The 72,089-nt window shown below is 40.9% G+C and overlaps 2 pseudogenes; one reads left to right on the forward strand and one right to left on the reverse strand.

Annotated features, from left to right (window-relative positions):
* The first annotated feature begins 15,798 nt into the window (after positions 1–15,798).
* On the forward strand, positions 15,799–26,463 carry LOC144250948 (helicase MOV-10-like; annotated as a pseudogene).
* Positions 26,464–27,511: 1,048 nt separating this feature from the next.
* LOC144250949 (rho-related GTP-binding protein RhoC-like) lies at positions 27,512–30,098 on the reverse strand (annotated as a pseudogene).
* Between the last annotated feature and the right edge of the window lie 41,991 nt (positions 30,099–72,089).

A 72,089-nucleotide genomic window follows, 5' to 3' on the forward strand; every position in this document is an offset into this window, starting at 1 on the left:
TTCCTTTCCAAGTTTTCCGAGGAGTCTCCATACTGCTTTCCAGAGTGGTTGCTCCAATTTGTAGTCCCACCAGCAATGTATGAGTTTGCCTTTTCCCCACATCCTTGCTAATATATATTGTTGCTTGTATTTTAGATAATTGCCATTCTGACTGGAGTAAGATGAAATCTTAGAGTAGTTTTATTTTGCATTTCTCTAATTACTAGAGATTTTGAACATTTTTTCATATATTTGTTGATCAACTGTATTTCTTCTTCTGTGAAGTGTCTGTTTAGTTCTTTAGTCCATTTACCAACTGGCTTTTTGTGTGTGTGTGTGTGTGTGTGTGTGTGTGTGTGTGTGTGTGTTAAGTTTTTTGAGTTCTTTATATATCCTGGAGATTAGTGCTCTATCTGAGGTGTATGTGGTGAGGATTTTTTCCCATTCTGGTCAACCCTGATGTTAAGATCTTCACTTGATTCAGCCAGGCCCACCCTGATCACCCAGTCAGTCTCCTTTCCTTAAAGCTGACTGTGGACTTGAATCACAGCTACAAAATGCCTCCGTGGTGACATCTAAATTATTGTTTGGTTGACTAACTGGGACCGTAGCCTCAACAAGTTGACATTCAAACTGTCCTTCATAATCTTCCCTTGAAGATACACTCCTAGATCCTGGGAGACTGGAGATGGTGACAGAAAATGTAAATACGCTACATGTGTTTGTAGCTGTGTAGCTGGACACACATATGAGTGATATGTGTGGGTACGTGTGTGATAAACATGTAAACATGCATGTGTTTCTGTGGGTGGTACACATGCGTATGAAATCCCCCGAGCCGGGTCTGTGTGTCAACTCTGAAATCAGCTCTACACCATGACTTAGAGATGATCTGTGTGCTTCCCTACGTGACAAGGGTTGCCCTGTAAGACTAGCAATAACAATAAATATAAATAAATTACATGCGGCCAGTTATCCATGTTAAAGCTGCAGTTCATCTGGAGGGATCAGCCACCGAGCATGGGGCAGCCCTGTGGGGGTGGCTCCTGTCACCAGAGGTCCCATGGAATGATGGGACCAAGTGAACTTGGACTCTGTCTCCTGTCTGAACAATGGGGTGGTGTCCGGGGCTGCGGGGAACTGGGAACTGGGCTGGAGGAGAGAGGCTGCCCCGGTCCTGCTCCACCCCTGGGATGACCTCCTCTGGGGGGCAGCAGGATGCAAACTCGAGGAAGATGATGGTGTTGTCCAAGGTCCATCTGGGGCCTTGCTGGTGCAGAGGCTCTGCCTTGCCTGCCTGTGACCTCCCGACACACGACCCACAGGGTGGGCCTGGAGGTCAACGGGCCAGTGCTCCTGGCTCAAGGGCCCAGCAGGTAGGGTGCAGCTGGTCTGTCTGCAGCTGAAGTGCCAACCTCGGGGTCAGGGGCTGTCCTAGCCCAGAGAGCAGTGGGCATGTCACAGGGCCGTGGGAGGCTGAGCAGTGGCTTCAGAGATCCCAGATTCCAATCCCTGAACCTGAACACGTGATCTTACTTGGGAAAAGGTCAAGTGCTTACGAGAAGGGTCTTGAGACAGTGGGTCTCCTATACCATCTGGGCGGGTCCAACGCCATTGCAAGTGTCCTTCCACGAGGGAGGTAGAAGGACTTGAGACACAGGAGAGGGGAGGTTGGTGGGACTGGGGCAGACTGTGGATCCCTGAACGTGACAGACGTCCAGTGCCACCGGAAGCTGGAGAGCCTGAGAGGCAGCGAGGCCCTGCCGACACCCGGATTCGCCTCCAGACTGTGGGAGAATTGGGTTCTGCTGCTTTAAGCCACCCAGCCTGTGGTGATTGTCACAGCAGCCACAGGGGACTAATGTGACCCTTACAAAAGCTGAGACACCTGCTCCCCTGCCCTGCCCGTCCCTTCCTGGCTGGAGCCAAATCAGGGGTCCTGGGGCTATGTAAGGACACTGGAGGTCACTGTGTCAGTGGCTGCTGTCACAGACTCAATAGCTCATCCTTCAGACAAGTTCTGCAGGTCAGCACTGTGACTCAGGTCCAGCTAGATCAAAGTTTCAGAAGGCTGTGTCCCACATGGAGGCTCTCAGGAAGAGTCCCTTTCCCTACCTTCTCTATATGCCAGAGGCCCGGAAGAGAGGAGGTGGAACTTACTGGGAGCAGGAACCTGGGGGGTTAAAAGTTCACGAGCTCCAGGGGAGCCTCTATGTGTCTTGCATACAAAATATCAGGGGATGCCAAAACCAAAACAAACACACCTGTAATTAAGATAAATGACATTTAACTGCAATTGAAAAAAATCAAAATCAATGCAAAAAAATTCATGATAGCCCGGCACAGTGGTGCACACCTGCAATCCCAGTGGCTCAGGAGGCTCAGGCAGGAGGATGGCAAATTCAAAGGCAGCCTCAGCCTTAGCGAGGCCCTAAGCCACTTACGGAGACCCTGTCTCAAAATAGAACATAAAAAGGGTTGAGGATGTTGCTCAGTGGTAAAGCGCTCCTGGCTTCAATCCCTGGCACAAAAAACAAACAAACAAAAAAACACACAAAACCCAAACCAAACCAAAATAAAAAACTCCATGATAACAAATATTAAAGTTTTAAATAAAGACAGATAAGCCACGGTGCTGTGCTGAGCCAGGTGAGGGAAATCGGTAATACTGATCCTGTCTCCATTTAAAGGTTTAATATTTAGTGCATCGTGGATAAGTCTTGCAGTGATTTCGTATTTTGAAAATACTATTTCTCTGAATATGGATAGTCTTCCGCACCTCCTTGAATTTCCCACCCACTTGGGCGGCCTGGGGTGGCTGCAGGAGGCTGCAGGCAGGATGGCTGGGCAGGAGCCAGGGCGCCCCGCGCTCTCCCTTCACCGCCGCGCGGGCCCGGCAGGGGGCGGCGTGGGACCGCTTGTCCGCAGTGGGCTGCGTCCTCCCCGCCGCTCCCTCCTGGCTCACGGCCGGCCGAGAACCAGGGTCTCTGGCTGAGGTCTTGGGACAATGGGCCCAGTCACCTGCTGTGACTCTGGATGCCTGTCCTGCTAACGGCGAACAGCCGCTGATGCCTGTGGCTGGGCCCACAGATGTGGAGCTGAGATCACCACTTCTGGGGGCATGGTGGACAGAGCCTGCACCTGTCCACCTGTCCTCCCCACTGGCCTCCCCAGCCACCTCCCCAGGCAACCACTCGCCCTCCTGGGCATGCCTCAGGACAGCTTCTGTTCAGTAAGGAACCCTAGCTGCACCGCATTTATTGAGCACTTCTTGTATGCCAGGCGCGGTGCAAAGGCATTGTGAGTTACCTCCCTGGAGCCTCACAATGGCCCCAACTGACTGAGAAGCAAACAGGAAGCAAGGTCACAGGGTTGTGGGGATCCCAGCCAGGTCTGAGGTCCCTGTCCAGGATGGCGGAGCTGTTACAGGAGGACAGGAGGTCACCTGAGACTGAAAGGCTGGGTGGAGAGTCCAGGGAGGGGGAATGCATAAACACCAGGCCAGGGTTCCTCTCAGGCAGTCACTTAGAATGGCCATGTGGGGTCACTGATGGTGGGTGTACCCTGGGCGCCCAGCCACACAGAGGGAGAGGGAGGCCCTGCTGGAGTGGGCCAGCTCTGGCCAGGGAACTTGGTTTTCTCTTTGTGTGTTTTCTACTTTGCTCACTTTCTACTGTAGGCTGAGGGCATTAGTTTGCATAATTTAAAACGAAAAGCATAAAATGGAGGCCTTTTGGAAAAAAGGACTTTTAAAGAAATTAACTGAGACAACACAGCTAAGATAAACTCTCAGCAAGAAGCCAGTTGAAGGGAGTTTCTGGGGTGAGGGATGGGTGTGGGCCTGTTTCCCTGCTAGAAGGGCAGGGAGAGTGCCTCTCTGGAGGGGTCCACCCACAGACAAACAGTAACTCCTAACACTGCTGTGGGGATGGCCATGTGCCAGGGACCCTGCACACTTTTAATCTCCACAGTGACTCTGTAAGGTAGGTCTTTCTATTTTAATTATCATTCCTATTTGTCAGATAGGAAAATTGAGACCCCAGCCAGGTAAAGTGAATTGCCTAAGGTCACACAGCACAAAAGAATTCTAGTCTCTGAATTTAACCCAGAGCCCTCCCTGGCACCCTGACACCTCCTCCTCCCCACCCTGGGACGCAAGCTTGGTCTGTATAAAAAGCAGATGTTTCCAAATAGTGAAGATGCACTTTAAAAAATAATTATATTTGTTCTTATTTGTTATACATGACAATAGACTGCATTTATATACTTTGATATATCTTACATAGATGGGGTATAATTTCTGATTTTTCTGAGGATATCTATTGTAGACACATTGGTCATGCACTCACATGTATACATAAATCCATAATGTCTGTTTCATTCTGCTATCTTTCCTATCCCCCACATCCCCTCCCCTCCCTTCGCTTCCCTCTACCTAATCTAAGGTAACGCTATTCTTCCCTAGTGCCCCCCTTCCCCTGCTGCCTTATTGTGAATTACCATCCGCATATCAGAGAAAACATTTGGCCTTTGGAGAAGTGTAAATCAAAACCACACATCTCACTCCAGTCAGAATGGCAGTTATCAAGAATACAGGTGAGGATGTGGGGGGAAAGCCACACTTGTACACTGCTGGTGGGACTGCAAATTGGTGCAACTGCTCTGGAAAGCAATACGGAGATTCCTCAGAAAACTTTTGAATGGAACCACCATTTGATCCAGCTATCCCACTCCTCAGTCTATGCCTAAAGGACTTAAAATCATCACACTACAGTGACACAGCCACATCAATGTTCATAGCAGCTCAATTCACAATAGCTAGACTATGGAATCAACCTAGATGCCCTTCAACAGATGAATGGACGAAGAAACTGTGGTATATATACCCAATGGAATGTCACTCAACTTTAAATAAGAGTGAAATTATGGCATTTGCCAGTAAATGGATGGAGCTGGAGACTATCATGGTAAGAGAAATAAGCCATTCCCCCCAAATCAAATTCACTCTTGACAGATCAGAACTTTTGAGGGCCACAGAGGTGTGTTGTCCTTCAAAGGATGGTTCAGGGTCACAGACCCTCCTTCAGCTGTGATCTCTGACGGGGAGAGGCTGAGAGCTGCTAGGACATGGGTCCTGAGTCAGCTCTGAGAGGGTCCGTCCCACAGTTCTTGGGGTGAGGTGCTGGCAGGGCCGTCCACCTGCCCACCTCTCAGCTCCCTGCTGCTGCACTGTCTCCCCCTCCCTCTGCCCCAGTCCCTCTCTCCTGGCCAAGTTCTCATCTTAGCTGTGTCCCTCTCAAGGGTGATTCCTGAGCAGGGTCTCTTCACACCTCTCCCAGCCAAGTATGCCTCTGAGCACTGGTGCAGAGGGCCAGGGTGTGGCAGATCCACTGTCTTGGGGAAGGGACAAGGGCCTGTGGTTTCTGCTGCAAATGGGGAAGCAGGAGGGGGTGATTCAGGCAGGAGAGGTGGTCAGGCTTCTGGTGCTTTCTCTAGGGTTCCCGTCTGTCCCCAAGGCATGGCCAAACTCGGCTTTGGGGCTTTGGTTGCAGGTGGAGAGAGAGCCTGTAGCCCTCTGCTGTGAGAAGCCCATGCGTGACCTCAGGCAGCAGCGCACCTGGGGCCAGGAACCTCGAGGTCCTCCCTATGGGCCAGGAGGTCAGAGGCATGAGAATAGGGCCCTTGATGAGGGGGGAGGGGAAGGATGCTGGGGGATGGGGGATGGAGGCCAATAGGCCCTAGCCTGGCGCCCTCCTCCTTGTGCGGGGCTCTGCGAGGCAGACAGAATGGGGAGGAGGCGCGGGTGGAGAAGGATGGATGGCAGGGGCCTGCGGGTGGGCGACAGTGATGGCTGGGTTTTCTGTAGGTGTCTGGCTGGTGACCTTTTGGAGGATGGATTCAGAAGTGACTGCTATTTGTTAAGGCCCAGTTCAGAGATGTTGGAGGGGGTTGCCTCCTCCACGTTAAATGTCAGGCCCCTACTGTCTCTGGAAGAGGGAAGTTCATCCCTGCAGGATGCAGGCAGATGATGTTCAACAGGCTCCTGACCAAATGTGTCCTTAGAAAATGCAACTGTCACCTGGCCTGTCGGGGTGGTGAAGGGACATGTGTGCCCACATGCTTGCTCTTGCCTTCCCCGAAGTCGCAAGTTCCTCCCTCAGGGCTTTGTGGTGCGGAGTGGAAACTCAAATTTGCTTGCCACCCCCCCTTTGTATTTTTGAAAGGGGGGTACTTTGGCGGGGGTCTGGCTGAGACAGTGGCAGAGCCACTAAGAGGGAGGGCTTCCCAGAATTGCTGGCTCACAGCCAAGCCCTTGCAGCCTCTGGATGGACAGCAAGGCCTCTGGTGCTGAGACCCCAACTTCTCCAAGGTCCACTTTGCTGATTTCCTGGCCTCTTCCCTCGAGACCCTTAGGGTTGGTGCAAATCAAGGCCCAGGGGCCAGAGCCACAGCACCAGAGTCTGAAGCAGGCTCACCCACCTTGCTGGTGGCCTGGGGCAGCCCCTTGAGCCTTTGCATCCTCCCCAGTGGGTTGGGACAGGGAGAATGCTTGCTTGAAGTCCAGGAAGGGTCAGGCAAAGCATATTGAGCCATGGCTGGTATGCAGGAAGTGCTTAATCAGTGCTTGCCCTTGCTCTTCTCTCTGTAGTGACTGAGCAGTGCCAACTGACTCTGGGCCTCCCTGGAAGGTACGCTTGGTAACAGGAACCCCTGGGCTGGGAGGGGATTCTCATCAGCGAGTGGGGTGGGGTGGGTCCCTCTGGGGGTGAAGAAGGTGAGGAGTGAGCATCCAAGAGCTGCAGGGAGATCTGGACTTTCTGCCTGTCTTGCAGGAGGGTGGCTGGACTAGGCCTGTGGTCTCAGGGTTGATGTGGGGACATCTGGCACCAGCTAAGAAAACCCACCCTGTCACCTCAGTGGGTCAGTCCAGCATCTTTTGAAGGGATCTATGGCACCTATTTTATGGGTCAGCAAACAGACTCAGAACTGTCCAAGATTCATGGCTGTTGACTGGGGACAGGGTCTAGAATCAGGTCTAACTGCCTCAGGCTTCTTACAAATTAGACTCAGCTGCCCTTCTGGGGACAATGACTTCCCAGGAGGCACCTGGCTTGATTTCAGTGACAGAATTAGCTCTGCACTGCCCCCACCCCCATCCCCATCCCCATCCCAGCCTGGTCTTCTCAGGCCAGTCCAGTCCAAGTAAGTGGCCAAGCCAGCCTGCATGGACCACCTCCACCACCCTCCTCTATCCTGTTGCCTGGAACAGAGTAAGTGACCACACAGAATGCTTGTGTCTGGAACAAATGCAGAAGTGGACAGTGGTGTCACCTGGGCCTGTCCTGGGCAGATGGTTGGCCCCTTCTTGATAGGCAGTGCTGGTATGAGGAGCGGGGGACGGGGGCAGCTCTCCCTGGGCCTGCCAGGGTAGGATAGGGAGTGGCTCATCCCTCCTTGCCCTCAAGGAGGATGCAGAAGGACCTGTTGCCCAGAGGTAGCTCACCACCAGGGGGGCAGGGTGGTGCCGCCCAGGCTGGCTGGGACTGAACCTCGTGCTCTGTGGGACAGCTGCTCCCAGGCAGGCCCAGGCTCCCCTCTCTGGGGCTCACCCAGGAGGCCCACCAGGACCCTGCCCTGCCTCTCTCCCACTGTTGTGTATTTCTTTCCTTCTTCTCTTTCTCCCTCCCTCCTTCCTTCTCATTCCCCTCCCTCTCTCCTCCCCCAACTGGGGTGGGGATGGAGGTGCTTGTGCCCTCTGTGGGGCCTGACCTTTTCTGTTCTGGAGGAAGGAACAGGGATGAGGAGCTACCTAGACCCAGCAGCCTGCTGTTGGCTGAGCGGACGCTGCAGAACACATTCATAGGGCGGGCGTGTGGCCTGGCAGCTGGAGAAGAGGAGAGCTTGACGGGCCACCAGGGCTTGGTACTTTGTCAACCTTCCCTGGGGTCCCTCCAAGGCATCTGGGAGCCTGTGGAGGGGAGGAGGGTGGGAGGGTTAGGGACAGCAACTTCCCTAACGAGTCAGTAACACAACAGTGACCCAGATTCCTTCCCAAACACTAGAAAAATGTTTGTTTTCTGCAAGTTGTTTTTTGTTTCCTTTTTTCCCCCCTGATTCTAACCCTGAGAACAGGGCTGGGGATGAAGTACAGTGTTAGAGCCTCACTTGGCATGAGTGAGGGTGTTTTCCATCCCCAGCCCAGGGTGGGGAGTGGGTAGTCCAACCCTGGAAATACTTTTGGTCTGGGTCAGTAGCTCTCCTGTCCTTGTGGCCTCCATATCCTCAGTTGGTTTGGACCCTCTGCCCCCTGTGCTGGGTGAGGTCAGCTGCTTCATGCCATTTTGGGACCCAGGAGCTTGGTCCCAGATGCCATTTCCGTTTGCACAGAAAAGCAGTGGTAAGAAGGCTTTGAGATCCACTTCTGAATAATTCCCCATGGCATGGAGATGGGGGTCTGGATGACACCTTGCGGCATGAGGTCTGGCATGTAGATGCAGGTACTGGACAGACAGATTCACCTTCTGGGCATCTGAAAGTCAAGCTGTGGGTCATTTAAGGGTTTGCAGGAAATTAAACATATCCAGTGGATTTGTGCATTTACTATTTACTAAAACTGAAGTAACACAGGGAAGTGCACATATACACACACAGCCAAATGTGCGTCCACAGGCAGAACACACCTGTGCCATGGCACTCAGACTAAAGAGCAGAAGGTGATGAGCAGCCCCCACAGGCCCCTCCCAGCACCACCCACATGACTCCCATCCTGACCCCTGTCACCACCATTAATGTGTCTCTTTGCACTTCACATAAACAGAATCCCTCAGTGTGTTCTCTTTCCTGTTAGTGTTTGGCCCAACAATCTGCAGATTGATTTCTGTCTTCGATTCCACCACAGCAGGTTTCCTGAGTCTTAGAGCGATTATCATGAGCAGGTCCTTTGGGTGCTGCTGGCTGACGGCAGGAATGACCAGGTGCCCAGGTGGCCACAAGTGAGAGTGAGAGCCAGTGTGGCTGACTGGGGTGTGAGAGCCTATCTCAGCCCTCCATGGTGTTCCACTTGACTTGTGTAGTGGGTAACATATATTCTCTTATATGTGTAAGAAGTGGGGAAGACTATGTATGAGAAATATAAAGTCCTGTGGCCCATTTTCAAAACATAGTATTTAGCATTTAAATGTAAAATGACTTGGGATGTAAGACAGGCAGCTGGAGGGAAGAGCAGGGTGGAAAGTTACAGGCAGTTAATACCCGAGTGTAAAGATTCACAGCCCCTCGACAGTCAGGAGGTGAGAAGGAAGCCCCCTCCACCTGACCAACAGAGCTAAACTCTGCCAAAAGGCACTAAATCCAAGGGGACTTTCTTGCCACAGGAAAACAAGGGGAGGTGGGGACAGCTAAAGATAAATTTTTTTTAAATAACCCAATAGGGGACAGTAAAACCCAGGTGACATTTGGGAAGACTGTGCACCCCAGAGTGCTCAGCCAACAGGGAACTGGGGGAGGGAACTTGCACTCTAGGAAGAAAACACTGGTTGTGGCCAATCTGTGTGTCCCTGACCAATAGGCAACTGATCTTGCAAGACTGCCACTAATGCCTTGCTTTCCCTGTGCCTCTGTCCCAGTCCATTCTTTAGATCTGGACACAGGTGCGTGTGTTTCTCACAAGCCAGGGGCTCAGCTGGGATCTCTGTGTCTGTGTGGGGTGGAACTTTGGGTGGACTGCGCTAAACTAAAACCTTGCTTTTAGTTCACACACATTTAAGCAAAGAGAACCTAAAGCTGTTTTTCCAACTTGCTTGAATGTCCTGTCCCCTTAGAGGCCATGGAAAGACCTGAGACTGCCCAAAGGGGGGCAGCTGAGGACACAGGGAGCTCTGGGTGTGCAGGAACTTCTCAGGAAGGGGGACTGGGCACATGGAGGGCTTGGGGTGTGTGAGAAACCTCCAGTAAGGGGCATGGAGTACCTGGGGAAACTCAGTTACAGAATCTGCCAAAACGGAGGTAGGCCCACGGACAGGGAAGGAAGATGGAAAGATCCCCATGGGCACAAGTCTTCTTTTCCTGAAGACCCTTTTCCTGAGAAACCTGTGGTTTCCCACATTCTTTAAATATCTGGACTGACTCTAATCTGATCTCAAAGTCCACTCTGAAGGGATACAGATGTTCCATCGGCTCCTTTACTAGACTCCTTATGGAGGGGACTTTTTTTTTTAAGCTTTTGTCTTTTCCTCAGCTCAACGTTATTCTGGTGAACTCATCTTTGGTCCCACACACCTAAAGTGAGATAGTTTGTTCTGATTAGTCCTGTTTTTGTCCAACTGGAGTTTCTAGTCCTTTGTTCTTTAGGCTGTTTTTATTCAGAGGCCTGTTATTCAAGGGTTAACTCTGAATACACTAGGAAAGAAACTTACTCCTTTGTAGAGGCCTAGGCAGCAACAGTCAAGAGTGTGATGGTGGGAGTGAGTCTGTCCCCACGGAGGAGGAGAGGCCCCTGAGCCTGTGAGTCCAGCGACCACCGAAACTGATGGACTCTATTCCTAACGTTCCCAACTGCACGGTGCTTTTCATGTCCGGGTCGTACTGTTAAAAAAAGCCGATATTTTGGCCCTTGCCCTCCAAGGTCTATTTTAGTTTCTAAATCATCATTTTACATGGGTAAGAATAATGTCTTTGAAATGAATAACCTACATGTTTTCCTAGGTGGTCAGCCAAATACTAGTTTCTATAAAATATTTGAAGTGAAATGTCCATTGGCTTTGAAGGATTTTTCTTTGTCAAGAATATGTGAGTTAAAGTGTTAACTATAGATTTATTTGATACCTTAGTTTTCATGGGTAACCTAAGTTAAAAATGGGTACATTAGATTTAAACACTTATGAATGTGTTTGTTAGAGGAGACATCTAATTAATTTGCAAAGTTAAAATACTGAAACATCAACTGCTAAATTTAAATTTAAGTACCCATGGCTTCTTAAATTTTATAAGGTAATATATGCTTGGGTCTATTAAGCGTTTTTTTTTTTTTAATATTTATTTTTTAGTTGTAGTTGGACACAATACCTTTATTTTATTTACTTATTTTTATGTGGTTAGGGTTAGGGTTAGGCTACCTGGCATCACCTTACAACCGAAAGTGCCATGCATCATATTATTTGCTTGTGGCTCCTAGCACTCCACCCCTTTATTCCTCTAAACAGTTTCTCTTCCTGGTACTCATGCTGTTGCTGTTAACCATTTATTGCCTAACATAACAGTACCTTGCTCTCAGGGACCTAATTTTATTTTGATGACTGGGGCAACCCTTACTTAAATACTACTAACAATTAAAGAGCAATACAGACTGGAGTGCAATTAAGTGCCCAAAATATGTGGCTCAAGGGTAAGAATCACCAGCCTTTCAACATAATGAAGCCTGTGGGGTGAAGAAAATGACTGTTCATCCTGGCAGAACCCTTTGTCCCTCTCTCCCACATATACGCACCTTTATCTCAGAGACTCCTAGTTCTTCCACCCCAAACTTCTTTGACTCATGCCTTCCTCCCTGCATCTGAGCCCAGCAGGGAATATGGGGGAGGGGGGTGTGACTCCCACTTGGCTGGAGTGCTGGTTTATGTCTCTGCCAGTCTCTGGGAGGTGCTGGATGAGCTTCCCTAGTTTAGCTGCAGCTGACCCAAAGCACTTCTGCTTTTCAATAAGTCCTGAGGCTGTGGAGGGTGGGAGTAGCCTCCAGTGCTAGGAAGTATCCCTAGCAGAGGTTCAGAGGTCCTCCTGGGCTGTTTAGGGGCCCTTGGCGATGGCCACATTCAGATACTGGCTGGAAGCCAGGGGAGGGAGCTTGGGGTAAGGGGAGGGCACTGAGGGAGGGGTCAGACTCCTTAGGAAAGAGTTAATGCGAAGAGAGGGAGGGGATAAGACGAAGAGACCGGAAGGGAAGGCTCCCGAAGGGAAGGCTCAGGTAGTGTTACCGCTGTTGACCGGTTCTTTTAATTTTCCATCCTAAGTATTTAAGTTCTCTGGCATGAATTATCTGACGTCACAAACTAAACAGTTACTTAACCCTAACTTTTAACTGTAAGATTATGCAATGCTTCAAACTCATTTAGATACCAGATGAAATATCATTTAGACACACATTTAACCTAGAGTATCCCCAAGAAACAATTTATAATAACCTTTAAAATAGACCAGATAAGAAAATACCTCTCTAGGTTTTGAACTTCCATTTAATTATGACTCCTATCAGTGGCACCTTAGATTTCCCATGAGTGGACCAGATGTTCTCACATAGGGGCAACTATAAGTGTAAAATCAAGGGTCTCAGTGTGACTGACTTTACTGCATTTGGGTGGAGTAATCCTTACAGTGTAGAGAAAGAATGAGGAAATTTCCCCAAAGCGAAAAAGGCTCTGGCAGCTGCTGGGAATTCCTCAGTTTCCCTTTCACTTGCAAGATTAGCTCCTTTGGATAGATCCAATCCTAGGCAATCTGCATATCTCCTAACCTTCCAGTAGAGTCAGTTTTTATCTGCCTTAGGTCTTGAAGGGGGAAGGGTGTATGTACTTTGATCAGCCCAAATTTTCTGATTCTTTTCCTCAGTGAGTCCAAGATATCATAGCTAAGTATCACTTTTTGGTGATGGGCTATTGCAGGGCACTAAAAGTTTCTGTCTTTTGAGGTTCTGAATGATCTTCAATAAACCCTTTTTTTGCCTCTGGGCGTAAGGGGTATTGTCTCTGTGGAAAGACAGAAGGGTCCTTTAAAACTATTTTGATAGGAACTGCACTTTTTGCCCGTCCAATTTTGCCTTCAGTAGCCCACACTTCAGGGTTTATATCACATTTTAATAAAGGCAGACATAATGGTCCTCTTGGTCTTAAATTTATTGTAACTGAAGTTTGAAGTTTTGAAAGTATGTCTCTTTCCAATAAGGGGCTAGAACATTTTGGGACTATCAGAAATGCATGAGAAAACATCACCCCGTCCCACTCACAACTCAGTGGGGGAGTAAGCCTTCTGGTAAAAGGCCGTCCAGACACCCCTTGTAGGGTTAAAGTATTAGAGGAAAGAGGTCCAGGATAAGAGGTGAGCACAGAATAACTGGCGCCAGTATCTAAAAGGAAGTTGACCTTTTGGCTCCCTACGAAGAAGCATGCCCAGTGCTCACATGCCGTGATAGGAGTCACGGGAGCCAAGGTTGAGCTTGGGCCCCGTCGTCAGGCATGTGTAGAGGGATCTGACTTCAAGGACTTACGTCCCTGGGGACAGTCATTCTTCCAGTGATTGCCTTGACATCTAGGGCAGGGCCGTGGAGGCGGACGCTTGGCCTTTGGGCAATCCCGTTTGAAATGTCCTTCCTCTCCACATTGGAAACAAGTCCCTCTTGTGGACGGAGGAGCATTTCGTCCTCCTGCACCCTGGGAGCTTACTCCTCTGCGAGCAAATACCAGCGTTTCAGTTTTTTTTCTGTCTCTAAGCTCTTTCTCCCTTTTTTCCTCTATATCTCTATTGTAGAAAACCAAAGTAGCAATTTGGAGGATGTTATCTAGAGATTGATCAGGGCCATATGCCAATTTTTGTAACTTCCTCCGGATGTCTGGGGATGACTGAGTGATAAATTTGTCCTTTAAAAGTAGTTGGCCCCCTGTGGATTCAGGATCCATGGTGGTATGTTTTCTTATTGCCTCTTTGAGTTTCTCCATGAAAAGAGCAGGGCTTTCCTGGGGGCCCTGAATAATTTCTGAAATATTAGAATAGTTAATGGGCCTTTGTTTGATTCTCCTAAGGGCTTCAAGGATCAATACCTGAAAATATCTAATTTTCCAAGCGTCTTGCTCATCATTTGGGTCCCACTCAGGATCACTTCTGGGGACTGCCTGTGCTCCAGTTGGGTAATTAGGTTTTATGGCAGATACCATGGCTAAGTCTACTTTACACTGTTGGCATAATTTTGGATTTTCCCTTAGAGCAAAGAAAACCTGAACATATGGCACCTCACACCATTTTTCTTTCTTTTTGCAAAATTTATCAAGTTGTAAAATAGTATTAAAATTGATATTTCCCTCTGGTGGCCAGGTTTTTCCATCAGGGAGTTTGTATTGAGGCCAGACCTGGCGGCAGAAGAAAATGAGGCGCTTTTTCTTGAGTGTTTGAGGGTCAAATTTATCCCAATTTTTCAATACGCAGGCAAGTGGCGTACCTGACGTATTAGAGAGTGAGGCTCCCATCTGAGTGTGGAGAGAAAAAAACAGAACTCAGGCGCCCGCGCCGGAGAAAACTGTTGATCTCCCTAATACTTGAGCCTCCTAAACGGTCCAGAAAACCCGTCTCTCACCTGGCTTTGCCAAGGGGTTTCTGGTCCCCTTTAGCAAAGTGCTAGGGTCTCAGTTTTGCCCTGTGCCAGAGACCCTGGGAGGATTCAGACTTAAGGGCCTTACTGCTTTCCTCCCGACCACTAAAAACCCATTGTGTGCTCTTTTGTCATCCTTGCTCTGTAGACTAGCAGATTACCAGAGGAGTTGATTCTAAAAAAATGCCTCTCTTGGTAGCTTAAGGAACACAGCTCATTTTAAACATCGGGCGGTAAAACAGACTAGTGAAAGTTACCTATGCACCTTAGGGAACCTGGGCAGATCTTACTAATTATCCTATGCCTTTCTCTCAGCCTTACAACCTGAATTGCTAACGTTTCTGACCCATGAAGGAAGGGGAGCATCCAGGAGGGATTGGATGCGGGGTTGGGAGTGTTGCATGGCCCATACGGAGGCAAATGTGATTGGGGCTTTCCCTCAATGCCGTTCATCTACCGATCACCTTAGATACCCCTGGGGGCTGTCGGAAGGGGGCTCAAGAGAAAGGAACCTTAAGAATTCGTCTGAGAGTAGCCCAGACCGGAATTCCTCAGTTGTTCCAAACTCCTTCCTCCACCTCCACGCATCCGAGGCAGATCGGGATTCCGGACACTGTGTACTCACGCCAATTGCTCTCCGGGCCCAGACAGAAAAGTTGGAAGCGGCTTTGGCAGAACCCAACATGCCTGCTCTGTACCGAACAGGTGATTGAGAGCTGCCTAGGCCGAGAAACCTCTCACCCGAGTCTTGTAGAGTGGCGGCTGCACTAGTTGCGTTTAAGTAGCCGACGGGTGCCCACCTTACCCTCCAGAAAGAAAGAGAGAAAGATGCACCTCAAACAGACATGGGGTGCGTGTACTTACCTCGGTGTAGAATCTCGGTATGGGACCTCCAATATGTTACCGCTGTTGACCGGTGACGAGTTCTTGCTCCCCGATGTTGAAGAATAACACCAAAGAAGCACGCCGAGGCAAGGCCAGAGTAGAAATTAGAAATTTCTTAAAGGACAGAAGAAAAGACTTCTCCCGGAGGAAGAAGGGGACCCAAAAGGTGGAATCCAGTTAGCGGGCAATGTGTTCCCCTTTTTATAGGTTTGGTGATGGAATGTAGGTGGGAAGGGTTTGGGACAAAGGAGTAATCTGGTCATTTCCGAGTCAAGTTTGCTGTTCATTAGCACTTCTTTGAGATGAGCTATCTCCAAATCTGTTGGGGGCTGTATCCTGGGCTTCATTAACATTTCTTTGGGATGGGCTGTCTTCCAATCTGTTGGGGGATGTTCATTAACATTTCTTCCAGGTGGACTTTGGCCTAGGGCCTTTTCGGAACTTTATTAACACTCCATGAGTTGTCCTGTTTTCCCTGAGTCATTCCCAGCATGGCCTCCATTTTAGATTTCACTTGATATTAGACCCGATTTACCTAACTACACTGACTACCTAACTTTAAAACTGGCTTCAGTAGGGAAAGAATGGCGGAGGGAAGCCTGGTAGGGGAAAGGGAGCTTGCAGGAGCAGGGGGTCAGAGGTAGGGAGCTTCCCCCTTCTGCACCCTCATCGCAGGGCCGCCAACTTCCAGCCCCTAGGCTGCCCTGGGAGCCTCAGAGGCTGCACTGTGGTCACACACTGGAATCTCTGGGTTCAGTCTGAGTGCTTCTCAAGGCAAATCTGTCACCAAGACTCGGGTCAGGTTCTTCAAACTGGACCACTGGACTGACTCGCGGCTCCCAGAAAAGAGGAGAATGAAGCTGAGCTCAGATATCAGCAAGCACCACAAGTCAATGCTAGCCAAGAACTTTTATGACAGGTGTGTGTTCATGTGTGTGTGTGTGTGTGTGTGTGTGTTTGTTGGTGCACACACACTTGCTTGTGAGGGGTGCTCAGGGCATGGGGGAAGGGGCTGTCTAACCAAGAAAAGAGTAGTTTGCTCAGGTTGTGGGGAGGCCTCTTCCTTAAGGAATGGGGGAAGCAGGTGGGGGGCTTGGCTGCGGGTGGGAGCATGGCTGGCACTCTCCCCAGGGCATCCCCCAGCCCAGGCCCCTCCTGCCCTGGCCCCCACCCTTGACTCCCACTCTCCCCAGGGCTGAGTATCTTCACGGGAAGCATGGGGTGGACGTGGAAGTCCAGGGGCCCCATAAAGCACAAGATGAGCAGCTCCTTATCTGCCTGGATTTGAACCACAAGGAGGTGCTGACCCTGAGGCTCCGGAACAGAGGAAACAAATCTGCTACCCTCAGTCACCTCTTCCCTTTCTGCTGGACACCCCAGTTTGCCTTCTACTATGGTGACCAGAAGCTGCCCTGCCTGCTGGGCCCCGGTGAGTAGCTTTCCAAAGGGAAGAACTCTGGTGGGCAGGGCTTCTCCTAGCAGGGCTGCAGCTTTGGAGCACACACTGTGGCTGTCCTTTCGGGATGGGTCTGGCTGGGTAGTGTCGGGGTCAGCATGTTGGTGGGAGGGTCCCTGCCTTCCCTCCCCCCTCCCATTCACTCAACTTTCTTCCTGCAGGTGAATGCTATGAGTTGCATGTGCAATGTAAGACGAGCTTTGTGGGCTACTTCCCAGCCAAGGTGCTCTGGGAGCTTCTGGGACCTGGGGAGTCTGGTTCAGAAGGAGCTGGCACTTTCTACATTTCCCGTTTCTTGGCTGCCATCGCCCACAGCCCTCTGGCTGCACAATTGAAGCCCACAACTCCCATCAAGTGCACCTAGATCACTGGAAACCCTGTGTTGACCAACTGGATAGAGGAAGGACTTATAAGCCCTCTGTCCAGACCTGATGAGTCTTGGCATGTCCTTATCACAACAGTGTGGGCCCTTGGGAAAAGCCCAGAGCTGGGAACCAGGGGCCCCTTTATTCCCTCCTCTGGGCTCAGAAAAATTTTTCTGCCTAGGAAGCAAATTGCAGGAGAGTAGCAGGAACAAGGACAGTATGAAATCATTTTTTTAAGAAGTGTTTTCACTGTGTAATGAATTATCAGGCAGCCCGTTATAGACCAACACACACACCTCTCTCTCTCTCTCTCTTTCTCTCTCTCTCTCTTCTCTCTCTCTCTCTCTCTCTCTCTCTCTCTCTCTCTCTCTCTCTCTCTCTCATAGCATTGGGGATCAAAACCATGCATGCTAAGCCCATGTTCTACCCAGCCCCCTCTCTTCTCTTTTTAAATTAAAAAAAATGGTAGTACTGGGAATTGAAATCAGCGACACTTTACCACTGTGCTATAGCCCCAGTCCTTTTTATTTTGAGACAGGGTCTTGCTAAGTTGTTGAGACTGGCCTTGAACTTTTGATCCTTCTGTCTCAGCCTCCTGAGGTGCTGGGATTATTGGCATGCACCACCACACCCAGATCTCTCTCTTTTTTAAAACAACTTTACTGAAATAATTCACATATCATACAGGTCAGTGATTTTTTTAGTATGTTCACAGATATGTGCAACCATCATTACAGCCAGTTTTAGAACATTTTATTATGCCAAAGAAGAGAGACCCAATACCCTTCAGCTACCACCCTTTTATCACTCATCCACCTGCTCAGTGCTTAGCAGCCACTCACTCTGTCTCCATAAATTTCCCTATGCTGGACATGTCATGCGAATGGACTCATGTGTAAACATCTTTTCGACATAGCTAGCTAGTTAAAAAATACTGTAGGACTTTCACAGTTAGATAATTGTTCAGTTTTTGTTAACAATATATAGGTGCCAGGTGCAGTGGCACATGCCTATAATCCCAGTGACTTAGGAGGCTGAGGCAGAAGAATTACAAGTTTGAAGCCAGCCTCAGCAACTTTGTGAGGCCCTATGCAACTTACTGAGACCCTGTCTCAAAACCAAAATTAAAAAGGGCTGGCTGGGGATGTGGCTGAGTGGTAAAGTGCCCCTGGGTTCAATTTCTGGTACCCCAAAACAAAAACTATATATATATATATAATATAAATTAATCTTGAAGCCTGCATGCCCCAAAAAATTAACATTGGCTGTCTCAGGATGGTAAAAATGTTATTATAATTTTTTGCCAGATTCTTTTTTAATAATGAAAATGTATTATAAATAATATTTTTAAAAATATTCCAAGTATTGGGCTTTCCAAAATTGGTCCAGCCATGGACCGAGCAGCCACATGAGCTAGTGAGCTCCATGTCCTTGGGCAGAGGCTGCCGACCACTCTTTGGCAATGGCATCACAGGGGTCCTTGTGCATCCTCCACAGAGGGGCATTCCCAGAGTCTTGAAGGTGACAAGTTCAATGTTAATGACAGCTTTTCCCCCCACTTCTGCAGTGCTAAAGGCTATGACTTGAAGCTAAGTATGGAACTGGGGACCTACTATCCACCCCCATGCCTCAGGTAGCTGCTCCCCATCCTTCTTCAGGGAACAAGTATCTTCACTGCCTCAAAGGAGATTGCTGAGATCAAGTAAGTGCCTCCCCTCAGTACCCCACTCCCGTCCTCTCTCCCTGCTGGCCCCTGCCTGTTGCTTTGGATGTCTGTCCAGCCTCCCAGGCTCTATTCGTTCACCCTTGCTGAGCATGCCCACTTGCCAGGTGCTGTTCCAAATGGGCCTTGCCCATTATGGTGGGGAACAGTGAGCACTGATCATTTCTTTTATTTTATCTTGTACATTCCATATTGTGGTGAGTGCTTTGAAGAACTCAAGTAATGCTAAAGTAAAACCAAAGCAGGACAAGGGGATGAATTGGTGATGTTTTACAGAGAGCAGTCAGTCCTGACCTCTTTGAGGAGGTGACATTTGAACAGAGAATGACATTTGAATGAGGTTAGGGTGTGAGTCATGGAAGGAAGATCTGGGGGAGAATGTTTCCGCCATAAGATCTACCATGGATACCCAAGTCAGGTCTGAGGTTGGGTCAAGGACATTGGAGGAAGCAAGACTTGGGGCTCCCTTCTCCAAGGCCTCTGACCCAATCCATTTCTCTGTCCTTCTGGTCTTCTCTAATTCCTGGTGTGTTCCTAGTTGCAAATGGGAGAGGGTAGATGCTTCTGGTCATGGGGGTGCTTGACCTGTCCCTTTCCTGCCCTTCCCACTTCATCCCCCAACCATCACTGCCAGGGCCCAGCTGGAGACAGCCCTGACGTGGAGGAACTATGAGGTGAAACTCTGACTGCTGCTGCACCTGGAGGAGCTGCAGATGGAACACGACATCCGGCACTATGACCTGGAATCGGTGCCCATGACCTGGGACACCGTGGACCAGAACCCCAGGCTGCTCACTCTGGAGGTTGGGGCTCAGATCAGGTTCAGGGAGGGCAGGCTCAAGTCAGCCAACCTCTATAGGCCATTCCTAAATACAGGGCAAACTAGAAGAAGGATGAAATGGTTCCTGTCCCAGAGGGGTCAGCAAGGGGTAGGGTGGGCATCCTTTGCCCAAAATGGTGTCAGAGCAGGACATTGGGGTTTTAATCTAGACTTTGCTACTACTGGCTGTGTGATCTTGGGCAAGATCCTTGCTTTCTCGGAGCCATAGGTTCCTTATCTGAAAAGCATAGAGCTGGACTGGAAAATTCTTAAGCCCTTTTCTAGCACACAGATTTTGAATGTGTGTACCTTAGACCAGAATTACCCACGAGAATGAATTTCTCCACACAAATGCAGGTGGGAAGAGAGAACAAGGATGATCAGGGCAAGATGACTACAGGAGATGAGTTTTAACAATATTTTAAAGGCAGAGTAGAACGGAGCTGGTGAGAGGGCAGCTGAGTAGAGTGGGAAGCGGCTGCCAGGCCTTAAACTAGCACCCTGGAGTTCTTCACCTGTGAGCAGCTGGGGAAGGTTGTCTCCTTCCTCTCCCCACAACTCCTGTCTGGTGGGAGAGGAAGGGGGACAGGGAAAATGCAGCTCTCTGAGTCTTGGGTTAGAAGGCCAGAGCCTCAGTTTTCGTCCCTCAGAGGTCTAGAGAGCCTGGGGGTTGGGTCCTTCAGTGACCATGCTTGGGACAGAAGCTTGCTTACGTTCACACCCTGTAGGTTCCTGGTGTGACTGAGAGCCACCCCTCAGTGCTGCGGGGGGACCACCTGTTTTCCCTTCTGTCCTCTGAGACACAGCAGGAGGACCCCATCACCTATAAGGGCTTCATGCACAAGGTGGAACTGGACCATGTCAAACTGAGCTTTTCCATGAGGTGGGTGTTGTGGGAACCCTTCTTCAGTCTTCTCCCTCAGGCCAGGGGAGACGAGAGGCTTTCTCCTAAGACGAGTGGATCCCAAGCACAGGGCAGGGGCTTTTCTTCCAGGGAACTCTGAGCTACTCCAGCAGCTACCTCTCCTAGGGAGCTTTTATGGAAGTCTTGGAAAGAGGGAGTGGAGCAGAAGGAGGTGGAGGGAGGTCCTGGCTTTTTACTGTCTGGCCCATCTAACTGGAGCTCCTCTACCTTTCTCCCTATCCAAACCCTCCTGAGCCGATTTGTGGATGGGCTGACCTTCAAGGTGAACTTCACCTTCAACCGCCAGCCCTTGTGGGTCCAGCATCGGGCCCTGGAACTGACAGGGCGCAGGCTGCTGTGGTCCATGCTTTTTCGTGTGGCCTCCCGTGGGGTCCCGCTGCTGCCCTCAGATGTGAAGCTCAAGTGAGATGGAGGGCAGGGGACTCCAGTGCTGGTTGGAGTGTGGGGCTTGAGGATGGAGTCCTAGAGGCCTCTGGGATTCTGGATAAGTTGAAGTTCGGATTCCTAGCCTCCCTGCCAGGCTGTATGACCGGAGTCTGTAGTCAAACCCAGAGCAGCTGCAGGCCTTAAAGCACATCGTTATGGACACCACACGTTCAGCCTCCTACATCATCTTTGGGCCTTCAGGCACTGGCAAGACTGTCACATTAGTGGAGGCCATTAAGCAGGTGAGGCTTGAGGATAAACCTAGGACCTATATCCTTGACTCCCCCAGATGGAGCTTTTTTCCCCAAATTCTGATTTCCTTCATCTCCCTGAAAGTTCTTGTTTCTCAGCAGCCATCAAAAGGAGGTGGGGAGGGCTGGGGCTGTAGCTCAGTGGCAGAGCACTTGCCTAGCATGGGTGAGCCACTGGGTTCAATCCTTAGCATCACATAAAAATAAACGGATAAAATAAAGGCATTCTGTCCATCTACAACTACATATGTTTTTAAAGTGGGGAGCTAGAGTCAGTGTGGCTGTTGAGCACTCTTGGGTAGGTTGGGCACTGTGTGGCTCTTGCAGTGACTTTTTGCATTTCGGTATTCATAGACTTGTGTGTTTTATTGCAGTTATTGTCCCACGTCAAAGTGCTAATTGGACTAGCAGGGCTCCAGGATAGAACTTGTATTTTATATCACTGCCTCCCTTGGCTGTGGGAGGCAGATGCTGCACTGCCCCAGTGTGAGTCACCAGAGTTTGGGAAACTGCTTCTCATACTCTACCTGTCCGCATCTCAGGTGGTGAAGCACTTGCCCAAAGCTCACATCCTAGCCTGAGCTCTGTCCAACTCGGGTGCTGACCTTCTCTGTCAGTGGCTCTGGGTCCACCTTCCCAGCTCCATCTGCTGCCTCCTGGCCCCCAGTAGGGAGATCCGCATGGTACCTGAGGACATTAAGGTAAGGGAAGTGCAGAGGGTCAAGGGATGGCAGATGTCTGGGAGACTCTAAGGGTAAACCAGAAAACTAGGGAGACTTGGTTACTCACCTTTGGGTGGGTAAGAACCCTCCCTGGGCCTCAGTTTTCTTGTCTATAAAGTGGCCCAGTGCCAAAGTGAGGGGGGACATGGGTAGAGCCAAGCTGATGCCTCATGTTGCTTCACAATCCACAGCCCTAGTGTAACAGGGATGCGAAAAAGGGGGAGTATGAGTTTCCTGCCAAGAAGGAACTGCAGAAATACTGAGTCTTAATTACCACTCATCATGGCCAGCAGGTGGGGAGTGTGTGTGTAAATAAAAGTGTAGTGGGCTGGGAAGATGGGGAAGGGTTCTCAGTGGGTGAGTGAGGGACCAGATTGGGTGAGCATTCAGGTTTGGTAGTTGGGTGCCTGGGGATGACCCTGCCTGGCCTGACACCTCCCAGGTTGGTATCAGCCCAGTTTCCCATCCATCTCTTCACACACATCTTCATTGATGATGCTGGCCACTGCATGGAACCTGAGAGTCTGGTGGCCATAGCAGGTGAGTGGCTCAGGGTGGGGTGCAGGTGTGTCACCCTGCATGGGGAGATCCCATCACGTACCCTTCTCCTCATTCCACCCTTGCCTTCTAGGACTGATGGAAGTTAAGGAAACAGGCAATCCAGGAGGGCAACTGGTACTGGCTGGAGACCCTCGACAGCTGGGACCTGTGCTGCAGTCCCCACTGACACAGAAGTATGGGCTGGGGTACTCGCTGCTGGAACGGCTGCTCACCTACAATGCCCTGTACAAGAAGGGCCCTGATGGCTATGACCAAGTTCATCACCTCAGTTCATAACCAAGCTGCTATGAAACTACAGGTATGCCCACACCCTCATCTCCCTCCACTGCTAGCCCATGCCTTCACACCCACTGCGCAGGAGGCTCTGGTCTGCATTCCTGGTGCTCTGCGCCTCTGTGATGCAGAAATGACTATAGACTGGAAGGTCGGAGGCCTCCTTTAGCTAGTGGTTTCATTCTGGACTAGTGAGATTATCTAGATATGGGGTGGTCAGACACCAGGATGTGTCTGATGTCTGTCTCAGATGGCATTTCCAGGCAATCCAAGGAGAAATGAGAAAATGAATAGTTTTTCATAAAAATATTATCAAATTAGAGGGCTAGGCAGGGTTGTTTGTTTTGCAGTGGTGGGGATTGAACCCAGGCTCTCACACATGCTAGGCAAAAATTCTACCACTGAGTTACATAGCCAGCCCTGTTTTGTTTTGTTTTTTTTAAGAGTCTCTTTGTTGCCCAGGCTGGCCTCAGCCAGTCCTCCTGCCTCAGCCTCCTGAATAGCTAGCTGGACCTACAAGCACACAGAACCACACTCTGTTTATATACTTCTTTTACTGAATAAGTTTAGACATTAAAAATGCTTGGATGAGTACCAATAGGACAGTTGCAGAAGGGAAATGTTATTGTGTTTTTACTACTTTTATTTTTGGATTTAACATATTATCTCAAATAAGGGTAATGGGAAGTGATACATTGTTTTTATACTGACCTTCCTTGGCAAAATTGAAAGCTGAGTCCCTAATTTCTTAGTTTTTTTCTTTCTTTCTTTCTTTTTTTTTGAGGGATAGGGTGTGCCAGGGATTGAACTGGGCACATGACCACTAAGCCACATCTCCAGGCCTATTTTGTATTTTTTAGAGACAGGGTCTTACTGGCTTTGAACTGGTCATCCTCCTGCCTCTGCCTCCAAAGCCACTGGGATTACAGGCATGCACCACCATACCTGGCAAATCTTAGTTTTTAAAAGTAATTTGAAAAAATAATAATAATTTCGCTGGTCACTGGATCCCTATGGACCCACAAGTTCTGCTTTATGTGGTGTGAAATGCCTGGCAGGAGAACTTGCAGGTGAATGTGTCCTGCTATGCAGGAAGCAGAAAGCAAGACGCTCGTGTGTGGGCCTAAAGCCTGTCCCCTCAGGGCAGGACAAAAGTAATCCAGGCCTTGGTCTAGCTCTCCCTCCCTCCTGCCTCTCAGGTCCCATTCCACTATCCTGGACATTCCCAACCAACTCTACTACAATGGAGAGCTACAGGCCTGTGCAGATGTGGTGGATAGAGAGTGCTTCTGCTACTAAGAGGGTCTGCCTCAACAGGTGAGGCTGGACAGAGCAGGACTCAGGCCCCCACCCCCATATCTTGATTGTTTACTGAAGGTAGGAAAAGGCTCGACTGGACACCAGGGGTCCCTCCAGTTGTCACGTTGGCCTAAGCTTCCTTATTGCTTGCAAGGGTTTTGGAGTGGGAGGGAAGGGAAGCAGGGAAGTCCAGCTGAGGGTTTCTTCTAACCCTGTGTCCAGGGATTTCCCATCATCTTTCATGGTGTGATGGGCAAAGATGAGCATGAGTGCAATAGCCCATCCTTCTTCAACCCTGAAGAGGCTGCCATGGTGACCTCCTACCTGAAGCTGCTCCTGGCCCCTTCCTCTAAGAAGGGGAAATCCCGCCTGAGCCAACGAAGCATTGGAGTCATCTCACCATACTGGAAGCAGGTAAGGCCCTCAGTTCCCAGCAAGGATGGGTCCTCCCCCACGTGATACCTCTCGAACAGCCCTGGCCTCTGCTGGCCCTATATCTCAGAAGAGTGCAGAGGTCAGCCGCCTCCTCCCTCTTTGCTCCCCAGCTCTCTGGCCTCCTTTCTGCCTGGTTCCTCTTGAATTGAGGTGACTGCATCAGAGAAAGATGCCTTTCCCTTCATTCCAGGTGGAAAAAATCCATTATTGCATCACCAAACTTGACAGGGAGCTTTGGAGACTGGATGACATAAAGGACTTGAAGGTGACACACTACTTCACATTCACTCTCACATTCTTTTTACCCTTCTTTTTCCAAAATCAGAGACCTCAACTCCTGTGCCACTGCTTCAGTCTGGCCCATGTCTCTGTCCCACCTCCACTGCCTTGGAGAGAACTGGGTTTTTCCCCATCCTCTTGCTCCTCAAAGCTCCAGCTTATAGTTCTGGCATGGGATCAGGAAGCCTGCATGTTTAACAACTTCCCATGTCACTGTGATTGGGCAGTTTTGAGGTCTTTGCCCTAAGAATGAAGTCCAAATGCCACAGCCTACCCCCGCCTGTCATGTGATATTGTCACCTCATCTCCACCCTCAGTAGCTTAACACTTGCTCTGAGATGGTGATTCGAAACTCTTAGTACAGAGAAAAATCACCTGGAGTGCTTTTAATACTGCCAGGGCCAATTAACACTGATATCTCCGGGCAGAGCCAGGGCACTAGTATTTTTTGCAGCTCCTCAGGTGCAAGCCTGAAATCTACTCTTTTGAGATTTGGAGACATCTGCCTTGGAAAATTCTGATCAGGAGGTCTGGGTTAGGGCCCAAGGTTCTATAGTCTTAACAAGTACTTGCTGATTATCTCCAGGAAAGTTTCAGAAACACTGTTTGTAGTTATTGTATTCTTTGCAACACTGTTTGCTTTGTTCTGATGGCTTTACAGGCTCGATCCCAGAGTTAGCTTCACTCTTGAGGCTTGTGCTTCCAGAGAATGCCTCCTGTCCCCTGTAGCAGCACTCACCCACTGATCGACAATTGCCCAGTGTACCCTCCTTGCAGCTCAAGCGCCATGGGGCAGACATTCCTTAAGTTCCCCTTGAACCCACCTATTCTCAAGCCCTGCCTCTATCTCTTCTAGGTGGGCTCTGTGGAAGAATTCCAAGGCCAAGAACGCAGCGTGGTCTTTATCTCTACTGTGTGAAGCAGAGATTTGTGCAGCTGGATCTGCACTTTAACCTGGGTTTCCTTAAGAACCCCAAGGTTGGAGGGCTGCTGGGTGTGGCAGTAATTCTTCCTTCCTCTGGCCCTTCCTTCCCATGACCCCACTACTTCTTCCTTCCAGAGGTTAAACGTGGCTGTGACCTGGGCCAAAGCTTTGCTCATCATAGTGGGCAACCCCATTCTCTTGGGCCATGACCCTGACTGGAAAGCGTGAGCATTCCTGCCCTGTAATCCTTCATGGTGGCCACAAGCCCCAGCTTAGGCAGCTGTATCTTCATTACTACCTGCTTATGGCTCAATCCTCAGGATCAGTTAATCTTCATAAAACCTCCATCGTATTTGTAAGTGAGCTGACATTTAGAGCTTGAGCAACCAAAGCTCAGATGTGGCAGGACCCAGGCCTGGCCTCCAGCCTATGCTGGTACTCCTCATCCAGGCCTGCACAGCTCTGTGTGCCAACACCTCTGTACCCCACAGATTCCTGGAGTTCTGTAAAGAAAACAGAGGGTATACAGGGTGTCCTTTTCCTGCCAAACTGGACCTACAGAACGGACAGAACTTACTTCAAGATCTGAGCAAGCTCAGCCCCTCTACCTTAGGTATGGCTGGGCCAGGGTGGGCCAGGCAGGGGACAGTGGTGGAAGAGAAGGTAAAGAAGACAAAGCACACCTCCTTTCTTTCTAGGTCCCCATGGTCATGACTACCTCCCCCAGGAGTGGGAGAGTGAAGGGGGCTGTCCCTGCAAGTGGAGCCCGAGTGGAGGAATGAGCTCTGAAGACACAGCTGCCTGCCTTCTCACACCAAGACAAGCCTTAGCCCGCTGCACCCAACCCTGAACCAGAACCCAGCTGAGCTGCCCCTCTAAGGGACAGAAAGGCTGGGGGATGGTGTTTACAACCAAGCAATTCCACCCTTCCACTCCTGGGGAGAATGACACATCAAGCTGCTTGTTAGCATTGTTATGGGGGAAGGGGAAGGAAGAAAAACTCTGAAAACAAAAAATCTTGTTCTATGCAAAAGTTTCTTGATGGTGTCTCCTCATCTTGGCCCCAGCTTCCTGTGTCCCCAAGCTGACATGCAAGAGGGTGAGACTGTCACACCCTGTCCAGGGCCACATCTCTTCACAGCCTCCATGTCCAGGGGAGGAAACTCAGTGGGCAGGGAAGCCACCCACCGGTTTCTAAGTTTAGTCCAGGCTAGAGACCATGCCCCTCCCCCTCCTCCCAGGCTAAGCCAGGCATGACCTCATCTCTGCTCTAAGACTCCACACTTCCACTTCCTGCCTTTGCCAACAGGGGGCCAGTCTGGCAAGCAACTTGGAAATAAAGAGAGAGATGGGACTCTGGGCTTGTAGCCAAGATAGGAACCAGACAAAGGAAACAGGAAGCTGCCACACACGTGTTGGAACCTGTGGCCTTTATTTATGCCCCCCACCAAGTGCAGTCAGAGACAAGGCCCCTGCCCAAAGGAGAAACCCCAATCCACCTACCCTAGAAATGCTCCTCTGAGCCAGAAGTATATAAAGTGCTAGTGTGTGACCATCCTCTGGGGAGGGCCAAAGGGAGCAAGAGCCCTACCCCTGGACCAAGGCAGCAGGGAGAGGGACTGCTCAAGAAGGGCAGGCCACAGGCCCAGCTCCCAGAAGACAGGGAGGGAGGGCAGGCTTGCCACCACTCTGGGGGCTAGGAAAACGATGCAGTCCTGGGCATGAGGGAACTGTAAAAAGGAGCCTTCAGCATGGAGTCCTAAGGGTGGAGCTCAAGGGCAGGTGGGTGATCCCTAAGCCCCTGTGAAGAAAGGTGGCATCAGGAGCCGTGGGGATCTCAGAGAATGGGACAGCCCCTCCGGTGCTTATTCTTGTGGACCTGGAGGCCAGCTCGAGTGGCCATCTCGAAAACCTCTGGCACTCCCTCATAGGTTTTGGTGGAGCACTCAAGGCACTGATATGATTTGCCATATCCCAGCCTTCCTCAGATCGGACGGGTTCCTGAGAAGACAGAAGATAAGGCAGAGGAAGCTGGTGGCTAGGTGCACCTCTCACCACATCACCCATAAGTATAGTAACTATAACAAATACCTCCTCCAGCCTTGAGCCCACAAAGCATCCAGGCCCGGGCTGCCCCAGGCAGAGATCTAAACCTCATATTTACATTCAAAGTTGTCCCCAGACTAGCCCCTCCTCTCCCACCAAATCGCAGACCCTATGGTCCACATATGTTTTGCCTAAATGTGTGTAGGCTACCTCCTAAATGACCTACCTTCTCCATCATCCCTCCAACCCATCCTGTGCCTGCTGTTTCCATTTTAAAACCTTGCCTTATATAATTATCCTCTCATGATAGTCTCTATTCCATACCCTGGCAGCTTCCTATAATAAACTCTTCCTCTGGTCAGTGGACCGCTTAGTGAGACCCTGAATAAGCCAGCTCCCTTGCCCTCTAAGCCTTTTTTCAGCCATTGATGATGCCCTTCCTTCCCAGGTACACTGATGGTGCAGTCTGCATACCCTAAGTGAAACATAAGCTGTCTCCCCATGGACAAGGACTTCCTTATTCATCTTAGTAGCCCCAATTCCAAAGACAGAATAATAAACTGGAATAAATGAAAATGCCAAGTGACCTTGGACAAGTCACTTCATTCTATGATCATCTGATTTGATACTGAGGTTCCTTCTGGTTCTTAGCAGGGCACACACATGGGAGAGGAGGAGGTAGATATCACTATGACTGCTTAACACAGGACAGTTGGCTGAAGAGAGAGCTCCTTTCTGCCCCAGCCTGCAACCCCTCAGAGGGCACCTTCCTCCCCACGGTTCCCCATCAGGCAGCCCCTCCCACCTGCTTCATCTTGGCCAGCTCTCTCCTGGTATGCTCATCTTGCCCGAGTCCTTCTTATTCCCCACTAGGATGATGGGCATGTTGGGGCAGAAGTGCTTCACCTCCAGGGTCCACTTCTCAGGAATGTTTTCTGCACAGACATGTCCCAACAGGTACCTTGGCTTAAGCATGTGAGCACTGGTCTTCCTTCCCATAGCAGTCTGAGGCTGATGGTCTCCTTCATACCTCAAAACCCCATCCCTTGTAGCATATCCTCCCCCAAGCCCTTCCAAACACCGGAGATGCCACAACAAAGGAGCCAACAGAGAATGTGTGGCCCTTGTGACTCCATCCCCACAGCCTCTGAAGATGGCTGACTCCAAAGCGTCTCCACCCCCTCTCTCCAAAGTCTTCACCCAGGCTGTCAGGGCTGTCAATGGAGAAGCACATGAGGATGACATCTGTGTCCATATAGGAGAGGCGCTGCAGACATTCATAGTCTTCTTGCCCTGCTGTGTCGCACAAAGCCAGTTCCACCTGACAAACGGGCAATGCATAGCTGACCCCAAGGGCCCCAACCTTCTACCCAGAGATCCTCTCAAACCACTGGTCCTGCTGTGTGCAAGGCACCATATTAATCACAGTCATAACAAACTCAATTGAGTTTTTCTTTAAAGTTCTAAGATGTAAACTGGGTGTACTGGTGCATACCTATAAACCAGCTATGTGTGAGGCTGAGGCAGAAGAATTGCCAAGTTCAAGGCCATCCTGGGGAACTTAACAAGATGCTGTCTCAATTTGTTTAAAAAAGTAAAAAGGGCTGGGGATGTAGTTTAGTGGCAAAGTGCTGCTGGGTTCAACCCCTAGTAACCCCTCTCCCACAAAAATTACTAAAATGTGTTTGATTTTTGTGATCTCAAATGAATAGCTATGGTGAATACCACTTTAATTCTCACACTCCTTTAGGGTAAGTCATGCCATCATCACCATTTTGTGGTGGTGGGGAGTTTAAACCCAGAAGCAAAGGGACTTGGCCCTGATTACAAAGCGAGTATGTGGTAGAAGCAGAGGATATATCCAGGTTTTCTTTGGGATACTGGGGATTAACTCAGAGCCTCACACATGCTAGGCAAGTATTCTACCAATAAGCCACACTCCAGCCCTTTTTATTTTAGATAGGGTCTGGATAAGTTGCCCACACTGACCTCAAACTTGTGATCAATCTTCCTGCTTCAGTCTCCTGAGTAGCTGGCATGATGGGCATGTACCACCACACGTGAATATATCCAGGTTTTCTAAAAGTGCAGTTTCATTTCTCAAATTTTACTTGTTCCCACAGGAAAATAAAACAAAGATGTGAGAGAGTGGTAAGGAAGGACATACTACATGACCAGGAACAGGGTTCCAAGGCAGGATAGGAAAGGGCTCTTGGCCTTACCTGCTTGCTGTCCACCTCAATGTCTGTAATATAGTTCTCAAATACAGTAGGGAAGCAGACCTCTGGAAACTGATCCTTGCTGAAGACAATGAGGAGGCAGGTCTTTCCACAGGCACCATCCCCCACAATCACCAGCTTCTTTCTGATTGCAGCCATGGCTGGGGCTGGCAAACAAGAGGCAGTAGGGATTTTGGGGGAAAAAAAACTAGTAGTACAAAAACTGCTCTGTGACCTCCAAAACCTCTCCACAAACCTGGGCAAAGGAAGAGAAAACAGAAAAGGGGGCTTGCTTCGGCACATTCTTGCCAAGCACCAATCCTGTAAGAAACAGAGTTTAAGATTCCTAATTTCTGGGGCAGGGACAGGTCTTCTCCAATGGGTTAAAATATAGCAGTGGGAGGTGGAAGAACCCACGTGGGAACCAGAAAACGACTTTCAAAGTTATACACTCAACTGAAGGGAAACATTCAGCAAGGTGTTTAGGGATGCCTCCAGAAAAGCCAGCCTTTATCTGCTTTGCATATTGGAGTCATGAGACAGATTTCATTTGTAACAAGATTTGATACATTTAAGGTTTAATAACTGCTAAGGTATAATCTAGAACAGATTGTCCCTTGGCTTGAGTCACGCCTGCCTAGTCAAAAATAAGGAGTCCCTCTACAAAACCAGATACTAGCAGAACCACTTACTGGGAGGCTGATAGGTAAGAGAAGGAATATTTATAAAGCCCCAAGGTACCCACTCTTTGTTGGGTATTTTGACAAAAAATATTTACCTCAGGTTCCAGTGGCTTGTTAGGTGAATGGTGCACTTCCCATTTTGACAACAAGGAAACTCTCAGAGGGTTAGATAATCAGAGTGTCAAGGACAGCACTCAAAGCAGGGCTCTATGCCTCCAGAGTCTCTGCCTTTCTACATGCCACCTCAGAGGTGGAAAGGAGAGCAGGAGGAGGAAACCCCAGACAGAGGACAGAGGCATCAGCCAGCAGCTTCTCTGACCCACCCCACCCTGTCCCCAAACCCCGGGTCACACAAAGGAGGCTCAGTCCAGGCAGTACCCACAAGTCACATTAGGGCAGCCTGCCTTCCTCCCCTCTTCCTGCTGGGCCTGGCAGCAACACTAGGTTACTCAGCCCCCAGTAGGGGACAATGACTACACTGTAGGGAATCACGCATCCACCACAGCATAGGGACAGAATAATCCACTAGGGAATCACCTCCACCCACTCTGGAACAGCCCCTTCTTCCCTCTGTCCAGCTCACTTTTATGCCCTGCCCACCCCTCCCTGTGACTCAGGGCAAGGAGTCGGCTTCCCAGGGTTAGCATGTGTCCCTCATCACAAACACACATGAAGGAGCAGTTCATCACACCTGCAGTTTGTCACACCTTCACAGCTCCCCTCACTTCCTCCTTCCCCAGGGAGGGGAGCCAAACTCCACCCAGCTAGATTCCCAGCCCTGCAGTCAGGGAGAAAGAGAGGGTGTGCTCTGGAGCTGAAATGAAATCTAGGCTGTTGGGAAGAGGGAGGGAGCTAGAGCCTGGGCTGGGAGGAGCCCCAAAAGAAATGACAAATGAGGACCAGTCCCTCCACCAACTAGGCAGGGAGCACAGGGTATGGTAGGTAACCTGATCTCTGCCTCAAACCTAGCTTTTCCTCAGTCCCACATCCTGTCATGCTGGGCTGAGCTCTTCTAGTCCCTGCATTCCACCACCTCACATTATATAGCCTGGGTCTGCTTTTTAGGAAGCAGAATACTCCAGCCCCAGGCTGTTTCTCTTCAACAGTGGGATGCTAGGTGGCCCCTCCCTCTCCTCCACTTACACCTTCAGAAAACTGGGATGTGGAGGAAGAGGACATGAGTCACTGAGAATTTATCTGAACCACTCTCCAGATCACAAAGGGGCTCTTTGAAAACTATAGAACCCTAAAGAGAGAAATAGAAGAAGACCTTAGAAGATGGAAAGGTATACCTTGCTCATGAATAGGCAGAATTAATATTATTTAAATGGCTATATCACCAAAAGAACTCTACAGATTCAATGCGATTCCAATCAAAATCCCAGTGGCATTTCTAACAGAAATAGAAAAAGCAATTATGAAATTTATCTGGAAAAATAAGAGACTCAGAATAGCTAAAGCAATTCTAAGCAGGAAGAGTGAAACAGGTGGTATAGCTATACCAGATCTTAAACTATACTACAGATCTATAGTAACAAAAACAGTATGGTACTGGCACCAAAACAGGCTGGTAGACCAATAGTAAAGAATAAAGGACACAGAGACCAACCCACAAAATTACAACTACCTTATATTAGACAAAGGTGCTAAAAGCATGCGATGGAGAAAAGATAGCATCTTCAACAAATGGTGCTTGGAGAACTGGAAATCCATATGCAACAAGATGAAATTGAATCCCTATCTCTCACCAAGCACAAAAGTTAACTCAATATGGATGAAGGATCTAGGAATCAAACCAAAGACTCTGCAACTAATAGAAGAAAAAGTAGGCTCTACTCTCCATCACATGGGGTTAGGCTTCAAGTTCCTTAATAAGATGCCTATAGCACAAGAATTAAAACTAAGAATCAACAAATGGGATGAATTCAAACTAAAAATTTTTTTTTTCAGCAGGAAAAATAATATGTGAAGAGAATAGGGAACCTACATTCTGGGAACAAATTTTGACCCCTCACACACCAGATAGAGCTCTAATCACTAGGATATACAAAGAACACAAAAAGTTAAACAACAACAACAACAAAAACAAATAACCCAAACAACAAATACACCAAGGACCTGAACAGACACTTCTCAGAAGGATATACAATCAATCAACAAATATTAGAAAAAATGCTCATCATCTCTAGCAATCACAGAAACGTAAATTAAAACAACCATAAGATACCATCTCACTCTAGTAAGAATGGCAGAAATTATGAAGTCACACAACAACAAGTGCTGGCAAGGATGTGGGGAAAAAGGTACACTCATACATTGCTGGTGGGACTGCAAATTGGTGCAGCCAATTTGGAAAGCAGTATAGAGATTCCTTGGAAAACTAGGAATGGAACCACCATTTGACCCAGCTATTATTCTTCTCAAACTATACTCAAAATACCTAAAAATGGCATACTACACTGAAATCAGTTAGAAGATACTTTTGATTTGTTGAAAACATATTCATTGAGATTATGGTGGAAGAAAGCTGTTCCAAGAAGGGGGATTGAGATTCACAGATAAGTAGTGCTAGGGCCTCGGAAAAATCTAATGGTAACAGAATTAAGTTTACTGGGTACATGTATAGAATTCAGGAAGTCTCTGGGTCTCACACTTGGAAAGTTTTTTCTGCTGTGAATAAAAACAAACTCCATTTTACCCAAAACCACGAAATGCATAGATCTTCTGGAATCTTAACTCGGAGTCTAGTTAAAATCCTTGTTGCTATAAAAGATGAAACAGTGCATATCAGATGGAGCTGCTGAAAGACAGCTATGAACTGTGCATGAAATTTAAAACAACAAAACAAAACATGGAGGTCATTAGGCAAGAAAGTCTGGTATCTGGAAACTCAAAGTTGAAATCCAGCTGGTTTAAGACTATCCAGCACATACTCTATACTACATAGCTGTCTTTTTTAATATTTGTTTTTAGCTATAGCAATATCTTTATTTTATTTTATTGGGTGATGAGAATTGAACCCAGTGCCTCATGCATGGTAGGCGAGCACTCTACCTCTGAGCCACAACCTCATGCCCCTAGCTAGGTCTTAAGTTTAGCATGACAGTGGAGATAGTATCATACATTGGTGTCACATAGCCACATAGCATCTCAGAGATGAGTGAGAGTTGCCAGAATGCCAATAAACGTGTCTGAAGAAAGACTCTTTCTGTTGAAATCTTATTCCTACCTTTGATGTACACTCCCTTACATAATGAACTGGAAAAATTTTGAAAAAAAAATTTAAAAAGGAAAAAAATAACTAAAGATGTCTCGCTTGAACCCAAAAGCAATGGTCTCTTTCTGGGAGGTTTCAATTTCCTTAATAGGCCATTGGATATCTTTTTTGAGGATACTATTTGCATTGACAGAGACACTGAGGTCTAGGCCATATAAAATATTTAACTTTGCATGAAAGCATGTTCATATGTAACTAAAACTGACCTATTAGGAAGGACTATCCTTTATCATTAATGCACTCAATTGCCACTGCCATTATATGTGTTCATTATTTTAAATGGATATTCAAAACTCCATTTAACATCTTCATAATTTAAGGAGGATAGAAAAATGGAAGCACAAATGTTTACCTATATGTTATCATAAGTTGTAATACTATTTTCAGAGTCATAATCAGTTAAATATTTTGAGACTTAAATATCAATTATCACTTTGGGATTTCAAAGCACTGTTATGAAAGAAAATTATATTTGGCTTTATAAACTTCTTAAAACAAGTAACACAGAAGAAAATCGGGAATTTAAAAATATATGTGTACACATCTGTGGCTGCTTTTTTTTTTTTGATGCTACAAAAACCTTCCTTCCTCCTCTTCTTCAGATAATTTATATCAAGTGATTCAGCTGAAATATATATATATATATATATATATATATATATATATATATATATATATATATAATATTAAATTTATATTTATATTAAATATATATATTTAAACTAATTAGAAGATTTATACAGAATAAGAGTCTATCAAAAATGAAAAGTAATAATAAGCTTGATGTTTAGGTGATTATTTACCTTTTTAGATGATTATTGGTGGGGTATAATTGTGTGAACTCAGTGATTTAATCCCAGGACATTGGAACCTTGGCAAGCACTCTGCCAGAGTTGAACCCAAAAGCTCATTTTTTTTGGACACTGGGTCTCTCTAAAGTGTTCTGGCTGAAACTTGCCATGCTCCTGTCTCAGACTCCCAACTAGCTGTGCTTAGAGGTTACTACTGTACCTACCAGATATTTACTACTTCATGGAATGCTTTTAGTAATATAAAACTTCAACAGTCTACCTGGGACAAACTACATATCAACTGGTTCAATATGCAAAAACATCTCAAACTATATCCTCTCAAGATGAAAAAAAAAGTAAGTTAATTTTAAAAACAATATAAGAAATGTAGGATTCATAGTGGGGTAGGGAGGGGAAGCATGGAAAAAACAGATGAACTCTAGATAGGGCAGAGGAGTGGGAGGTAAAGGGAGGGGGCAGGGTTTAGCAAGAATGGTGAAATGTGATAGTCATCATTATCCAAAATACATGACTGAAGACATGAATTGGTATGAGCATATTTTATATATAACAAGAGATATAAAAATTATGCTGTATATGTATAATAAATATTGTAACACATTCCACTGTCATTTAAAAAAAATTAATTTTTTAAATGTAGGAATCCACACCATCTTCTATTCTTTTTCTTGTAACAGTAAATTTTCAAAAGAAACTATTAATCAGTAGTTATTTCCACAATGACTGAGAATTTCTACACTATTATTAAAAAAATCTTGTATATGTAAGGTGTTAATTCATTATTCTGAAAATATATATGTTCCAAAAGACTCAGTCTGTTTGTTCAGTCCCTCATGATTATGAATCTCCTTGTCATAAAGTGGCTTTTCTTTCCTTGGGGCTACCTTAGCATTTCAGCTGTTCTACTAGATATTTACCAGTTGACCTCAAATTACTCCTTCCTTTGTCTAGTTCTTTGGCTATTGGATTGAGGGGACCTCTTTTACATTATCTTGGAGACAAAAGTTTACTTGAACCCAAATGATTATGTTCCTTGTATGTGAGAGTAGAGAAAAAATGGTGACAGGTATAGTGGCTTTCTCAGCAGAGACTAAAGAAGTGAAGTTACCAGCCAGAGGCAGATACTGGAAAAAGCTTGAAGGCTGTAGTTGGACACAAAATCACGCATTAAATGGGTCAGTATTTATCTCAAAATAGAGGGACTGGTAAGGAGCAATGACAGAGGACAGTGAAGTTGGGGGAAATGGATAAAGAGTAAAGCTGAACTCATGTTATGGAAGATTTCTGGAAAATTTCAAAAGCTTGGTCTTTCACATACTAAAGAGAGGTTTATGGTCACATGAACATTGTAGCTCAATGGCTCCAAATGTTGGTGACAGAACAAATGTGGAGAACATTCCTATAGGCAGAGATAAAAAGGTGGCAAGAGTGCAAAACTAGAGAAAAGGCAGGCCAGACTTGAGGGGATGTTCCAAGAAATATAAAGGACATATCATTTTCTGGGATAGTGTAGAATTAATTTTTATTAAATAAAGGACAAACCTGAGATTCTAGAATAAGAGGCTCTGGACTGTTAAACAAGGTTTCAAATGGCATGTGAAATAAAACACAGCAACTTTTTAAGTTGTCTGGGATTACATGTAGTCTTTCAATTTCATATTTTCCTATGTTGAAAGGACTCATCTTGGTGCTTTAGGGGCAATTTCTTGAATCTTCTATTTACTCAATCATCCAATGAATCAGAGCACTCTATGGGAAAAACTTTGTGATAGAGCCACTGCTTAGCATGCAAAAGGATCTGTGTTCAGGCCCACCATTAAAAAGTAAACCAACCAACCAACCAAACAAACAAACAACAACCACCAAGCAGAAAAAAAAGCAAAGAAGGCAATAAAAGGGAATATACACAGTGGTTTGTGGGTTTGTGTAAATAATTTTAAATTTACAACTCTGGGTTTAAACAAAACAAAATAAGAAACCAATTTCAGAAAATCATAATTTCCTACAAATAGTTTTACAGGAAATGAATAAAATATACAAAATAATACTTTGTGTGCATGATTACAGACATAATCACATGAGTGATGAAGGACATGGAATAAACAGGGGCATCAAGTACTATATGGGTTCAAAGTAATTATTCAATACAGTGGGTATTATACTACAATTGAAATTAAATTTTAAACAGGTTTTGTTTCACACACTATCCTTAATCCAATATTTTTTGTCCATCTCCCAAGATTTGAAAATTATTGTCACCTATGAATTTATTTCTTTAAATCTGGAGAAAAAATAGAGTCTCATAATTCACCTAACAGGTATAAGAATTCCAATTTAGGAACTTTAATTTTAGAAATGTCTGAGATAAAGATTTTTCTCAAAATCATTTTAGTGTGTCTTTAAAAATGTATTCTTAAACTTATATGCCAATATAGACACTGGGGTATTTTTTAAAACCTTTATTTTATTTATTTTTATGTTGTGCTGAGGATTTAACTCAGTGTCTCACATGTGCTATTTGTCCTCCATAGCCATGGTTTCACTAAAAAGAAAATTAACTATCTTCCCACCACTTAGGGGACAATCTAGCATTTCAAATATTTTAATATAGTTCTTTCTAGAGAATTTTATTACAAAATTTATCTGATTTGCATATCCTTGCTTCCGTCGTCCCTACTGTATTCTTTTGAAGAAAACATCTACTATCTAGAATAGGCTCTATGAGTTTGGAAGAAGATAATAAATAATGGTTGTACATTTTATGTAATATTCAGTTAATAACTCAAGATAATCATAGAAGTTTAATTATTTTCATGAAAGAAAAAAGCAAAAGGGATACATAATCCACAAATCATGAATATGACAAACCACCCATACATTCTTGCTGAATCAACATGGGGTTTCATGGGTTTGCTTTGATATACAATACTTTAGCAGGGTGGGGTTATGGCTCACTGTCCATGCAGGACAGTGGTGTGTCTTCTTTTACTGTATCCTCAGGTCTAACCAACTGAAAGTTTCTTTATCAACTCATGTGAAAAGATATAGGAACCAAATATAATAAATAATATATAATAAGCATAAAGTATTAAAATATGGTAATCCAAAAGGAAAAGTGAACTGAAATGTCAAATAATTATCAGATATGAATACATTTTTTATTTCAAATTCATTGGAATATATACAAAGAATAAAAGCTTTGGTATGCAAAGAATTAACCTATAGAGTCTGGTCTTTTCAAAAGGAGCCTGATTTGGTATATCTTGTTAGACTTTCAAGAATTTTTATGAAATACCTGTCCTATCAGAAAATTAGCTATTTAAAGATGAAGATGTAGCTTAGTAACAGAGTGCATTTCTAGAATTCCTATAGCCATAGTTTCAGCAAAGAGAAGATTAACTATCTTTTTTATACCTTTATTATTTGTTTTTACGTGGTGCTGAAAATCAAACCCAGGGCCACACACATGCTAGGTGCATGCTCTACCACTGAGTCACAACCCCAGCTTCAAATTAACTATCTTTAACAATTTCCAATGCTTCTGAAATGATATGTTTCTCATCTCAACTACTGACATCAATGCCACATTCTTCCATATGCTTGGTAGTTATGGAGAAAAAAAGAATAGTGGTGGTTTCCCCAATTCTACCCATTTCCCCTGATCACAACCATCTCTGATTAGTAATAAATTCATCTTTGTATTCAATGCAAATATACTGAAACCAGCTGCAATGCATTCCCTCAGTCTTCTTATCATTATCTTAAAAATTACCTAGTTATTTTATTTGGTTCCCTCCTCATTTCTCCTTCCCGTTGCTTTTTCATAAGCAACCTCTAGATCTGTGGTCTTGATTTGTTTTTACATTCTTTATTTGGATTACTTCCACTTCTTTTTCTTGACAATTCAAAAACTCTATCTAAAAATACAATTTCTATATCTTCATCCTTTTGTCCTTCCCCTTTGCACAGGGACAGACTCAGAATGAAAGATTTATGCATTCACTTGATCTGTTTATATGCCCTAAACTAAGATGCAATGGCCCATCATTTAGATTTTCTATGGGGCAATTCATTCCTTTGCAACAGAATGTGTCATGTGGATCAGGAGCATTGGAAGCATCCTTAAATGTATTATTAACTACAATGTTTCACCAAGCACAAGTACTCCTGGAGCTGCCTGCCTAACAGTAACTGTGAACAATGGACATTCTTGAGAGCTGCACAAAGCTCCTAACATTACATAATGTAACTGTAAAATGTAACTACAGAATAAGTAACCTTACTGATACTAATAACCTATTGTAACCTATTGTTATAAATAAACGTGGCCACATGGACAAAGAGCCACTCTGCCACCTTCCCTGTCTCTACACATTATTTCTGTTTACTCTTTATTATTATTATTTACATTTTCCAGGAAACATTTTACCAGGCCATGACTTTGCTGACCATCCCATAATATACCCTCTTTTTATTTAATGATTTTATTATTTTGGGTAATATTTATGGTCTTAGGAATTATAAATCTTTCATATGTTATTTAATTATATACATTCACAGAAAATAACATATGTTTATGTTTATTTATGATAAACCAAATATAGCTTTTTATGATCTGAAACTCATTCCTTTATTTCTTTTCAATATTGACAAAGACCAGAACTGTTAGAAATTTTTACTTTATCTTTTAGACCAGCTTTGGTAACGGAAACTCAAATCTTCTTATTTTTCTAATACTCTGCTCTTCCACTTTCTAATATCTAACCTGTATTCACCTCCCTTAACAATTAGCACCTGCTTTTTCCCCCTTTTTTCTTGTCTGTCATCTTTACCCTTCTCATTCTTCATTAGCTTTAGTCCCCACCTTTTTCTTATTTTCCAACTTTTCTCTAAGAAGGTCTGGAAATAAACCTAATAATTCAGCTCCTCTAGTGACACTCCAACTCACCGTGTTGCTGCAACTTGATAAGTTGATACCATTTCAATGTTTTCCTCACTATTTTTTCACTACTTCAACTTTTAAAACATATGAGTGCTCATGTTTTAACAAACATATCCAATGATTTTATAATGAGTGGTTCTTACTTTCTATATATAAATTTACATCATGATTTGCTCTTTGATGTTGATCACTGGATAAATGCCCAACAAAATTCTAAAGATGAATCTGAGAGACACTCTGATATTTGAAAGTATACAAAAACCTCACTGAACATTAAATTAGGAAACAAGAAAGAGCATTCACTAGGATACTACCAAAGTTCTTATTTCCCCAACAACTTAATCCACATACACTGATGTGGAAAATATGCTGAGCAAAGAATTCAAACTACTGTGAAAATTATTTAAGAAATCAAAGTACTAAGAAATAAATTAATGAAGGCAATTCAAGTTTCAAAAGAATATTACAACAAGGAGATAGAGTTTCAGAAAAAAATAACAAAAGTAGAAAATTTAAAAATCATAAGTTTTATTAATTCAACTAAAATTCCAAATGGGAAATATGACCAGTATAATATGTCTTGAAGAATGTTAAGTATTGAAGACAAGGTAGATGAAGTAGAATTTTCGTATATTACTAAAAAGGAGAGACTTTAAAACAATATACAATCATTCTAGGATAACTTTAAATGACCAATTGAAGACTAAGGTATTGAAGGAAGGAGTGTATAAGGACTAATGAAATAGAAAACTTATGGTGAACTTACTCCAGAAAAATTTCCTTAATTGTGAGAACAAGATGGACATCTAGGTACAGAAAACATTTAGAAAACCTAACAGACATGGCCATAAAGAATGTCTCAACATCATATTTGGGTTAAAATGACAACATTCAGAGAAAAGAAAGATTTTTACAAATTCAAGAGAGAAGCACCAAGTTATTGATAAATGGTAATGTAGCTGGATAACTCTAAATGCCAGCAGAACATGCAATGATATATTCCAAACACTGAAAGAAAAACACTGTAGCAGCACATCCTCCTCCACATATTCATCTTAATTAAGCTTCTCCAGAGACTCTCACCATAATTTTTCTTTTTAACAAAATATCAGCAAGATCTCTGCAAAAGGGCTCAACTGTATTTAGATGCTCTATTTTCTACTGCTCAGCTCTGTCCTACAAAAAATAAATTTAACCACAAACTCCGCTTTTATGGTATAATCTGCAAAATCCCAAACTGTTCTAAGAAATGGGATAATAGGTACCTTCTGAGAACTCAAAAAAATCACTTTTATGTAGACCACTGCAAAAAGGTACATCTCCAAGCACCTCCTGCCTACCACTGGTTATAAAGTTCAAAGAATGTCTAGACTTGGCATTCAGAGGGAGGATTTGTTTTAGGTGAAAGCCCCTGCTGGACAGTCTGCAGACAATAAACCTGCTTATGCTAATTACTCTGGTGTCCAGTCTCATCTGTCTTAGTTCAATATTGCCAGTATACATTGTTATCTGCATCAAAGTTATTCTTCAGAATCAAAGCATAAATAAAGAACTTCCAATACAAGAATAAACTAAAAACACTATGACATCTAAGCTACCATTGCAAAAGATTCACAATGAGATTCTATATACACAAAAAGAAGATTAGAATAAATCAAGGGAGATTACAATAGAATAAATGGCACTAGAACAGTAGATAAGTAATTGAGTATTAAGTGTAAATCCTATATTAGAGAGAAACAAATCTCACTATCCTAACACTGAATTCACATTGTGTTAATTATGAACTTAAAAGACATAGACTGAAATAATTAATTAAAAAGACCCAAATATATACTATCTACAAGAAACACACCTGACATGGAAAGATGTTTATGAATAAAAGTGAAAGGATGAAAATCTATTCCATGTACATGTAAGCCAGAAAAAAAGTAGTAGTTATTTTTATACTTGATACAGCAGACTTCAAGCAACAATTACCCAAAGGTGACAAAAAAGGTCACTACATAGTGTTAAAGAGAAAAATCCAACAAGAAGATAAATGGTTATAAATATTTGCATGTGTATGGCAGTGAACCCAACTTTTATAAAATAATTACTATCCAGGCTAAAGGAACAGATAAGTCTAATAAAAATCATAAATGTGAGTGACTTTAATACCATTGTAACCAGTGGCTGGTTATATGGAGAAAACATCAATAAAGTTTCTAAATCTCACCTTTACTTCACATAATACCAATTTAATAGTTGTCTACACACTATTTCATCTGAAAAACAGCAGACCTAATATTCTTTTCAGCAACACAAGGAACTTTCTTTATAATAGATCATATATTAGGATACAAAGCAAGTATTAGTAAATACAAAAAAAAATTAGAATAATTGCCTCTACTCCTTATCACATCACAATGGATTGCTTTTAGAAAACAACATACATAGTCTTTTTTAACAAGTATGTCTAGGAAAACTGGATGCACACATGAAGAAGAATAAAACTTGATCCTTCTCTCTCACCCTTCACAGAATCAACTCAGAGTACATAAAAGATTTATGAATTACACAAGTACTCTGTAATTGCTAGATAAAATTGTAAGTTGAACACTTTGGCATTTTGACAAGCACTAATTGTCTTAACAAAACGTATAAAGTATAAGAAATGAAACCAAGACTCATTAAGAGGAAACCAAGACTCATTATGTGGTGTCACATACAACTGCTTGGGAGACTCAGGCATAAGGATTGTGAGTTTAAAGCCAGCCTCAGCAGAAGTGAGCACTGAGCAACTCAGTGATACTCTGTGTCTGAATATAATACAAAAATAGGAATACGGGTGTGGTTTAGTTGTTGAGTGCCCTTGAGTTCAATCTCTGGTATCCTACCAAAAAAAAAAAAACAAAAAAAAAAAACAAGAATCAATAAGTTGGATGACATCAAATATAAAATTTCAAAACACCATAGAAACAAATAAGAGCATAAAGATAGAGCCTAAATAATGTGAGATCTTTGCCACCTGATTCTCAAATAGGAGGTTAATATGCAGAATATATAAAGAACTTTAAAAACTCATCATCTAAAAATCAATAACCCACAGAATAAATGGACAAAACTAAAGGGATCCTTCTTAACAGAATTGCAAATGGACAATAAATATGAAAAAAAGTTCAAAGTCTCTAGCAGTTTGGGAAACAAAAATCAAAACTATATTCAATTTTATCTCATTCTCTTCTGAATGGCAATTATCAAGAGCACAGGCAATAGTAAATGTTGATGAGGATGCAGAAGAAAGGTACATTCACACATTGCTGGTGGGACTGAAAATTAGTACAGACACACTGAAAAATGACATAGATATTCCTTTTAACACTAGTAACATATAATACAGCTCTCCCAGTCCTTGCTGTATATATATATATATATATATATATATATATATATATATATATATATATATATTCATATTATAGGGATGCAGCCACATCACAGTTTATAGCAGAACAATTCAAAATAGACAGGCTATAAAAAAGCCTAGGTATCAATCAAAAGATTAATGGATAAAAAAATGTGGCATATATACATAGTGGAGTTTTATTCAGTACTCAATAAGAAAAAAATGGCATTTCCTGGTACATGAATGGAACTGGAAAAGATCCCACTAAGTGAAATAACTCATAATCAGAAAGCCAAGGGTTGACTAAGTTCTCTCATATTAAAAAGTTGGATAAAAAAATAAAGGGGAAATAGTGGGGGGGGTTCCATGGAAATAGAAGAGAGATCAGTGGAGTAGAGAAAGAAGATTGAGAGGAATAGAGGGACAACCAAAGGAAGAATGGTAGAATGAATCTGAATAAACTTTCCTGTGTACACTTATGAATATATCACATTGAGTTTGACCTTTATGTATATCAATGATTCACTAATTAAAACAACTATATGAAATTGAAGAAGATCAGTGGAGTAGAAGAAAGATAACAGATGAAGAGAAAAACAGAGTACGAGGGACCAAAGTGAAAAAAATGTACAACATATTGTATACTTGTTTCAAAATAAACCCCAACATTATTCATGAATAATGAGCTAATAAGGAAAATGAAATAAACAGCAAGTAAAACTAAAGAAACTGTGTGAACACTTGGAGAATGAACAATGCAGTTATATAATGATGAGGTCAAGGAAAAATTAAAATAAATAAATAAATAAAACCTTAGAACCCAATTAGAATTGAAACACATCATCTACAAATTTATAGAATACATTATAAATAGTTCTTTTTTTCTTATTGAGATACTGTATGTATACATAATAATGGGCTTTATGATACTATATACAGTAATGCACATAACATATTTTCATCAATGTTACTACCAAGTACCTTTCTTTTTTCTTCCTACTTCCCTTCCCTGATCCAGCAAAATCAGTTGTATAAGGGTGGCTTATAGCAATGGCTATATATATTTAAAATTTTGAGATATTTCAAATTAAAAATCTAATGAAGCATCCCAATGTCTAAGAAAAATCATCAGTAACTAAATTCCAAAACCAATATAAGAAAATAAATAATAAACATAAGAGTCAAATTATTAAATTGAAAAAACATAGTCTGGTAATAATGAAACAAATAGTTGTTTTTTAAAAGGTTAACAAGATACATAAACCCTTAGCTAAGGTAACTAAAATAAATAGAAAGATACAAATGAATAAAGCTAGAAACAATAACAGAAATATTTTTAAAAGAAAGCATTGAAATCCAGAAGATCTCTATAGACTATTTGGAAAACTTATATTTCAATAAATATGAAAATCTAGAAGACTATTTTGAAGATATTAATTACAATAAATGAAAAAATCTAGGAGATATCAATAGATATGGTCTACAAAATTTGAATCAAAGAGAGAGAAACAAAAAAAAATGGCTAAATAATAAGAATTTAAATTGTAGCAATAATAAGCCCCCAGGACCAGAGGTGAAAGCATGACTAAATTGTATTAGATAATTAAATAATAACTGATATCAACCCCCCCATTACATTTAATAGCAAAGGAAAGATGCTTCCTAAGCAATTCTGCAAAGTATTACCTGACTGGAAAAGTTAATATGGAAAAAACTATAGACCAACATCTTTGAGGAACAGAGTATAAAAATTATCATAAAATATTTGCAAACCATATTTAACAACACATCAGAAAAGAACATACACTGTCAGGCATGGTGGTATGTGTCTATATTCTCAGAAAGTCAGGAAGTTGTTTCAGGTACACTATAATTTCAAAACCAGTCAGGGCAATTTTGTAAGGCCTGTATCAAAGTGAACAATAAAAGGGGTTGGAGATGTGGATCAGTGGTACTGTCCTCCTGGTTTGAGTCTCTAGTTTCACATACAAAATAATCATTCACACTTTCAAGTTGGTTAATACATGCAAATCAATTAAACTAATACACCACAAATAGAATCAAGGGCAAAACTGCCTGATCATTCAGCAGCTGCAGGAAAAGCCTTTGACAAAATCTAATGGGCCTTCATGACAAATCCCTGAGGAACTAGAAATAGGAGGAACTTACAATAAGATAATGAAGACCAAGTATTTTAAAACCAAAGCCAATAGTATAGTGAACAAGAATTTTTTCTCCAAAATCAGGAAAAAGACAAAGATGTTCATTACCATCAGTCTCACTAATCAAAGTACTTGAAATTTTAGACAAGAGGAAAAAAAAATAAATGGGGCTCAAAAGGAAAGTTAAAATTTTAAATAACTCCTATGTGGAAATGATTTATATGTCTAAAAGAAAAGCAAATACAAAACTTTTTAAAAAGGAAACCTCTTGTCCCAAAAGGGAAGAAGTTACAAACTTAAAATTCTTCAATGGGCAGTAACTATGATGAAGTAATTCATCTGAAATGGTTAAAAATTTAAATAAATAAAGCTCCATATAATTCCTAGTGTGATGTAATATATTATAACTCACAGTCAGCTAAAGGTCAAGCATGAAAAAAGCTATTTTCAGGCTTAAAACGATAACAGTAGCACTGATGGTAATAATAGTCATTGCTGTTTCAGTCATTCATTCTGAGAAGGATTGTTTCTAAGATGACACACTTTGCAACTAGAAAAGCTAGAAATGCAGTCTTGTCATGTGTGAATCTTAAAGCTTATTTATTTTTTTTATTTATCACCCACCTTCCTATATCTTATCTTCATTAAAGAAAACATTTTCCCTTTAAAGCTATTTTATTTCCTATGCCCATGCCAAGTAAGAACAAATCATCAACATACATTAGAAATGGACAGCATCTGTCAATAGCAATTAACACTCCCTTAGGAATAATCTAAAATCAGTGTTCTATAAAGAAGGGAATTTGGTAACAGTCATCCAAAGGAAAGAATTATTTTCAATGTCTATTTATGCTCCACATAGCATTTCCAAAAGAAAACTATACCAGAAGAGGATAAAATGTCCAGAAATTTAAAGAGTTCATTACTGAATTTAAAAAGCAAACTAAAAGTCCATTTTTATATAATTAATATGAAAAATCTTTAGCTAACACAAGATCATGTGATGAATAAAATCAAATAACAAACAACAGCCAAGAATTATAAGGCCATGTGAATCATATTACATATACTTACTTGTGTCTCTGAGTTTGAATAACTGCTTTTCAGTGTATATGTATGTGTGTGTGTGTATATATATATATATATATATATATATATATATATATATATATATATATATATATAAATATCAGAAGTTATTATAATATTGAGCTACATCTCCAGTCCCTTTTGACTTTTAGTTTGAAATAGACTCTTACTAAGTGGATGAAGCTGAAATTGTATTTCTATGCCTTAGCCTTCCAAATAGCTAGAATTAATGACATATTCATCATCTCTATATAGATGAATGTGTTCTTTTTCTAGAAGTAAGACTTTAGCATTTTAAATGTACCATAAAGATTTTCACAATTCTGTTTATCTTTTATATATTTGCCAAATTTCTAATTGTGATCCCAACTGTATAACTTTATTGAACTTACTGTTTTATATATTTTAATTTTCCTGGTCAATAGTGTACATTCAAATTGTTTTGTAACATTTTTTTGAAGAAAATTTTTATCACATAAAAAGTAAGTTCATTTGTCCTCCAAACAAGTGCTCCTTTGTTTCACTTTTTTATTCCTTATGCCATTTCTTTTGGTCTGTATAGTTTGCTGCAGTAGACAACTCTCATAAGTAGAGTTAACTGGTATTTTGTATGTGTGTGTGTGTGTGTGTGTGCATGTGTGTGTGAATGACTGTTTCACTTTCCATACTATGCTAAAAGTTGATCAATTTAGATATTATATAATTTCTTTTCTTTGTAAAGTTTTGAAAAAAAATTCTTCCAAATTGCCTTCAAGAAATCATGTGAAATGATATTTGATTGGATTTTCATATTTCCTCTCTTGATTGTTGTTGTAATGATCATAGACCTGTAAGTATATTTTTCATTTGACCATAAAGTTGAGGGCTAATTGATGTAATCTCAATTTTATTACTTATGGCTTTCCCATTTAACCCAAAGTTAACATAAATCGATTGAATATTGTAGCTTTTTATCATTTTTATATCAGGAAGAATTTTAAAAAAAAAATTTAATATGTGTAGTTATTTTTGTACCCAGAATATTCTATTGAATTTTTTAAATAACTTATTTTGTTTATGCAAAACTAATTTTGATTGTTTGATTGGTATTACATGAAATTCTTAGATTGCTTTGGGTGCTATAGGCTGCTTTTTTTTTTATACCAGATGTGCTTAACCACTGAGACACATTGACAGCCATTTTTTGGGGAAGGGTACTGGGGACTGACTTCAGGAGCACTCACCCACTGAGCTACATCCCAAGACCCATTTTGTATTTTATTAAGAGATATGGCCTTCTAGAGTTGCTTAGATCTTGCTTTTGATATGGCTGGCTTTAAACTCACAATCTGGCTGTCTTAGCCTTCCAAGCTGCTTGAATTACAGGCATGTGTTACCTTGCCTGGCCAGCAGCTGAGTTTTATTTTACTTTGTGACAGTGTGTAGCTAAGTTCCTTAGGGCCTTACTTAATTGCTCATATGGCTTTAAACTCATGTTCATAAATTTTTGGATTTAACTTTCACTTTTGATTTCCAACTTATCATGTTATATAATATTATTTATATAATATTATACTTTGTCTCATTTGCATAATTATTATCATCTTTGCAATTCTGAATGTAACATTTGTTTTATCCTTTTATTTTTAGTCTATTTGTGAGCTTATATTTGAAGAGAATCTTCTGTAGACTTACATCTGACATAGTTAATATATTTTTAGGTTTAATCTTGTTAGTCACACTTTGGGTTCTTATTAGTTTTTCAAAATAGTTTATGTGAACTTAAATTACTGATGAAAAAGAACTTACTACTTTACTTTTCAACTTTTGTTGATTTCTTATATTTTTTTTCAAAGATTAAAAAACCCTTAATTTGTAGTTAATAGATTTTTATGGTGATATTTTATCCTCCTTATTTCTTTTATTATCTTCTATGTTCATGTTGTCATTGCTTTGGAATTATATAAAAGTAATTAAAAACAGTAGAATACAGGCTGGGGTTGTGGTTCAGCAGTAGAGTGCTCGCCTAGCACATGTGAGGCCCTGGGTTTGATCCTGAGCACCACACTAAAAAAATAAATAAATGAAAATATATAAATAAAGATATTGTGTCCAACTAAAAAATAAATATTTTTAAAATAGTAGAATAAATTGGAAATAACTTTCTTATGTTTATATATAAATACACAACCAGTGTAACTCCACATAATTTACCACCACAAGAATAGGTAGTTATACTTATACTTCATGAATGTATAATATGTGAAGATACATTCTATTGTAATGTATAACTAAAAAAAGAAATTAAAAAAATAAAGTACTTATTTTGCACTGTATTTTAAACAGAATTAATTTTGGTTTTCTAAAACAATCACACATGTCTTGCCATGATTTATTATTGATGTCACAGCGGCTTTTCTAACTTATTATAATTACCAAAGATTTATGATAATTTTTATGCTTTATTTTTCCAAAATCATCTATTGTAGAATAAAATATTTTATGTACAAAATTGCCAGTAAACTAATATATATATATATATATATTTTTTTTTCTTTTTCACAAAAGCTTTCAAATTTTATATGATTTGTGTTGTGTAGATTTATTTTATTGGAAGTATTCCATTGATTATTTCTCTTATAGAAGGTCAAGAAATTTAAAAAAAAATGAACATTTACATATCTTGAAAACCTGTATTTTTCTCAAGGCTCAAAAAATGGTATTGGTGAACAAAGTATTTTAGGTTCATATATGTATTCAATATATACACCTATAAACTTCAATTCCTTTCTTGAAGTCTTCTGCAAATAAAGTAACTGTAAACCATAAAAGAATAACTTTGTAAATAAAATCTCTCTTTTTTTTCAGAAATATCAAAAGTGTTTTTTTTCTTGAATATTTTTAGAAGTTTGATTATAAATTCGTTAACTCGTGTCTTTTATTTATTTAGTTACTTTTGGGTACTTGGGATTGAACTCACGGCACTCAACCATTCAGCCACATCACCAGCCTATTTTGTGTTTTATTTATAGACAGGTTCTCATTGAGGTGTTTAGTCTGTCTTTAAACTCACGATCCTCCTGCCTAAGCCTCCCAGCTGTTGGGATTACAGTTATGCACCACTGCATCCAGCACTACCACAGAACTTCTAGAATTCATAAACAAGCTCAGCATACTACCAGGATATAGAATTAACACTCATAAGTCAATTATGGTCCTGTACACAAATTGTTGTTCAGCTGATGAATCACAATAGACTAAAAAATATTTCAAAAAATCGGGAAACAATCTAAGAAGTGAAAGGACTCTATAATGAAAATTACCAAACACTAAAGAAAGAAATTGAAGAAGACTTTAGAAGATGGAAGATTTCCAATGCTCATGGATTGGAAGAAGTAATGTTATCAAAATTGCCATACTACCAAAATGCTATAGTTTTAATGCAATTCCTATTAAAATCTCAATATTTCACAAAGAAATAGAAAAAGCAGTCATGAAATTCACTTGGAAAAACAAGAGGCCCAGAATATTCAAAATGATCCTTAGTGAGAAAAGTGAAGGAGACAGCAGGCATCACAATATTTAATCTCAAATTATACTATATAGTTACAAAAATGGCATGGGATTAGCACCAAAACAGGCAAAAGTCCAATGGAACAAAAAAGACATTACAGAGACAAAAAATCACATAAATATTGTTATCTCAAACTAGACAAAGGCACCAGCAACATAAATTAAAAGAAAAAGACAACGCTTAAACAAATGGTACTGAGAAAACTGAAAATATGTATGTGGCAGAATAAAATTGAACCCCTATTCCTATCCCTGCACAAAACTCAACTCAAAATACCCAGTAGAAGAAAATATAGGCCAAACTCTCCATCATCTTGGCTTAGGAACTGACTTCCTCAATAAGACTTCTAAATTCCAACAAATAAAATCAAGAATCAATAAATGGGAAGGTAACAAAGTAAAAAGCTTTCTCACAGAAAAAAAAAAATAAAAAGAACAGGAACAGAAACCCTACAAAATGTAGGAAAATCTTTATTAACTGCACCTCAGAACATTAGTTTTCTGGAGATACAAAGAACTCAAAAAAATCCAGCTCAGGAGATGATAAAAGGAGAATCAAGAGTTTGAAGCCAGCTTCAGCTTCAGGAATGGTGAGGCACCAAGCAACTTTGAACCTAAATAAAATGCAAAACAGTGATTGGACTGTGGCTCAGTGTTAGAGAACTTGCCTTGCAGGTGTGAGACCATGAGTCTGATCCTCAGCACTACATTAAAATAAATATATAAATAAATAAATAAATAAATAAATAAATAAATAAACAAACAAATTGTGTCCATCTACAACTAAAAATAATAAAAATAAAATAAAATAAAATGCAAAACATAGTACTGGGGATGTGTCTAAGTGGCTGAATGCCCCTAAGTTGAAGCCACAGTACTTGTCCCCATGAAAAAAAAAATCAAAAAACTTTAACACACATACACACACACATACACAAATAATCCAATATATTTGGGCCTATAGTCTCTCCTAGTGGGCACAAGATGTCAATAAATGTGCAAAGGATCTGAACTGGTAGTTCACAGAAAAAGAAATAAAATTGGTCAACAAATACATTTTTAAAATGCTCAACATCTCTAGAAATTAGAAAAATGCAAATTAAAACTACATTAATATTACATTCTTGGTCCAGTCAGAATGGCAATTATCAAGAATACAAATATCAATAAATGCTGGAGAGGATGTGAGGAAAAAAGTTACACTCAAAATTTGCTAGTGATGCTGCAAATTGGTGCAAGCACTCTGGAAAACAGTAAGGAGATTCCTCAGAAAATTTGGAATGGAAACACCATTCAACCAGTTATCAACTCAGTTGATTTTTTTATTTTATTTGTTGCAATTTAGAAGTACTGTTAAGGAAGTCAGTTCCTAGGCTAACATGATGGAGAGTCGGGCCTACATATATAACAAAATAACTTAAAATCAACATACTAATGTGACATTGCCACATCAATATCTATAGCAGCACAATTCACAATAGTTAAGCTATGGAAACAACCCAGGTACCCTTCAACAGATGAAAGGTTAAAGAAAATGTAGTACATATACACAATAGAATATTTCTCATCCATAAAGAAGACTGAAATTTATGGCATTTGCTGGTAGATTGATGGAACTTGAGACTATTATATTAAGTGAAATAAGCCAATACCAAAAAACCAAATGCCAAATGTTCTCTCTGATACTAAATATAATAAGTTATAGTCTATGTATGTAAAAAATGCACTTTTCTGTCATATATATCTAAAAAAAATAAAAATAAAACCTGGATAGGCAGAATTAACATTTTTAAAATGGCCATATTACCAAAAGCATTCTACATATTCAACATGATTCTGTTCAAAATCCCACTGGCATTCCTCACAGAAATAGAAAAAGCAATTATGAATTTTATCTGGAAAAATAAGAGACCCAGAATAGCTAAAGCAATTCTAAGCAGGAAGAGTGAAACAGGTGCTATAGCTATACCAGATCTTAAACTATACTACAGAGCTCTAGTAACAAAAACAGCATGATACTGGCATCAAAACAGGCTGGTAGACCAATTTTACAGAATAGAGGACACAGAAACAAATCGACAAAATTACAACTAGCCTATATTAGACAAAGGTGCTAAAAGCATGCAATGGAGAAAGGATAGCATCTTCAACAAATGGTGCTGGGAGAACTGGAAATCTATATGCAACAAAATGAAATTGAATCCCTATCTCTCACTATGCACAAAAGTTAACTTAAAATGGATGAAGGATCTAGGAATCAAACAAGAGACTCTGCAACTAATAGAAGAAAAAGTAGGCCCTAATCTCCATCACTTGGCGTTAGGCTCCAAGTTCCTTAATAAGATGCCTATAGCACCAGAATTAAAATCAAGAATCAACAAATGGGATGAATTCAAACTGAAAAGCTTTTTCTCAGCAAGAGAAATAATATGTGAAGTGAATAGGGAGCCTACATTCTGGGAACAAATTTTGACCCCTCACATATCAGATACAGCTCTAATCTCTAGGATATATAAAGAACTAAAAAAGATAAACAACAACAACAACAACAAAATAAAAATAACCCAATCAACAAATAGGCCAAGGACCTGAACAGACACTTCTAAGAATAGGATATACAATCAACCAACAAATACAAGAAAAAAATGCTCACCATCTCTAGCAATCAGAGAATTGCAAATTAAAACTACTCTAAGATACCATCTCACTTCAGTAAAAATGGCAGAAATTATGAAGTCAAACAACAAGTATTGGCAAAGAGGTGGGGAAAAAGGTATACTCATACATTGCTGGTGGGACTGCAAATTGATGCAGCCAATTTGGAAAGCAGAATGGAGATTCCTTGGAAAACTGGGGACGGAACCACCATTTGACCCAGCTATTCCTCTTCTCAGACTATACCCAAAAGACCTAAAAATGGCATACTACAGGGACATAGCCACATCAATGTTTATAGCAGCACAATTTACAATAGATAGACCATGGAGCCAACCTAGATGCCCTTCAATGGATGAATGGATAAAAAAAATGTGTGCCGCCAATTTGGAAAGCAGTATGGAGATTCCTGGGAAAGCTGGGAATGGAACCACCATTTGACCCAGCTATTGCCCTTCTTGGACTATTCCCTGAAGACCTTAAAAGATCATATTATAGGCATACTGCTACATCAATGTTCATAGCAGCGCAATTCACAATAGCTAGACTGTGGAACCAACCCAGATGCCCTTCAATAGATGAATGGATAAAAAAATGTGGCATTTATACACAACGGAGTATTACTCTGCACAAAAAAATGACAAAATCATGGAATTTGCAGGGAAATGGATGGCACGAGAGCAGATTATGCTAAGTGAAGCTAACCAATCCCTAAAAAACAAATGCCAAATGTCATCTTTGATATAAGGACAGGAACTAAGAACAGAATAGGGAGGAAGAGCATGAGAAGAAGATCACTATTAAACAAGGTCGAGAGGGGGGAAGGGAAGAGAGAGAGAAGGGAAATTGCATGGTAAAGGAAGGAGACCCTCATTTTTATACAAAATTACATATAAGAGGAAGTGAGGGGAAAGCGGAAAACAAAACAAGAATGAGAAATGAATTACAGTAGATGGGGTAGAGAGAGAAAATGGGAGGGAGGGGAGGGCAGGGGAGGGGAGGGGGGATAGTAGAGGATAGAAGGGCAGCAGAATACAACAGACACTAGTATGGAAGTATGTAAAGAAGTGGATGTGGAACCAATGTGAATCTGCAATATGTATATGGGGTAAAAATGGGAGTTCATATTGCATGGTAAAGGAAGGAGACCCTCATTGTTATACAAAATTACATATAAGAGGAAGTGAGGGGAAAGGAAAAAAACAAGAGAGAGAAATGAATTACAGTTGATAGGGTAGAGAGAGAAGAAGGGAGGAGAGGGGAGGGGAGGGGGATAGTAGAGGATAAAAAGGGCAGCAGAATACAACAGAAACTAGTATGGCAGTATGTAAAAAAGTGGATGTGGAACCAATGTGAATCTGCAATATGTATATGGGGTAAAAATGGGAGTCCATAATCTGCTTTAATCAAATGTATGAAATATGATATGTCAAGCGCTTTGTAATGTTTTGAAGAACTAATAATAAAAAAATATAAAAAAATAAAAAATTGGAGTTCATAATCTGCTTGAATCAAATGTATGAAATATATGTCAAGAGCTTTGTAACGTTTTGAACAACTAAAAATTATAAAAAATAAGTAAAAAAGTGTCATTTATACACAGTGTAATATTACTCAGCACTAAAAAATAAAAAGATCATGGCATTTGCAGGGAAATGAATGACATTAGAGCAATTTATGCTAAGTGAAGTTAGCCAATTCCCAATAAACAAATGCCATTCTCTGATATAAGGGAGGTGATTCAAAATGGGGTAGGGAGGAAGAGTATGAGAAGAAAATTACTACTACATAGGGAAGAGAGCTGGGAGGGAAAGGGAGGAAGAATGGAAATTGCATGGAATAGGGAAGGACACCCTCTTTGTTATACAGAATACAAGTATGACGATGTGAGGGGAAAAAAAAGAAGAAAAAGTGGGTCACATTAGCTTGGGTAGAGAGAAGTGATGGAAGGAAATGGGAGGGGAAGGGGAAATGGAAGGACAGCAGAATAAAATAGACATTATTATTGCCGGGGGTACATACATGACTGCACAACCAATGTAATTCTGCCACCTGTACACTCAGAAAAATAAGAAATTATGTCCCATCTGATTCAAATGTATGATATGTCAAGATCATTGTACTATCATGTGTAACTAAGTAAAACAAATAAAAAAAGAAAAAAGAAAACCTAGTGCTGAAAAAAAATTAAAAATAAGAACAGAGATAAAAAGCCTTTATTTTTACGGACATATTTACAGACAGCACATTATGGACAAGTTTGGAGGAACCACCACAGAAAATGCATTTCAGATACTCTACTGCCTATATCCCTATTCACTATTCCACCAACATGACTTTACTCTCACAACACTGACACAGAAAGTTGTTACTTGACAGTGCAAACTATCACAACTCATGAATCACAGATAAGAAATAGGAAACCACAATACAGACACCATTTGGAAAAGAATTCAACATTATACATTTAGCCAATAGCATAGGACACATCATCCAGGGAAATCTATTTCCTAAGCATTCACTCACATAAATGTGGAAAAGATATATATCCCTGAAGATGTACAAATTTCAATATAGAAATATAAGAAATATAAAAAGCAAGGTAGCATGACTGTTTCATAGTTTATAACTCTAGAAACTCTTTGCAAAGATAATGCAATAGACAAAAATGCCAGAAAAAATTTTAAAAGTGTATTAAAATATTGAATTAATTCAAAGATAAAGCAAAGAAAACTGAGTAAATTAAGGAAAATGAAACAGGGCATGAAAGAACAATTCAGTACGTATTCTGGAAAAGAATCAATTAGAAATCTTGAAAATAAAGAGCCCAATTCCTCAAATAAAAATATCCAGTTGAAGTCAGACGCATAGACTAGATCAAGTGAAAGAAAAAATATCAGAGCTTTAAGTTGATGATGAAATATCACATCCAGACAATATCAACAACAATTAAAATGATTGTAAACAACTTCCAAACCCACTAGACACAATTCATCTTATATGAATCACTGGTACACACAGTGGAGAAGAGGTACAGGCTACAGGCAATGCAAGCTTTCTCAGTGAATAAAAGAAACTATTTCTTATGTCTTGTCAAAATTATGGACATCCAGGTATATGATTTTAGAATATCAAGTGGACATGGCCAGAAAAGAACCTGTCCCAATCATAGTCTACAAAATTACCAAAGGCAAACTGAAATCCATAATAAAGGCCAAAGCAATCATAAACACATCAGAAAAATATTAGATTTTGAGTAGAAATTTTAAGGCCCAGGATAGTAGGAAATGGTATATTTAAAAACCCCAATATAAAGGTTAAAAAAAACCAAAGACAACATTCTGTAAAATGAATGGAAAGGGTGGTCATTATGTTAACATGAAAAAATCAGAAACAAAAATAAAATTATCACATTCTTTCCCTAATATGTGGAATCTGGGAAGAAAATAAGAATGACTTCAAAATGATGGAGGGAATATTAAAGAAGAGGGAAGGTAACTGGGGATGAAAAAGAGAGGGGAGGAGAAAAATGGAAATAAGCAGAGTGGTCAGGATTCAAGATTTTATATGAGTGCATAGAAATAACACTGTGGAATTCACTAATTTGGGCACACAATAGGAGTTGATATTAATAGTTGACAAGAACACCTGTTTTTATAACAAGTCCAATTTGCTATCATGTGACCATATATGAAACACAATGTATTAATTTAAAAATATTATTCTTACTTCTGCAAAGACATAAAATTTCAGGTTCAAAATTAATATAAAATTTCTTCAAACAATATAATTTAGATGATAAATTTCCTATAATTAACTACTGTTATCCTGTATTCTATATGATCAAGAAAGACATTAAGAAAAATATGAATGGAATTTGAACATTTATTTTTTTTCCACTGTTCTTTTGTGATCAAACTTTCTTACTCTTATTTACACAGGGCATGAACACCAAGAGTAACTCACTTTTGTAAGTATTACCTGGACTGAAATTTACTGATGTTCTAGATTGTGCTTTCATATATTGAAGAATTAGATTCCTGTTGCTATGTTTGAAAAAAAAGTAATGAAATTGGTATTTTAATACTCATAGAAAAACACTGATAAAATATAATTCCATACTTAATAATGTTTTAGATCTTGTATCAGAACTTTTTCATATACTCTCCAAATTTGTATGCCCTATAAACATTTTATTAACTTGAAAATTATTTGAACAATGTTCTGTTCTGTTTTTGAGATTGCATTTCATGATAATGGCCAGGCTGATCTTAAATTCCAGGGTTCAAGCAATTGTCCTGTCTCATGATCCCAAGTTACTTATAATCTCAACTAGAACTAATGTGTATTTTTCACAGGTTCTATTATTCAAATGTTAAAATTAATTTTAAAATGATCAAGACCTTATTTTCATTATAATTTGGGATCTTCTTGTGCTTTATAACTCAGAGCAAATCAGCATTTAATTTATAACTTCTATTTTATAAATATCTCCTTAAATTAGAGAATATAATCATCCCCTCTGTGAGACAATGAAAACAAAGCAAGAAATTAACAAATGCTCAAAACTGGCATGGACTACTACTATTTCTTCTCTACCTAGTTGAACAGAATCAGCAGACCGTTGTAAGAGTAGCTACATTTCCATGTTGATCTCCAACTGACGTGGAACACAAAATCCTCTTTAAAACAATGAATACTGAGGAGTCATGAAGAGGCTTAGCTCTCTTAGATTCAATAAATCTGCTTAATCTCTTCCTTTTGATGTAGAACTTGATAAATGCTGAAAACCATAGGCAATTATTCCAACAGTTTGCAAATTTTTCATTACTCAGAAAAAGCACTAAAAGTCCCAATCAAAAGTTAGCACCCACCCTGGACAACAGGGGGCCTCCTGCGGTCAAAGGAAACCTATTTCAAGGGATGGAAAGATTCTGGGCACAGATCTGTTAGTCAAGATGACAGAAAACTCTGATATCTTCCAGTGACATTACTTGAAGCTCTCTAATAGCTTTGAATGATTTTAATTTTATGGCAGAAAAGACAAAATCCTCAAAGGATAATGCACCATAAAGGGTGAGGCTAATATGGGAATTACACATAAGGTTCCTAAAAGGGGACAGGGTCAGAATTCTTAATATTTGTTGGCCAAAGCTAGAGGCCAAGCTGTCAAAGCAGAGTGCTGCTTCTTGGGAACAACTGGTGAATAAACAAACATGAGTGCATTAGAACTAAAAAGAGTGTTGTAAATATTGAATCTAAGTGTTGTTACCATGAAGACTCAGGGATTGGGATCAGTCAGGACATGTTGTAATAAAAGCTATTCACTGGCAGACTGCTAGGCCAGTTCTGGCAGAAAAAAAAAAAAACACATGAACAGAACTGACAAGAGAAAAAGGAACAATTTAAAATCTATTTATCCCCCTCCATCTCACTAGAATTATCTTCCTCAGGCTTCAAGGATATCATTAAGTCTTGATAAATTAAAATAAGATGGTAGAATAGCTAAATTGTGCTAAACTGGGATTTTTAAGATCCAAATAGCAAATTAAAAAAAATCATAGGTGTCACATTATTTGTACCTGCGAGTAGGGGTTATGCTAGAAATGAAATGGATAATGCTGAAAACCCTAAGGATAAAGTTTACAAAGTTTTGAGATATTGGTTAGTGATATATCTCAGTGGTAGAAAAATTTCCTAGCATGCTTGAGAAGAAAAGGAAAGGAGAGGGGAGAAGAGAAGAAAGAACAAATCTTAGAGGTGACTCATGCACACATCACTACTTTTTAAATTAATTTATTTTAATTGTGTATTATGACATCAGAATGAATTTTGATTCCTTGCACAAAATTGCAGCACAACTTTTCATTTCTGAGTGTACACAATGTAGCATTGCACCATATATGCATTCATACATGTTCCAAGGTAATAATGTCTATCTCATTTCACTATGTTTCCTGACACCATGTCCCCTGCCCTCCCTTCCCTCCTCTTTACCCAATCAAACTTTCATCTCTACTTCTGGGCTAGACTTTTGAAGGGTTTGTGACTTATGAACTTTCCTAACTCACTACTGTTCTATACATATTTGTAATATTATATCTTACCTCACTTTAAAAATGCAACAAATGTATCTATTGTGACTCTAAATCTAATGTTGATTAGTACTGCAATGTAAATACTCATGCAGTATTACCACTAGCAGTGGCATAAGACAAGGAATCTGTCCACACTTATCTGAAGCAGACACATTAACACCACATTGAAGAAGCAGCTATACTATTTGTGTTGATTTATGTTCCACAGCAAACATTAGGGCTGTTCTAAAACAAAGGAGATAACTTCAAACTTATGTATTTTAATAAATTTATTTAAACAGCCAATTTATTACATTTTACCAATTTGATATCTAGCTTCACATACACTAACAGACATAAACATTTTAGAAGATCAAATCTTTATCTTTTTAGATAATTTTAAGTCTAAAAGGAAAAACAAAAGAAATTCCTTGTCCCAAAAGGGGAGAGTTACCAAATTAAAATCCTTAAATGAACAGTAACTATGATGAGGTCATTCATCTGGAGATTGCAAAGATTTCAATGAATAAAACTCCATTTTCTTCCTAGGGCAATGTAATATATTGTAACTCACAGTCACCCAAAGGTCAAGAAGTAAAATAGCTATTTGCAGCCATAACATAATAACTAGTGGTAATAATACTCATTGTTGCTTCAGTAATTCACTCTGAGAAGCTTTTGCCAGGCATTGAAATCAATTCCATGTGTATAATCTTGCCACTAGCCTTTAATAATATGTTATTCTATTTTACATTCGAAATGGATAAAAACTGTCAATAGCAATTAACACTAACATACGAAAAAGTTATGCTCAATACAGCATTTCTAAAAGAAAACTATACCAGGCGAAGATAAAATATAACAGAAAGTTTAAAAAGTGAACTTTTAAAGTGAACTGAATAAAAAAGAACACTAAAAGTGCATATTTTGCAAAACTAGTGTGAAAATTCTAGCTAACACAAGATCATATGATCAATAAATTTATTTCAATTGTGTATGTATGACATCAGAATGCATTTTGATTCCTTGCACAAAATTGCAGCACAACTTTTCATTTCTGATTGTACACGATGTATCATTGCACCATATGTGCAGTCATACATGTACCAAGGTAATAATGGCTATCTCATTTCACCATGTTTCCTGACACCATGCTCCTTGCCCTCCCTTCCCTCCTCTTTGCCCAATCAAACTTTCATCACTACTTCTGGGCTAGACAAAATTATATAATAATTAATAAACATCAGCCAATAATTATAAGGGCATGTGAATCATACTACACACCCTAATTTTATTGCTCAGTTTGAATAGCTTTTTTCTCCCTAATTGTAGTTCATGTTCATATATTTCACTCTATTCCAATGATTATATCATTCTCATTTACTATTTTTAAATTGAGAAATTTTTACTACAATATTAAGATTTTTTTTAAAAAAATATAGTACTATACCTTCCCTTATCAACTGCATGTATGTTTGCTTTATTCTTAATAAAAAATTCTACCATCATGTGTCTGTTTTTCTTTATGGAGAGTAAAAGTGGTTTTTGGCCACTCTGAAAACCAACAAAAATAGTTTATTCACAAAATTACTACTTCCCAACTGAACTTAACCTCACAAAATACTGTATGAATAAAAGCATATACTATTAATGCAAATTAAGAGTAGCCACTCTCTTCTCTTTCCATTCTGCTTCCATATGTGCTGTTCTTCCACTCTGAAATGCTTCTAGAGTGGACACATGAACTCCAATCATTTCTAAAACTGCTTCAAACATTTACTGTTTCCACAGATCTTTGCCTCTGACACAGCATTCATCATGGCATCTTTGAATTAAGTAATCTGCACCCACCTCCACCAAGAGTGTCTAGAGGACATAAACTATACCTTCTATCTCATTAGCCCCATTACCTAACACATATTAGTAAAGGATGTAAGTATTGTATTTAATTAACAAGGTAAATTTTCAACTCACTAGTAGGGTGAATCAATAATTTTTTAAAGAATGTCTACTTTTCCAGAAATACCAACCCTCATCAGAAAGATTCCTTGTTTTACTATTAGATAAAATGTACAGAATTGTGCACTGTATGTCCAGTATTACAGAAATAGCTTTACCATTGCTTAACACCTATTTTACATTGATTTTTCATAGTAGATATTCACATGTAAAGAATTCAAGTTGAAGAAATAGAGTTATGTCTGAGAGCTTTCCAATGACATGAAAGTTTCCTCCATGTTATAAAATTCCTCTTGATTCTTTTCTTTTTCTTTTTATGGAATCAGAATCCCAGATACCAATATCAGGCATTCCTGCTTAAAACTGAGAGACTCTGTGTAAACTACTTTTTTTAATAATTGGTCCTTGTGTCTTCTCTTATTATAAGATGAAAGATATTTATCTTACATGTCAGAAATCTCAATTCAAAAATATATTATTCTTACACAATTGGAAAAAATGACAGCTAATCCACTGATAGGGGTTAACAAAGAGAAATAACCAACTCAAAAAAATCAACACCAAGCTGGGGTTGTAGCTCAACAGTAGAGCATTCACCTAGAACATGTGAGGCCCTGGGGTTGATCCATAGAACTACATAACATAAATAAAATAAAGTTATTGTGTCCAGCTACAACTAAAATATAAATATTAAAAAAAACACACCAGTTACCCTTCCATTGATTGACATATTGCCTTTCTAGTGTCTGATGTATTCTGCTGTCTATATTATTCTCTACTGATGTGATGCAGCAATCTGTATACGGGATAAAATTGGGAGTTCATAACTCATTTGAATCAAACTGTGAAATATGATGTATGAGGAACTATGTAATGTTTTGAACGACCAACAATTAAAAAAAAAAAAAGAATCTAAGAATGTAAGAATTCTTAAAGAATATAAGAGAAGGATGGATTCCAACTGGTACAGAACCAACTATGGACCAAGATCGTGTGCCTTTCTGGAAAATGGATGAAATTTACAACGGATAATTTGGGATTACAATGACTACTTTGGGAAATCTTTAATGAGACAAGATAGTTCATTGTTGCAGTGCCCTGGAACAGGAAGGATCCTGACTCTCTGACACAATGGAATGCATCCTTTGATTTGGATGCAGAACCTTCTAAAAACCAAAATGACTCAAAAAGACAAAGAAAAAAAACTTCTCTAAAGAATCCTTATAGCGTGTGCAAATGAAAAATCTCTAATACAAAGTTTTGGCCATCAGAATGGGTAACCTTCTAGCTGCCAGAGGCACAAGGTGGACCCAGCTTCCTTTATCAAACTAGAAGCTTTGGAGTATTGGCCAAAATTTTGAAACGAAAGCTAAACTATCTATGCTTAGGTCTGTATGTTCATATGTATTTACAAAAGTTAAACAGACATGAGTAAAAAATCTCAAGTGCTTATAAAAAAAAAAAAAAAAAAAAAAAAAAAAAAAAAAAAAAAAAAAAAAACACACCAAACAAAGAAACAACAACAAAACAAATCAAACAAAAACAAACAAAAAACACCCAGTCAATAATTGGGCAAAAGAACTAAACAGAAATTTCTTAAAAGAAATACAAATATCCAAAATATATATGAAAAACTATTCTACATCTCTAGCAATTAGGTTAATACGAATAAAAACTACACTAAGAATTTATCTTACTCCATCCATAATGGTAATAATCAAGAATACAAACAGTGAGGGGAACCTGATGGCAGATTTCACGTAAGTCACCCGCAGATCTGAAAACATGGACTCACTTGGTCAAGTGGCTCTTGTCTGCTGGCAAAGAGCCAGGGCCCAGGGACCGCTGGTTGCTGGAGGTGTGTGCCAGAGAAATGGGACCCTCCTGAGAGGCAACCCCAGGGTGGCCAGAGGCTCTAGGTCAGCTCTGTGCCTGGCTCTTGAGGCCCTGGGGTTGCCCTCATGACCATTGCTGCCAGGAACAGCCCAGCACCCAGTTACTCCTTGTGATGACCACAGGGGGTGGGCTGCTGGCCCCCCTTTCCTGGGCTAGGAGACCGAGGCCCAGGGAGGTGGTCTGCGAGGTCACACTGCTGTGGCTGACCACCTGGATTCAGGTGTGGTGTTTCTGGAGAGACTGGCCAACTCGGGGCCTCCACCCAGAGAGAGGGCAGCACTGAGGACAGAGCAGGAGATGGCATGGTCCCCTCTGACCTGCCCTGATCCAGGACGCCCAAGGCCAGCTGTTGGCCTGCCACACCCCAGACAACGAGAGACAGAGAGAGAGAGAGAGAGAGAGAGAGAGAGAGAGAGAGAGATAGAGAGAGAGAGAGACGGTGTCGAGCACAGACGTGAGCCTGAGCCCAGCCTGACCCTGCTGTCTGCCCCGCCTGTGCCTGAGGGGCGGTGAAGACACTCAGCAGCCTGCCCAGCAGGCCTCAGTGAGAGGCGGCCACTCCAGAGGGATCCTAGAGGGGCCCTCTGCACAGGGAGCCAGCTCAGTGGCCCCAGCCAGGAGGTGGACCCTGGGGTGGGGGTCCCTGAGCAGGGCCCCTTCCTGGAGGGTGGTGAAGATGGACACAGGGCTCCACCCATCAGCCGAGGCATTGATCAATCCAGAGGCTGAGCCCTGACCCTGGGGCCGCGGTGGAGGGCCATTCCCCGAACACGGCCCTCAAATATCTCCGGGCCTTGAACTTTCTATTCTGTTTTGCAATCGGCTCAGGAGGCGGCCTCTCTGAACTCCCTCCTTATCGCTGGGAAACTTCTCACCCACAATAGCTGAGTGTGCTGCTCTCCTGGCCGGCCCAGTCCCGCCCACCCGCTGTTCTTGGGTAGCTCCGGCACTATAATGGGTCCTATTGTGGTCGGTCTGCGCAGCTCCGGTGTGGCCCTTGAGTTAAAGGGTGCTGGGGGCAGGGAGAGCGTGACTGAGGGGTACAGGCCATCAGCCACCCAGGGGAGCCTGACGCAGCCTAATGGCAGATGGCACGTAAGTCACCGCAGACCTGAACACACGACTCCCTTCGTCAAGCGCCAGTGTTTATTTCTATTCAATTACTAACAAAAAAAAAAAAAAAAAGAATGTGGGAGAAGGGCACACTTGTACACTGCTGGTGGGACTACATACTAGTACAACAACTCTGGAAAACAGTTTGGAGATTCCCCAAAATCTAAGCAGGGAACCACAACAAGAACCAGCTGTATATGCATCAGTAAATAAGAACAATAAAATTTGCCTAGTATAGTAATTCAGTCACATGAGTGTTTACAGTAGCACTATACACAATAGGTGAATTATGAAATCAAATCAGGTGCCTGTGAATAGATAAAAGGATTGGGAAATTGTGGTGCACATACATACAATAAAGTTTTAATCAGCCATAAAAATCAATTATGACATCATGCTAAGTGAAATAAGTGAAACTAAGAAACTCAAAGGTCAAATGTTTCATATGTGGAAGCTAGAATTAAGTAAAGAAAAAGAAGGGAAGAACAGAACCTCAAAAGACGTAGGGAATATCATTAGTGTAGAAAAAGGAGATTGAGAGGCAGAGTGGGAATGGAAAAGGGAAGGGAATGAAGAAGAAATTCTTTAATATTAATGTTATATGCATATATAAATATACCACAGGGAATTGCAGCTTTATGTATAAGTAAAAAGAAACAATCAAAGATAAATAAATAGACAAGTGAAAGGAAGTTCAGGAGAATAGGAGGAGAATGGAGGAGGAGAAGTAGGAAAGAACAGAGAAGAGGGAATCATAAACAACTGAAATTCCACGCATGTATGATTTTGTTGGGATGAACCCAACTACTATGTAAAACTATAAATACTAATAAAAAATGATATTGAAAATGTATTCTCACTTTTAATGACAATCCTGTAACATAATGCTAAGCTATTTTCCATAATTCTTTTTACTTGCATTTCACATTAATTGCTACTTAAAGTTATTTATAATTTTAGCCAAAATTTAATTCAGAAATTTTGTGTATCAACAAGCTTCATGCTGATCTACACAGATTATTTTTAGCATCATGAAAGACACTAAATCATTTGCATTTTTAAGGAAAAAGCTGAATAGTAATACATAGTACAGCTCACAAAATTCATGAGTTACTACTTCTAGCAATAATTTATTCAATTCTAGCAATGAGCGACCTAATCTGCCTTTCAAAAATTCCAATGGGAACATGATTTTTATTGTATCTTGAAAGAAAACTACTTAAATGCCAAATTCTCAATTCAAAAATTTAATCCCATTTGAAAGAGATTGATAATATATTATGTAGGCCATATTCTTGTATATCAGTAGAAATTACCATGAAATCTTTATCAAAATATATTATAAAATAGGAGCTGTAACCTCATTTATACAGGCAAAGTAGCTGATCTGAGGGAATGCTTCAGTTGCCAGTAGCATACTAAAGAATGTGTGTGCCCAGCATGTGGGAGGCAAACCCTGCACACCACACCACACAGTACTATGGTTCAAGGGGGACCACATCAGGTTACCTCACAGAAGCTAGAAGTTCAGATTTCTACATGAGTCTCTTGAACTCTAGATGTGCACCCAATTCATGGAGGGATAACTCCTAAGTATACACATGAGCTACAAAAGGAGGAGGAATATGAGGAGACCTTCCAACATTTGTTACTATTCTAATCGAAAAATTACTGCTTATAATCAGTATTTCTTAACATACATCACTGTTAATTTTAAAGAAACATTTCAAATATTTTGGAAATAATGGTGATTGATTATATACCATGTTTTGGCTTCAATATCTGTGTTGAAGGAAAGCAGTTTTGTTGCTACTGATGTGTTCCTATAAAATATAGCATAGTGGAGAGGATTTTCACACTTGTTGTTGTGAACATTTGGATTGGCACCATGTTCTCGAAGAATAATTGCACATTCCTCTTCCTTGTATTATAAGGCCTGTCTGTTTTAACCAAGAAATAGATTATAAATTTGGGAAATCCAAGAAAAATATTTCACATGTTTTACTCATTAGTTATAACCAACTGGCATTAATCAATTTTTCTTCTAAGCATTGCATCAAATTCATTTTCTGCAAAACCATTGGCTACATCTACCTTCATTAACAGTGTGTTGCCATCACTGCCTCACAGGTCAACATTGCATTTCATCTTCACTATAAGAGCCACCACTGCTGGGTTGACATAGGCATAGGATAATGTATAGGGGTTCTTTGCAAGTTAGAGGCTGTGTTAGGAATTCATAAGGCACCTTTGGAATATACAGCTATTAATGCAATTATAAACATTAAATAGCTCATAATCCCTCTATTTTCTTCTGAAGAAGGTACAATATTTACTAGCTGTCATTACTTAATAAATTAATGAATGATCTGCCTATGCCATTGACACTTTCTTTCATATTTCTTGTTTCTGATATTGCTCCGGATTCTACCCTGAGGTACTCAACTACTGAGTCATATCCTAAGCACTTTTTTATTATCTTTTAAAAATTTTTGATGCAGGGTTTCACTAAGTTGCCCACCCTGACCTTGTAGTTCCAATGCTCTCGCTTCAGCATCCTAACTCACTGGAATCATGGGTATTTTCCATTGTGCCTGGTTCCATTGATTTTACTTATTTTTTTCTCTTTATTTTCATAGTTCTGGGGATGGAACCCAGGCCTGAAGCATTATGGGTAAAGAAGGGCTATACCTTAGAACCATATCCCCAGAGCAGAGTGGCCCACTTGCCTAGAAAGAACATGGCCTTAAGATTTAGCTCATCTTCAGCTTGAATTCTACTTTAGGCTCTGTGATGTACTAGTTATCCTACAGTCATACTCTCCCCCAGTTTCCTAAAAAATACAGGATTAAAATTAGTATCTCCCAGGGTCCTAATTTGATCCTTCATGGAGAATCTATGTAAAATATCTGAAGAGTTTCTAGAACAAGCAACAGTCCCATAATTGGTATCTACTGGAATCAATACTATTGCTTTTATCAAATAAGAGTATTTCAATTATTAAATTAGTATCATTATAGTGACTTTTACAGATATCTTTTAAAAACTATGTATTTCAATGAGTCTTAGATGCTTTTTTCCCTATCATTTTAACAACACTGACATTGGAATGCCACTAATAATTCAGGCTGCATTACAGCTATAATTGGCAGCATTTATTTTTTTTTCTTCTTACACAAAATAAGGCACCATCATAATCCATGGTGCCTTACCTTAAGTGAAATGTAAGACAAACAATATATTTATGGCAGTTATAATCACATGGATGACATTTAAATTAAATTCAGTTCTTAAATTAAATTAAATTCAGTAGGCTCAATAATAAGAATAAAAGACCAAACTAAAAGTAAAATAATCCTTACTTATTTTTCCCAAGTAACTTAATCCCAAAGGAAAAAAGAATCCAAAAGAATTAGTATGGTTAAATTAATTAAGTATTTACATATACAGGATATATGTTAATCAGGTGTTTTCAATGTTCAGTATTTAATACTGTCTTAATTTTTCACAACAGAAGTTTACAATTTCTTACCACCATAAATGCTTGATTGAAAAGGAGGAAGAACTGTTTTACTTTAAATTGAATTAGGAGGAAGAACTGTTTTACTTTAAATTGAATCTTATCACTTCAGTTTTAATTAACTGGTCACATAAAGAAAGTTTTTGTGTAAGAGTTCTGTGAGATCCTAGAATATGTCAAATACAAAATAAGTAGATGTTCAGTTTTTAGCATAAAATAGTATTCAGTTTATGAGTACAAATGAATAGAATTAAAGAATAGATGAGTATAGTTGAGAACTTCAGTATTTTTAAGTAAAACTTTTATAAAGTAAAGCAATACTTTCGCAGTAGCAATAATATTTTATACTTGCTCTCTTCTATTTCCATCAGGATGCAACCAAAACAAAATTATTAACCTATAATTGCATATGTGAAATAAAATATACATATAAAAGTGTATGTGTAGTAATATATACAATAGATGAATGGCACTATAGGACGTTTATATAGAAATGTACTAGGAAAAAACAAATGCTTCTTCATGTTAGCAAAGGTGTTCTAAGAAATAATAAATTGAAAAGAAGACTTCCTTTTTTCTACCTCTCTTTTTAAAATATATTATGTTGTTGATGATGACAATGTTGTTGTTCTTGCTGTTGCTGTTGTTGTGCTGAGGATTGAACCCTTACCTTTGACCTTGCTATGCAGGAGGTGCTCTAACATTGAGCTATGTTTCCAGCCCTGGAATTCTAATTTAAATAAAATAAAGTACTCTTTTACAGATGCTCAAGTTATGGTGACATATGAACATAGAAAATATATTTATTGTCCTTGGTAAGAGAAGAAATTTAAGTCTAACAAATGAGATAAATTTTTCAGCTACAATGCTTTGAAGATGAATAGTAGTGCTATTGGGCTGTTGATTAAGGTTTGAGATGTTTAATGTTCCTCAAATAGATGATTGAATGGTAACTTCTGTGCAACATTTAAAACTGTGCATGCCACTATCTAACAATTCCATTTTACTCTTCTTCCAGATATTTGATTATTATTTTTATCTTGTTCCAGTCACTTATCTTTTGGCCACTGGCAAGCAAGTAATTTATGAAAGTTAATAATGTATTTTGATACACAGAATGTCAAATTTTTGTTCATTGCAAACATTTTCTTAGTGTCATCATGACCCTAAAGAACTGCGTGTAGAACTCAAAAATGTACTGATATTTTTATTTGTTTCTTGTGAAATTGATAACCACAGAAAGAGCTCACACTTTGGGATGGTGAATATTCCTATGCACAAACCACCAGCAGCACCTACCTTTGATACCCCCATCCCCTCAGAACAGGGTAGGGCAAGGTACTGTAGGAAAGCCGCAGGCAGCTCTGTGCAGAATAGGCACCATTTTGTGCTGCTCCCTTGGCCCTAGTGACTGAGAGCCTACACTGACTGGATGCTGTCAACCAATGCTCTGTTCTCCCTGCTTGAATAGATACAGAGTAATGGATAACTACAGGAAAGGGTACTGGGACAGTGGAATCAGCAATTATGGAATTTTGTGCAAAAAGCTTTTGGCAGATGCTTTTTTATTTTAGTCTGCCTAAAGTGGTGAAAAATTTAAAAAGCATGCTGTGTTTTCTGTTTTGGAAAGTATGAGAGCTGCCAGTGAACTCTAGTGTCCTCTGTGGAAAGGTAACTAAAGTTAATAAAGTATTTGCAGAAAATTCAGGGCTTGTCAACAACTGTTGTTATGAAGATGGTTGGATGATCAAGATGACAATGAGTTATCCTTAAGAATTTGATGAACTAGTGAGTAAAGCATGTGGGAAATAAGTAAAATCTTATTTTTAGAGGTGGGAGACAATATACTAGTGTGAAGTAGTTTTAAAATTAAAAAAAAAAAGATGAAGGAACATGGAGCCATCTTCCAACTCCAGAGTTCTTGTGAGGCCCTCAGGATACAACAGATAATAGATTATATTGGAAAACTTTTCAATTCTTTTGAAAATGTGTACATTAAAAGCTGCTGTGTATATTAAATTATTTTATAAAAATAAGTCACCCTATAGGGAAATTATAATTACCTGGGAAACCAGTTGAAGTTTTGGTTTCATTTAGCTGCCAATTAGAAGTCCTGGGTACTGAACTTCCAAGGTTTGCAGGTCCTGGATATTGAGCACTCCATAGGGTATTAAAGTCAAACATCCTGGTGAAAGGAGAACTGGTCTCCCTTCTGCTCTGCCCCCACCAGCACAGCCTGGATGGTGCAGGCTTCCATTCCATCAGGACACTCTTCTAACCTACATAACTGACTCACACTTTGGCCTCCAGGACTCATTCAAATTTGTGAAATGAGTAAATAGGTGCATGGAGACACTCAGGACCTCTCTGTTTCTCTAGGCTTTCAGGTCAGGACCTCCACAAATGGCCCACACCAGCCAGTATTCCTGCTCAATCTCCCTTGATAAGCTTCTTCATTGGCAATAATAATTTTGGTAAGTCATTTTTTTTAAAAAGATAAGCACTATACCCAGGTTCTCATACATGCTAAATACTCTATAAATAATCCATATACCCAACACCTCTGTCAATGCTTTTAAACAAAATAAGATTACTATTAAATGGTCTGGTGTTGGTGGGGGTTTGAGGAGGTGACAATTGGAGGGAGCCACAGATGGAAGACAGAGTTTGTGGTAGCAGATGAAAGGCTTTGTGAGGACCACACTCCATGCTCTTCACACTGCTGAGGTTTGGGGAGACCTTTCTGTACCATGTCCATTAAAAAAGGAAACCCTACCAGCCTAGCCTCTTCAGAACTAAATAAATAACATTAATCAGATAGATTGCATAGACATCTGTGGACAATTTAATCCATCAATAATGAATTTGTTTGCTTCTCCATGAAACAATGACCATTCTTTAAAATAGTTTTATATTGCCAGGCATGGTGGAGCACTCCTGTAATCCCAGTCGTTCAGGAAGCTAATACAGAAGGATTGCAATTTCAAAGCCAGCCTCAGCAATGGCAAGGTGCTAAGCAATTCAGTGAGAACCTGTATCTAAATAGAGCTGGGGATGTGGCTCAATTGTCAAGTGCCTCTGAGTTCAATCCTTGAAACCAAAATAAAAAATCATATTTTTTGGTACAAGGTAAATACAAGAAATAGAGATAATTTCTTGCACCCAATCAGATCAAAAAGAAAGAAATAACAGGATAATGACAATATAAAAAACAGAAACCATTTAATGCCTGGAGGTTAAAATACACAACTCTGGATTAGGATTGGATTACAGATAGAATCAGGGGAGAAAAAAATCAGAAATAAATGAGAATAGGGATAAAATACATCAAAATTGATTGTGTAATTAACACCCATAAATCAATTACATACCTATATATCAATGGCAAATGAACTGAAAGAGATATTATGAAAACTATACCATTCACAATAGCCTCAGAAAACAATAAAATACTTGGGAATATATAGAAAGAAAGATTTGAAATATTTCTACAATGAAAACTACAGAACACAGAAGAAAGAAATTACAGAAGACCTTAGAAGATAGAAAGATCTCCCATATCCTTGAAAGGCAGAATTAATATTGTCAACTTAACCATGCGACCTAAAGTGCTATACAGATTCAATGCAATTACTATAAAAATCCCAATGATTTTTTTGTAGAACTAGAAAAATCACCCATAAAAATCATTTGGAAATATTAGAGAACCTGAATAGTCAAAGCAGTCATTAGCAAGAAAAGTGATTCAGGAGGCATCACATTCCACAGACCTTAAACTACATCACCAAGCCAGGTAAGAAAAACAGCATGGTACTGGCACCAAAACAGACTCACAGAACAACGGCAAAGAACAGAATAAACAGTAAAAAACCCACATAAATACAGTTATCTAATACCAGAAGATGGGTCCAAAATATACACTGGAGAAAAGATACCATCTTCAACATATGGTGCTGGGAAAACTAGAAATACACATGTAGCAAGATAAAATTAAACCTCTACTTTTCATCCTACATAAAACTCAGAGTGGGTCAAGGGCTTAGGCACTAGAACCCTAGAGACCCTGCAACTAACTGAAGAAAATGTAGGCCCAAATATCCATCATGCCAGCTTAGGAACTTACTTTCTTAACAAGACTCATAAAGCACAAGACGTAAAATCAAGAATAAATATATGGGATAGACGAAAGGTAGCAGAATACAACAGTTACTAATATGGCATTATGTAAAAATGTGGATGTGTAACCGATGTGATTCTGCAATCTGTATTTGGGGTAAAAATGGTAGTTCATAACCCACTTGAATCTAATGTATGAAATATGATATGTCAAGAGCTTTGTAATGTTTAAACAACCAATAAAAATAAATAAATGGGATAGAATCAAAGAAGCAGCTTTTAAACTTCTTCTCAGCATCAGAAACAATAATATGAAGAGAAAGCATACTGAAAGGGAGAAAATCTTTGTACAGGCCTGCACTGAAAACCTCCAAGTTCTTTTTCAGAGGAAACACTACCACTGGCAACTCATGTTCTGAAACTTGACTTCAAATGACACTGCTTGAGGTCACTTATTAATGAAAGAAATCTCTCTTCCATTCCAGTCCAAGTGTGCTTCTCACACCCTAAAGACCCAAAGATACCCACCCATCCTGGTTGCTAAGCTTGGCATGCTATCACCTCTGCAAATCTGCTCCCCCCAACAAACACCCAGACTCCACATCATCTGCTCTGCACAGAACCCCTGAACAGGCTCCAATGCTCTCTCCTCCCCAGTTTCCTTCTCACCCCAACCTTCCTCAGCAACATCGTGCTTGTCCCCTGAAACTTCTTTTGACAGAGAATGAAATGCCTTCCCCTCCCCCCGGTCACACTAGAGCCTTCCTTACCTGCTTCTGGGTGGGGATGGGGTTGGCAGGTGATGTCATCCAGGACAGTACAGAAGACTCCAGGTACCACAATCCAGCCTCTTGGGAATGCAACCCTGCTTACATGATGCAGTAAGTTTTTAATTCTTACTGAATTAAG

This window comes from Urocitellus parryii, chromosome Y, assembly GCF_045843805.1.
Source record: "Urocitellus parryii isolate mUroPar1 chromosome Y, mUroPar1.hap1, whole genome shotgun sequence".
NCBI classification, from domain to species: Eukaryota; Metazoa; Chordata; class Mammalia; order Rodentia; family Sciuridae; genus Urocitellus; species Urocitellus parryii.